This window comes from Typopeltis vanoorti, chromosome 1 (genome assembly GCF_054136105.1).
Source record: "Typopeltis vanoorti isolate ZY-2024b chromosome 1, IOZ_Tvanoo_1.0, whole genome shotgun sequence".
Lineage (NCBI taxonomy): Eukaryota > Metazoa > Arthropoda > Arachnida > Uropygi > Thelyphonidae > Typopeltis > Typopeltis vanoorti.
This window is the reverse complement of record NC_143549.1, coordinates 3,849,694-3,907,661: the sequence shown is the minus strand read 5'-3', so window position 1 is coordinate 3,907,661 and position 57,968 is coordinate 3,849,694. Positions and strand designations below refer to the sequence as shown.

General features: G+C 42.0%; 1 protein-coding gene across 1 annotated transcript; it reads left to right on the top strand.

Annotated features, from left to right (window-relative positions):
• The first annotated feature begins 11,623 nt into the window (after window positions 1–11,623).
• On the top strand, window positions 11,624–55,990 carry LOC150109754 (uncharacterized). The gene is made up of 7 exons (XM_090396550.1): window positions 11,624–12,506; window positions 26,372–27,236; window positions 31,634–32,199; window positions 35,227–35,365; window positions 51,287–51,475; window positions 54,218–54,347; window positions 55,557–55,990. The coding sequence occupies exons 1-7, from the start codon at window positions 11,814–11,816 to the stop codon at window positions 55,849–55,851; spliced, it is 2,877 nt and encodes a 958-aa protein (XP_090252676.1). The 5' UTR covers window positions 11,624–11,813; the 3' UTR covers window positions 55,852–55,990.
• The last annotated feature ends 1,978 nt before the right edge of the window (window positions 55,991–57,968 follow it).

The window sequence follows — 57,968 nt, the reverse complement described above, 5'->3', positions numbered from 1 at the left end:
CAAGCAGGATTTAATTATTATTAGACAGTCATATAAAATTCATGGAATCGGCTAAGAAGAAACCAAATTTTGAAGTGCTGAAAAGTGAACAGGGAGGACCGCGGTCAACAACGAGCGAAGAACAAAGGACGTCGCCATCTCTACAATCACTCCGCAATTGCTCAAGGGAAGAAAGGTGAGTCATGAAGTGTATCAAATGCCTGGAGGATTTATCGTTCGACGGAAATCAAATAACCTCTACGAAATGAAGTAGGATTCTGCACTTAAAGAATGGCAACGTAAAACAAATGTTTTACGTTCTGTTTGTCGAAGAGTTCTTGTGCAAGAACTCTTCGACAAACAGAACGAACAGATAACAAATAAATCTAGCGAATATGAAGATTTGGTCAAACATAATAATTTAGCAATGATAGAAGTGTTGCAAATGGTTAAAATCACATCAAAATCAGCATTAACGCACTAAATGACAGTCAACACAATTTGACGAAAGAGACATCCGAACTCAGTCAAGAACTTCATTCTCTAAAACTACAATACGAACGTTTAAATCAGCAACAACATAAAGAAGAACTTGTCATAAACGGTCTTCTTGAAACTGCACCTACAGAAAACCTCAGATGTGGTTTTCAAATTAGGCCATGCAATTGATGTTCCCCTACAGCTTAACGACATTTCAGACCGTAAATCGGATTCCTAGGAAGAGCAAAAAACGAGGCTTCCCACGACCTGCACCAGTCATAGTTCGTCTTACAAGCAAGTTCACAAGACACAATCTCATTAAAGCCAGCAGACAGAATAAACCAGTTGCCAAGGGATTGAACGCATTGCACGACAACACACCAATCTTCCTATCTGAATATTTAACACCATTCAACCAGAATGTGTTGTACCAAGCAAAAAAAACAAAAACAGAAAAAAAAATTACCAATTTTTTTGAATCAGAGATGCCAAGATATTCTTGAGGAAGTCACAAACTTCAAAATCAATACAAATTAAAAGCTCAGAAGACAAAGAAAGGCTGCCACAGTGAAAAAAAAATCTCTCCTAATTAGTTCAAAAAGAAGACCACAACAAAATGAATGTGAACCATCAAGATAGTTGTAATAACACCAGCATAGATCGGCAATTTCACCTTGATCAGACCTTTCAGATCATTCCTTTGACCTCTCAAACATCAGCCTACTTCCAACACAGCAATCAAACTGATTAAAAAATATCTAAACGGTGTCATCCTCAGATAAGCTTATTAAAAAGCTTCGAGGATGCAAGCAGAGACATTACATCTCAACCGAGATCAATAAAAAAAAGAATTATTTATTACGTAGAAGTGCTGTAGTTACAGCGGCTAAAAACATTAAAAAGCAAAAATTGTATAACATATATAACTTACTGTTGTACTATAAATGCTGTTAAAAAATGTAACCTGATCCAATTGCAAACTATAAATTACCATCCATAGTAACTATTATTAATGCATTTTAGAATACAAAAAACGGAGCAATTTGTATGAAATTCACTGTTAAAAAAGTATATGTAATATGTGTATATATGAAAATGCTCTGTAAGATGATAAATAAAATGTTAATGTTAAAAAAAAAACTAAAAATTAAAAAAAATATTAAAAAAATTATTATTATTGTTATAACGGTGTTTCCATTGAGTCGGAAGACTAATCGCAGGAGACCCAGCATTGACATACTAACCGTTATTCACACAATACCTGTCATACTTCCCATTAAACTCATTCACAACCACCTCTGGCAACGCATTCCACCCATTTACAACCCTTCAAGCAAAAATCCTACTCCTAACACCCTTGTTAACCCCACTCTTACACAATCTCCAGGGGATGACCCCTCTCGTTCTCTCCCTTCCTTCACTGGTCTCAAAAATGTCATCAGTATCAATCCTGTAAAATCCCTTTAATAATTTAAATGCCTCTATCATATCTCTGCTCCTACGTCTGTCAACTAGTTTTTGAAGCCCACAGACCTTCAATCTAACCTCGTAGGCGTCATCCCACTTACCTGAAACAATCTTTGTCACTCTCCTCTGAATCCTCTCCACCATTTCTTCATCACCAAGAAATCCAGGTAACCAGATCTGTGCCAAATAGTCAAAACGTGGTCTTATGAATGCCTTATAAAGTGGAACAATCACTTCTCTAACCCTGCTTGTCAGTGTGTTCTTCAATAACCATGCAATTTGTTTGATATTTTGTCATCCTTTGAAATAAGCAATCTATCAATCACAATAACTCCCAAGCCTCGTCAACTTCTTGCAGTTCAGTTCAGTTCCATCAATATAGTAAACAGCGTGTGATCTCATCCTTCCGAAGAACTGAAGAACACTCTGGCGAGCAGAAATAAAAATAAACAAGTTATCTTTTATAAGGCCTTAATGAGACCCTAATCATGACTACTGTGAACAGTTCTGGTTTCTCGGAGAGAGGAGGGGAAGATGGAAAGGATCGAGGCGAGAGACCATGATGGTGTAGTATGCACCTCACCTCATGAGGATGAAGATTTGCGAGTTACAGAAATTGGTTAACAGGCAGGGAATATGATTAAGACGTAAAAATAAATAAAAGATTTTTACAGGATATATGGAAGACATTTTTCAGAACAGGCCTGATCGTGGAAGTACTAGGCGCCATCTTCGGAAATTGAGAAAGAGTAGTTACGAGGGTGTTAGAACGAGGTTTTTGCATGGAGAGTAGTGGATGAATGGAATAGGTTGCTGGTCTGTTAGAACTGTGAATGGGTTTGATGCAAAGAATGATAGATACTGCGCAAATGTTGGGTGTACGGACTCCATTCTGTTGTACTTATAATATTAATAATAATAGTGAAAAACAAATATAAAATATGGCGTACCACAAAGATTAGTGCTAGGACCTGTTCTTTTTTTAATCCGTGTGGCTGCAGCTTATTTGGCATTCATTTTGATTCGCTGATAGTTCGATCTCATTTAAAACGAAGTAAAATATCGACGCACCAGAAGACCACATAAATCAGGATGTGGCAGAATTAAAGAAACGGTTTCGTAATAATGGCCTCGAAATAAATTTAGATAAAACAAAATAAATGTGCTTCAGTTTAACGAATCCTGAAGTGGAATTCTCATGTTTCGTATTTCACAAAAGAGATCGTTAGCCGAATCTATTATGTTAAACATTTTGTCAGCATTCCTCGGATGCCTATACGAGTAACTAGTGGGTCAATTCCTCACTTCAGTAAGGCATCCCTAGCTAGGATGGCGATGATTACAATGATTTGCTGCTCCTGAGAAGAATCGGAAAACGAAACCATAAGAGCAATGCCCAATTCCTGCTCAGCATCATACTCCACGATGGAAATGTATGCCGTTCTTGATATCATACTATATGCGAAAACTTGCCTTTTACGGCTGTTTATTATACGTCGGGAAAATCATCAAAAATTTTGTTGGTAGTACGGAAAGCTGACAGAGAGAGATATTCAAAAAGTTTTACATGTGATTCCCAATGGAGCCATATGGAAGAAGTAAGAAGACGGATTAAAATGAGAAGATGCTCAATGACTCGCTTCACTCGTGAAAACTGGTTGTCAACACAAAGACCAGATTGGTCAGATCCTTGTTCCTCCTTTATGACTGTCTTGAACTCTGAACAAGGCAATTAAGCAGAAGATGGATGCTTTTGAAATGTGGATATGGAGAAAGATGCAGAGAGAAGGGAACTAACTTAATCATCAAAGATTAATTAAATCTTAAAATTAATCTCTGCAGTGTGCTGGAGAGAAGAGTCCTGAGATATTTTGAACACATCTCAAGGAAGGTGAGAGGAATTAACACGACTGGAAAGATCAAATCCCTTCTGTTACTGGACTGAGGATGGAGGATGCACTCAAAAAAGCAGAGATAACTGGAGAAGACTAATACATCGGTTCCTCGGCCATGGGAGAAGAATGTGTGTGTGTGTGTATGTGTGTATTAGTAGAAGTAGAGGTATATATATGTGGACAGTTTTCCTTTATCTCATCCACAGATTTTTATTAATAAGTTCGAGCGCCTTTCGGCTACTTATATATGAGAACTCTAGTACTTCTGCATTACTGCAACCTAGGTAGTTCTCCGAGGTCTGGCTCAGGCTGATGAGACCTCAATAAAGGTATGAACCAGTCTGTGTAGTGGCCCTTCCCGTAATGAATAGTATTATACACTATTCATTATGAATAGCGTATAACGCTATACACTATTCGTAATGAATACATTATACATTCCTTAAAAGTGCTTATAATTCCTTAAAAAAGCGAATCTGATAGGGTGTACCCTTTGCATTATGGGATAAATACTAAGGCAAGTGATGTGAAGTAATTAGCCTCTATATGCAAGTAGCTCAGACGTGAATATATCACACGCTAAACATTGTTTTACTTCCTTGGGTAAAAGATTAAAACCGATTGTATATATATATATATATATATATATATATACAGGGTGTTCGGGATAAATTTGACAGTTTCGTAAGGAAAAAGAAAATCTTCTTTGTATCTATTAAATTTAATGAATTGACAAAAAAACATTACAGGCAGAGTTAATTACAATACTATCAACAAGATTTACTCAAAATAACCACCATTAGCATCGATCACAGCTTCAATTCTGCTTCGGAACCTCGAACAAGCTGATGCTACAGTCTCCCTGGGAAGGGCCGCAAAAACTGTTTTAATTTTATCCATTAACTGGGCTTTTGTATTACTGGAAGTGCGATTGGTGTCTTTTTCAACTGCGCCCCATACAAAATAATCCATGGGGTTAAGGTCTGGGGAGTTTGGAGGCCAAACATTTGGACTGGTGAAGTCGTAGAAATTTTCAGACAACCATTTTTGACTTTTCCCAGAGGTGTGGCAAGGGGCCGAATCCTGCTGCCATACATACGGCCTACCATTGGCTACCCTTGTTATCCAGGGCTTGACTACAGTTAGCAACTCCACGAACAAAGCCCGAATTCCAATGCCAGGGTTCTTCAACACCTGTTCCTGCAGATTTGCGAGGAATTCTGCTGTACGAACGCAATCAGATCGTCTGCTAGGGATCTTTCTTCTTGCTACATCCTCGTACTCACCATTGCAAGTCTCTAGTTCATGCCTGATTGTTTTTACTGTATTCAGGGAGCATTGGGCAGCAGTCGTAATATCCTTATTTTGATGGCGGGCACGAATCATCATGATACAAGTTATTCTCTTCCATGACTCAGGTGGGTTCCAGCTATCCATCCTTTCTGACATCTTGTATATGAATGAAGAAGGGTCCAAACTTTTAAATGAAGAGAAGTGTGTGTTAATACATGTAACTTACGGAAAAATATAATTAATTATAAATATGTCAAATTTATCCCGAACACCCTGTATATATGCTTGCACTCACAACATCCAAAGGCAATCCATTTCAATCACGCCCCACTCTATGAGAGAAAAATCTAGCCCTCACACCCTTCTTGGCGGCCTTCATTCTCAGCTTCGAAGGATGCCCTCTTTTCCTTTCCACACCCTCCATAAATTGAAAAATTCAATCAACTAAAGTCCTCTATGACCCTTTCAGAAGTTTGCAAGTCTCAATCATATCAGCCCTCTTTCTTCTGTTTGCTAGTGTTTGCAGTCTACGAATTCTTAGTCAGTTTTCATAATCAGTATTCCACAATCCTGATATCATTTTAACACTTTCCTTTGCACTCTCTCCAATATATCAGAATCACCGCGGAAACAATGAGATGAGACCAGAAATGCGCGAATAGTCCAAGTGAGGTCTTATCAAGCCTTGTAAAGAAGGAAAAATGACACTCTTTATCTTTACGTGGGAACGTTCTTTACAGAATTGCAATTATCTTTTGAGTTGTATTTGCATTCTTAGCCACATGGCCCCTGAACTTCAACTTTCTATCTACTAAACTCCAAGATCCCTAGCCTCATCAGTTTTTTCTTCCAGCATAATCCCAGCAATATAATACGACATTGGATATCTATAATCATGCCATAGTGAATGACTTTATATTTACTGACATAGAACTGACATTCATTTTCCCATGCCCACAATTCCAGCCTATTCAAATCATTCTGCAAGTACTGCATATCAACAGCATTCCTGTTTACCCTACCTACCTTTGCATCATCAGCAAATAACTGTATGTCACAAATTGATACCAGAAATGAAGTATCATACCAGAAATCAAGGTATGATATGAAAGACATCTGGAAAAGCCTAATAAATTCACTTAGCTTACCAAACTTTCATTTCGCGAAAAACTATACAACACGCTCAACGACCAATGACTGAGACTCCATGCGTATGATGTTACGCGTCTGTTTTAATTTTACTTGATTTGATTGTGCTACTCCATTCTTCTTTTTTAACCAGTAAACGGTATTGTACCAACTTTCTTGTCCTGAAGAAGCCAGACAGAATAGCTGGTTAAAATTGTTGACAATTGTGTAGATCTTCTAATATTTATGGTCGACTAATAAACCAAAAGAATATAACTCAATTTTAATGTTAAAGGTTCTGGACATCCAGTAATAGACAGAGCTCGAAGGAGAGTAGGAAGGGAGGCGCTATCAAATGCCTTTTGGAGGTCCAGAGACGCCATGTATTGAGGCTTAAGGCGGTGTTGGGAATCAGTTAGAAGAGAAGAAGGAAGATATATATCCTCGGCAAACCATCCGAAGGGACAAAAGCTCTCTGTCTATAATCATGCTGCATATGTTGTATATGAAGATAGTTCTTGAAGCGCGTAGGTATGATGGTATTGCTTTACTGGAAAGGAGAATGTCCAATAAGTCTTGAAGAATCTTCAGCGGCACCTTCCTAAGCCTAGCCACAGGAAAGCCATCAGGTCCGGAGGCGGAGAAATTGGATGGAAGAGCTGCTTTGATCTCGTGGATGGAGACAGGCTGGTATATTTGAAGAGCAGAAATGGATCTTAATATCGTAGGTTGGTCATCATAATCAGGGAAGTGTGGAGGTGGAGTAGAAAAGACTGCACTCCAGAATTTAACAAAATCATCAAGTAAGTCTGCTTCAGGTGGAGGAGAAGCACCGTCAAAGATGATCTTGGCACATTGCACTCTATTCTTTTTATAGAAGGCCTGCATAGCTGCATCGGCCCTCTTCCTCTGCTTCCTATTTGACAAAGTCATTGTATAGGCTGATGTTGATGAGGCATGAAGTGTTCGGAGAAATCAGCGTGGAGGTAGTCATTCCACTGATCTGTGATATCCATTCCCAGAAGGTGAGTCTGGATGAGATATTTAAGAATTTGATGGTTATATTCTGAAAGAGGAGGATCATCAAGAGATGATGTCAGTCAGAATCAAAGCCTCTTCTTCAACAGCAAGATGGTGGCTGGAAGATGGAGAGGCAAGAACAGGAGATATCGAGATATTACCTGTCCCTTCCTGTGGCGGATGAACTGCCAATTCTTGAACTAAGGCTTTGTCTATGACAATTGATGGCATCCAAAGATCTTAAATTTTGCAGCCTCACATCTCCCATATACCACTTTTTGATATCTGTCAGTCAGCCATCCTCTTATCCACGCTAATATTCTATAAACCAAACCCATATTCTCCAATTTATGCAACAGTCTACCATTCTGTCAAAAGCCTTAGGAAAATCCGCAAGTATCATGGTGTGTATATCCATGATATTTGTCTAACTCAATGGAAAATCATTATAGGATGTGAGCAAGTTGGTAAAACATGACCTTCCCTTAGTAAACCCATGTTGCTCATTGCAAAGTAGAAATTCACTGTCAACCCATTTCCGAATGCGAGCCCTAATCAATTTTTCAAAAATCTTCACCACCACTCCTGAGATGAGACTCATATTAAACAGCCTGGTCAAAGGAACAGCCGCTTCAGCTGAAAATACTTTTAGCACACGTGCTACCAGCCCCTGCAGAATTCTTATTCAGTTTGTGCAATAGCTCCAGTACTTCCTCCTCATCCACGAGTTTCCTCATAGGGTGAAGAGGCAGCGTTGAGTTCAATGTTGCATGTACCAGGTTGATAGCTTTTAGCAAAACGTCTGCTCATTAGTTGAACAACTGCCCTGGGAATCGTTCGTAAAATAAGATAAAATTACAACGCGTTTAAATCTATTTTTCTTCTTCTTCTTCGCGTTATTCCCGCTTCCCATGCAGGGTCCGCGTGTTACTTTAGATGCGACTTCTTGTTAGTACTACTCCCAATCGACCCGTCGCCTGGTCTGCTGCTGGAAGGGGGGGGGGATATATTTTTGACTGTAGAGGCGTATGTTCACGGGGCCGGTTTGCCTGCTTGCGGGATGAAAAACGCCAGATAAACTGGCGGAAAAAACCCTGCTGACCGCGCCCAAGACCGACTAACTTGGCTATGCCTGAGGAAGATCCTCAAATTCCTCACGTCTACAACGGGAATCGAACCTGGGACATTCCTTCCCCAGGTATATGGTTGCGAAGCGCAAAGCCACTAGGCTAACCGCGCGGTTCTCGTTTAAATCTATTTTTAAAATAAAATAATAAAATTAATAAATTAAAATTAAATACAATATGAAATTATAATGTATTTAAATGCGCCATTTAAGGGTCAGAACTGTCTAATTGTAAGACTTCCACGTAGCCTTTCAAGGAATGCTGAAAACCGAACGGAATTTCTGACCTAATGCGCCCCTTTTTGTGATGCGCCCCCCCCATCCTACCTGGAATACTGAAAAAATGGGGCTGCAATTTGTGATTTAGCCGCCGAAATTATATTCTTATTGGCTTAAACCACAATATAAAACGATGGTACAACATAACAGAATTTTATGCCGGGGCGTCGCCCAATTTAACAAGGCCCCTTTATTTTTGTGGGAACCCAGCATGAACAGCGCAAAGTCAGCTACTGGAACAAATCTGAAAACAAACCCCAACTCAACATCGCCAGAGTTAAAGATCGGTACTATCAACGTAAGAAGCCTGAATGGCAAAGAAATGGAGCTAGCTGAGGAATTAGATAAGTACCAGATGGACATAATAGGGGTGACTGAAACAAAAAAGACAAAAACTGGTGAGATCTTTCTGAGCAATAAATACAAAATGTTATATTCAGGCAATGACAATCAAGGAAAAGAAGGAGTAGCCATAGTATTCAACACAAAATACGAGGCTAATCTTCTTGAATGGCAGGCAGTCTCAAGTAGAGTGATGTGGACAAATATGAGAATGGGGAACTGGACAATGAGACTAATTTGTGCCTACGGTCCCACAGAAGGTTCTACTAAGGTAGAAGTGGAGGAATTTTTTGAGGCTTTAGAAAAAGCAACTGACACAATGAAAAAGGAAAAATTGGTCCTTGTTGGAGATCTAAATAGCAGAGTAAGAAATGATTGTGAGACATTCAAAAATATTTTGGGAAAATTTGGAGAAAACAGCAAAGCTAATAATAATGGCAAATACCTATTGGTTTTCTTCTCAGGACTGGGACTGGTGTTAGTAATATTACTAACACCATGGTGTTAGCATATTGCTAACACCATGTTCCAACATAAAAATGTGCACAAATTCACATGGAGAGAAAAGGCTAGGAATAAGAAAAGTCTCATTGACTATGTTATTGTTGATAGTGATGTTTTCTCCCTGGTGCAGGACACCAGAGTGTACAGAGGATTAGAAATTGGAAGCAATCACCATTTAGTCTTGAGCAGGATAAAGTTGAATTTCATATTGAAAAGTTTGTGTGTGTGTGTGTGTGTGTGTGTGAGAGAGAGAGAGAGAGAGAGAGAGAGAGAGAAGAGAGAGAGAGAGAGAGAGAAGAGAGAGAGAGAGAGAGAGAGAAGAGAGAGAGAGAGAGAGAGAGAAAGTTTCTAAAAGAATCAAGTTTGAGCTGCTTTCAGAGGTGAACTGTAGACTCGAATGCACAAACATCATTGAAGAAAAAATGAATGAGTTTGAAAACAAGACTAAACCTTGAAGATTCTGTGGCAAATGATTAATAAAACATCAATTAATTCAGCCAGAAAGGCATCTGGTGAGGTTGTCTGGAAGGATAGTAAAATCAGAATTCCATGTTGGACACAGGAAGTTAAAGAGTCCGTGACGGAAAAGAAGAAAGTCAGTTAACTTGTGGTCTTAGAGAATACAGAGACAAATGTAAGAAATCGAAGCACTGTGTATCACTGGCTAAACAAATATCCTGTGAATACTTTGATAAGAACATAGAATATAAATATTAGGAAGATTGCAAAACAACCTGGAAGCTATTGAAGAAGCTTAGAAATGAAAGAAAAGTACTGTAAAAGAAATCAGAGATGATAAGATGATCAATAAATAAATAAATAAAAAAGAAAGAAAGAAAAGAAAAAAAAGAAAAGAAAAGTTGAAGAGATATTCCAGATGTATGGAGTAATTATTTTGAAAAACTGCTAATGAAACAAGCAGTGATGACATCACAGTGGTAAAAAACACTGACCAGGCATGCAGTCAGGAATAGGAATACATATCCATACTTGAAGTAGAAAATGCTCAAAGGCTTGAAATGTGGAAAGGCAGCAGGAGTAGATGCTATTCGACCAGAAATGCTGAAGTATGGTGGTATAAGAGTCTTACAGTGGCTGCACTGCATAGTTTAGAAAGCCTGGACAGAGGGACGAATTCCCGATGATTGGAGTAGAGCTCTCATAGTACCCATATATAAAAAGGGAAATAAAACTGAATGTGAGAATTACAGAGGTATTTCCCTACTGAGTGTTCCTGGCAAGATCTATGCAATCATACTTGAGAAACGGTTGAGAAGAATTGTGGAAGAAAAGCTTGGTGAAGAACAAGCTGGATTCAGGCCAAACAGAGGCTGTCAGGATCAGATCTTCACTTTACGACAAACAGGAAAAGGTGCCAAAAGGAAAGCTCTTCAAACCACTCCAGCTGTGTGGTGTCAAGAACATTTTGTATCAAGCAATACGTTTATTTCTTGTGATTTGGATTTGTTCCTGCTGATTTTGAGACGTTTGTTAAATGGACTATTCGTAGATCGAGGAAACATGAAATGAAGCCTTTCATAAATATAATGTTCCTGCCCTGAACTCCATGTATTCTGCTGATAACTAGTACCGGTATTACGAACCCGATTATTACTTGTTATCATTTACAAAGCACAATTTGCAATGCGCATTGTAAAGGTTTGACTTCCATTGTGTCCCATTGGTTGCATGCGTCAATATTAATAATTCATTCTGCACTTACTCATCTCGTATTTTCGCTCATCTTCGTGACGTTAAGAAATTCAAACTTCAAATTCAGAAAGAAAAAAAATCAAATCAAATCTCTGCTGACAAACCTCTCCAAGCGTTCATTATGCCAGCAAAGGTTGGTCGATTGGTAGAGCCTCTGCTACTAATGGCTCAGTTAAGTAAGTCTGAGCGCAGCTAGTAGTTGGAAGGAGACCAATCGTTCGATGGTGTTGGCACACTCTCCCTCGATGAGTCTTTGGACTCCCTGGAGGTGTTAAATAATAATTTTGAAGGGCACTCAGACAGCTCGGTATAATCGTTCGCACTTTCCCAGTTGCTGACGGAGGGAACGAAAATGACGTTTTTCTCTTCTTCCTCTCAGTTACTACATGCGCGCACGCAGTTCACGCCCACTCGCGCGTTGTTAAGACGCCGAGGGGCGGAGACGGCAAGCGAATGATTTTTCCGATGCTGACGATCGCAGCTAGATTTAAACCGCTTGTCTCTCGCATGAGAAGGAACATTTCGATGACACGAACACCGTGACGCTTTCCCCCTGAAAAAAAAAAAAACTTCAGCGAGCGATTACGATGACAGCGTGGTGGTTGGCGGCATCGACGATGGTCACCGTAGCCGCGTGCGTCAGCGGCAAAAGCACCCTCTGCCCGGAGCTGAAGACCTGCTCGTGCATACCCAACGGAAACACCGTCTACATCAAGTGCACGCTGCTGGCGGATCTGCGCAGTCTTCAGAAAGTGCTGTGGGAGAAGTTCACGCACACCCCGATCGTTCACCTGAAAGTGCAGCAGTGTCCGGCGATCACGGAGCTTCCGCGCGGGGCCTTCGAGAACCTCACCATTTCCGATCTGCTTCTCCGGTGCCCCCTGAACCGAGTGGACGACGCCGCCTTCGCCGGACTGAAAGGCATGAAAAGCGTCGGACTTCAAAACACCACGATGACCGAAGTCCCGCAGGCGGTGCGCACCTACTCCGGGCTCAATCGTCTGTGGATGGACAATGGTCGCCTCCAGAACTTATCGACCGGAGTGTTCGACAGGCTAACGAAATTGACGTCGTTGTCCCTGAGCTCAAATCGGATCGAAAACGTGGCTGCGAACGCCTTCGATAAGCTCACGAATTTGGAAGTACTCGACTTGCAGCAGAACTTCATCGAGAGCTTTCCCGAAGGCATCTTCCGCTCGATGCTCGAACTGCACACGCTGACCTTGAAGGGAAATCGCCTCGTTTCGGTCGCGGGGTTGCTCACCGGAGTGAATCCAGTGGTAAGTACTGTACTGTGTCCCTTTCTCTTTTCTTACTTTTTTTTTCGGCTTTCGTGACTTCCGCTTCTCCGAGGAGCGAAATTGCTTTTGTTAACTAAACGCAGTTACGGGGTTATTTGTGCCTTGAAGACACGCGTCTTCTTATCTCGTGCAAAAGAAAAGTGCTGCTCTAACTGCTCTCTGAAGATTCGCTGAGAAAGTCGATGCGGGCTTGTAGCTGGGGGATGGGGCGGGGCGTGCAAAAATATCCTTGGCAAATTACCCCATCTGAGCAATGGAATATTAAAGAAACCCTCAGTTATAATCCGTTAACGCTGCAGTTAACAACCCTCCTGAACGCCAGTTGATACACCTTTATAGCATTCTTATCCGCTTACATCGAAATAGACACCGGACGAGTCTTAATGACCGACACCTTGCTCTCAGGCAGGATGATCAACCTTTCCGGATATCTCGAACAAAAAATAAATAAATAATAACAAAACAAAAATTCGAAAGTGATCTTCAAAGAAGGATTAAGACTGTCAATTGAAGTCATTTGTGCCACTGGGGGTCTACTTCGATTAAGTCACACTCATTGCTCACTTTTACCTACACGGTTACGCACACCCACACACCTACGACGATGCACTGCAACTTAATTTCTGATGTGTTCTTATCATCTCTTCTTATTTTTAAGTAACGTATTTTGTAGAAGAACACAAAATTCGTTTCCTCTTATTTAGTTGCATTCATTTCCTTAAAATTTCGTCACCACGCTTCAAATGCTATTCCCATCTAATCACTTAGCAGCGCTGCTGTTCCGTTAGATGGGATAGGATTCGGATTCGGAACGCATCGATCTCGTTCGCATCATAAGAATTCCTTTGGTTCAAATTCTGGCATTCTCGATTCCACGAGTAATTCAAATAACAAAATTACGGCCGTGAGGATATATTACTGCATAAAGTGCCCAATACTAAATTTTGTAGTAAATGTTAATAATAATAATAATAATAATAAATAAATAATATATATATATATTGTTCTTTCAAATATTTACATACGTACAATGATCATCTATTCAGTATATTATTTTACAAGGTTCAGCACTTTGTGCTACATATAATGAGATTTAAATAGTAATGATGATAACAGTTTTTTTTTTATATAACAATCATAATAATAATTTACAATTATATTGTTCAGTTACATAAGTTGTATAATATGACATGTTGTAGTTTGCTATTTTTTTTTCAAGTTTGAAAAGGTGTGATTATACAACAGTATTTACACATATGCAATCTAAATATTATGTTTCCTTATTTTCACAAACATACAGTGCAATCTCATGATTTACTTTTTTTTTTATTACATTGCATACATTTGTTACAGTTATTACGTACATTTGTTTACATATAATACATACGTTACATATATTGGTTTACGTGTGATACGTACATTACACGCATTTGGTTACATATGATACATCTTGGATGAGAACTAATTTCTTTGCTTTCATCCTCGAAGCTTATATGCAAGCTCATCTCAGGATGACACCAGTTGGTTATTCTTTATTGGTTTTCTTTTCCTGTGTTGGGAAGCTACGAAATCTATGATTGAGAAATTCGCGCGCGCGCACACACACACACACACACACACACACACACACACACACACACACACACACACACACACACACACACACACACACACACACACACACACACACACACACACACACACACACACACACACACACACAAACAAACAAAGATGTTTCATTAATTGTGTTTCATTAAGTTTGTATGGTATTTTGGGTGCGTGTTTCTTGTTCGTAGTATGTCCTTAGAGCTCTTTTCAGGCTATTGTAGTTTGTAAGGTTTCTGTATTCAAAAGGTAATTTGTTTATCATGTCTGGGATGTAGAAGTTTCACGTGGCCTTTCCGTAGTGATTATTGTATTTATATGTGATATAATTAGTAGTCTGAGGTCTTGTTATACGGTATGTATTTCTGACTGTCCTGTAGTTGGCATCGAAATAATGTTTTAGCAAAGCTGCATAGTGACATAAATATTTTACTGTCAGTATTTTGCTAAAACGTATACTTTCTGTGCACCCAACAAAATAAATAGATTAATGTCGCTACAGTACAAAATGAAAAACTGACCTTTCGGGAACAAAGAGAAAATAACGACCTTATATACATTGCAACCGAAAGGTCAGTTTTATCATTTTGTACTGTAGCGACGTTAATCTATTTAATTTGTAGGGTGCACAGAAAACCTACGTTGTTATAGCGTATCTTAGTATATTTTGGAATAGTGTTTTGTATATTAGTGTTTTTAGGCGTATGGGAACTATGTCTTTTAACCTGTAGAGTTTGCCACTTATTGTTCGGAGTTTGTTGTGTAGATGTTTCATATGGCTATTCCAGTTCATATCTGCATCGAGATAAATTCCAAGGTATCGTATTGTTTCAACCTGAGTGATTGTAGTGGTTTTGCTGTTCTGTGTGTTTTTTGTGTTGGAAAGTGGATGTTGGATGGTTATATATTTGTTATCAACTGGTCGAGTCAGTGGATTTCTGAATATCATTAATTTTGTCTTTTCTGAGTTTAGGTGTATGGAGGTTTTCGTGAGCCAGTCTATGATCAGATTTATGTCATGTGTTGCATATTTGTTTGGGCTATGCTTGCGTTATTATTTTAAAATGCTCGTGAGACGCTTGAGGACGACGAAAAGCTGCACGTCTGAGTGGAGACCACCAGAAGAGGAGCATCAGAAAAAAAGTCGCTTGGAGAAGTCAAAAGTAAAGATGCTGATTTGTTTCTACGATTCCAAGGGCATTATCCACAAAGAATTCGTTCCGCCTGGCCAAACGGTTAATGGTGAGTTTTATCTCGAAGTTTTGAAGCGATTGATAGCGAGAATTCGTCACGTACGGCATGAATATCGTGACGACCGACTGTTCGTCAAAACACAGTCACTCTTGGCACTATAACTCGGCTTCTAATGAAACAAATGACATAAACAGTTCACGCAACACTAACGAAGGTCGCCGCTTTCGACAACAAAAGATACAACAGGTGGCGCAACTAGTTTCTTCTATTTTCGAAAAGTTCGGTTTCTTTTTGGGCAGAGGGTGTGTTTGTGTGTGTGTGTGTGTGTGTGTGCGTGCGTGCGCCAATAGTTGTCCGGACACCCCTGATATTTGAAAGTATAGAACAGTCCAGGTTTGTTAATAACATAAACACTTGCACAGATAGTAGGAAGTAGTATTTGTATACACTGTAGCAGTTGAATACAGGTGGTACGGCAACACGACGTGAACTCAGTGACTTTGTCATCGCGAACTCTCGCATTCGTAACCTGTCCATAAGTGCCATTGCCGCTCAACTGGAGCATCAAAATGAACGGTTGCAACAGAACTTCGTATCAACAAATGGAGAAATTCTGACATCCCTAATGCAGAAAAACACTCCCCCCCAGGGGACCGTCGAAAATGACTGACAAGGACAGGATGAGTGTTAAATCGGATGTCACGCGAAAACCGATTACAATCGGCAGACCATCCGTGATGAGGTCCAGAGCGCCAGTAACACCATGGTGAGCACTAATGCTGTACGGAAAGAACTCCATTTACTGGGTTTCCACGGAAGAGCAGCTGAACACCAGCCAAACATCACAACAACAAACGAGGCGGCTCGTCTGGCTTGGTGCAAAGAGCGTGTGAACTGGACAATTGACAAAATGGTACTCCGGAGCGATGAATCAAGGTTCATCTGTTTCCAGTCTTATAGCAGGGTGTTGAGGCAGCCTGATGAACGCTTGCTACCACAGTGTGTTGTATCCACAGTAAAGTTTGGTGGTGAGAGACCACTAGCCATTGTCGTTGGGTCCATGAAGGCAGCTCAGTACCTTGATAATCTTATGCTGCCTAGACTATGGAGATTTTATGGAACGTATCTGCATTACTATCAAGACGACAATACCCCATGTCACAAAGCTACAGCTGTCATGGAATAGAATGAAGAGATGGGTGTTAAACGACTGCCCTGGCCTACGCAGAGTCCTGACCTCAACCGCATCGAACTTCTGTGGGACGAAATGGAGCGGCAATTGAGGTCCAGAGCAGCACGTCCTCGATCTGTGCCGGAACTGCTTTGTGGAGGCAAATTCCAAGTGATGTCTGCCGCACACTGGTGGACAGTCTCCCTCAAAGGGTGCAGGAGGTGATCAAAGCCAAAAATGGACGTACCCGATATTTGACTTCGCCTGCTGGTATCAATCGTAAATTGCTAAAGTGTTCGGACAATTATTGGTAGATAGTATTGTTCATTTAGGTTGGATGTGCTGTCGTGTGGCTTATGCAATTTGCCCTACAAAACTTTCGGCAATTTGACGTATGTTTGCATTTTTATTGATGTATGAAAGTTTCAAGATTGTGCATCAACGCTCATCTTAATTGGTCCGATGCAGTTAACTGTAAGATAACTTTGCATACTTTATTCATTCATTTAATTGAAATATGGCAAGCATAAAGGTCAACTGAACAACAGCGATGCTTCACGCGCGCTCTTTATGTGAGAAGCACAAACGGTTTACGCTTCGTGCTGAGATTATCACTAGCAAATACTAGAGAGACCTTATCAAAATTGATTTCAACTTTGATAAGATTTTGAAATGCAGTCATATAATACGCACAAAAAAGTAATCCCTTAGGAAATTATTGTTCTTTTCCGGATTGAACAAAAGAAAGGCTGAAGTAACCCGTTTTACTTACTTATTATACACAAGTCCAACCTTATTCGACTACAGCCAAGCAATTCGCGAAAGCTCTGTCACAAAACTGGACATCGTCAACACTGTTTTCCATCGTAAATGTGGTTAAAACGTTATTTATTTACAGAATATATATACAGGGTGTTCGGGATAAATTTGACAGTTTCGTAAGGAAAAAGAAAATCTTCTTTGTATCTATTAAATTTAATGAATTGACAAAAAAACATTACAGGCAGAGTTAATTACAATACTATCAACAAGATTTACTCAAAATAACCACCATTAGCATCGATCACAGCTTCAATTCTGCTTCGGAACCTCGAACAAGCTGATGCTACAGTCTCCCTGGGAAGGGCCGCAAAAACTGTTTTAATTTTATCCATTAACTGGGCTTTTGTATTACTGGAAGTGCGATTGGTGTCTTTTTCAACTGCGCCCCATACAAAATAATCCATGGGGTTAAGGTCTGGGGAGTTTGGAGGCCAAACATTTGGACTGGTGAAGTCGTAGAAATTTTCAGACAACCATTTTTGACTTTTCCCAGAGGTGTGGCAAGGGGCCGAATCCTGCTGCCATACATACGGCCTACCATTGGCTACGAACGCAATCAGATCGTCTGCTAGGGATCTTTCTTCTTGCTACATCCTCGTAGTCACCATTGCAAGTCTCTAGTTCATGCCTGATTGTTTTTACTGTATTCAGGGAGCATTGGGCAGCAGTCGTAATATCCTTATTTTGATGGCGGGCACGAATCATCATGATACAAGTTATTCTCTTCCATGATTCAGGTGGGTTCCAGCTATCCATCCTTTCTGACATCTTGTATATGAATGAAGAAGGGTCCAAACTTTTAAATGAAGAGAAGTGTGTTAATACATGTAACTTACGGAAAAATATAATTAATTATAAATATGTCAAATTTATCCCGAACACCCTGTATATATATATATATATATATACAGGGTGTTCGGGATAAATTTGACAGTTTCGTAAGGAAAAAGAAAATCTTCTTTGTATCTATTAAATTTAATGAATTGACAAAAAAACATTACAGGCAGAGTTAATTACAATACTATCAACAAGATTTACTCAAAATAACCACCATTAGCATCGATCACAGCTTCAATTCTGCTTCGGAACCTCGAACAAGCTGATGCTACAGTCTCCCTGGGAAGGGCCGCAAAAACTGTTTTAATTTTATCCATTAACTGGGCTTTTGTATTACTGGAAGTGCGATTGGTGTCTTTTTCAACTGCGCCCCATACAAAATAATCCATGGGGTTAAGGTCTGGGGAGTTTGGAGGCCAAACATTTGGACTGGTGAAGTCGTAGAAATTTTCAGACAACCATTTTTGACTTTTCCCAGAGGTGTGGCAAGGGGCCGAATCCTGCTGCCATACATACGGCCTACCATTGGCTACCCTTGTTATCCAGGGCTTGACTACAGTTAGCAACTCCACGAACAAAGCCCGAATTCCAATGCCAGGGTTCTTCAACACCTGTTCCTGCAGATTTGCGAGGAATTCTGCTGTACGAACGCAATCAGATCGTCTGCTAGGGATCTTTCTTCTTGCTACATCCTCGTAGTCACCATTGCAAGTCTCTAGTTCATGCCTGATTGTTTTTACTGTATTCAGGGAGCATTGGGCAGCAGTCGTAATATCCTTATTTTGATGGCGGGCACGAATCATCATGATACAAGTTATTCTCTTCCATGATTCAGGTGGGTTCCAGCTATCCATCCTTTCTGACATCTTGTATATGAATGAAGAAGGGTCCAAACTTTTAAATGAAGAGAAGTGTGTGTTAATACATGTAACTTACGGAAAAATATAATTAATTATAAATATGTCAAATTTATCCCGAACACCCTGTATATATATATATATATATATATATATATATATAATGAACATTGAACTACCATCCTCCTTAAATGTTCAGAGCACGCTTCGCAGAACTCTTCCTTCCACGAAGAAGACTCCGCACGACCATTTATGATCTGACATCCCAAACTGAAATCTCCTATTCACGATTAGTTCTCACTCAAAATTTCTTTGCTGCACTTTCTTGCATTTATTTGCTCCTTCTATCGTTTTTCAGATTCAGAGAGTCACTCCGACCTTCTATTATCATTTGTCTCCAAAGCACGTTTTCCTACAGTGGAATTGCCCACATAGCGAAGTCGATGATCTTCTGTAGGGATGGAAAGTATTTCTTCTTCGGTTTCTCTAATAATACTGAAGCTGTATTTCGCAGAAAATGGTCTCAGCTAACTCGTCAATCAGCAGACCAGGTACTCCTCCCAATCCAATGCATTTCCTCGTGTAATTCTTCTTCCGAACATGCGTCAGATGCGATCTTTCCTCCTGACAACTTAGAGCATAACTTTAGCGTTTCAGCAGAGCATCCTTCATTCAGCTATTTCGATTCTTGGCGCTTCAGCGATGTGCTGTTTGGACGGGATTTCTACTCCGGCTTGCCGTGTCTGATTACTGTTATCGTTCACTAAAACATCTGCTCTCATCAACTGAAATTATTCTTTTGGGAACGAAGCCCACTTCCTCTTCTAACAAAATTGACGATCACTGTTTATGGCAGTCAAAGAAATAAGAAATAATTCTACCATCAGAAATGGCTCGAGATTAATAAATAAATAAAAACGAATAATAAAATAAAATAAAAATAACCAAATCCAATTTCGACTTCGAAAGGGTAACTTTATACTGGCGCAAACGGCATTCTAGCTCGCTGGTGTCCAGGGCTGTTCGGCACAATTTCTGCATTTTTATCCTTCCGCCTTCAGATGGTATGGTACCGCCGCAGCATCACTCAAAGATAGCGCATCGTTATTTCCAGCCCGGATGATGAAAGCAAATTATCTTTTTCTCATGCGTGCCTCTTCGTCAGAGAAAGGAACATCAGAAGAATGTTATTCTTCCTAAAAAAAAAAAAAATCAGTAATGGCGTCTTCTAATACTGATGATGTGCACTTCAAAAAAACAAGAATATTGTGTTGACTTTACAGTATAAAAGCACGCCCGTATTTGACTATTTAAAAGAAAATGAGAGAGAGAGAGAGAGAGAGAGAGAGAGAGAAATTAAAGTCAATCATCAAACTATTGTCCATTATGCCCACACTTCAGTTATCAAAAAAAAACAAAAAAACTTTATCAATGGTCAAAGTTAAGATTTCTTCCCCACCAAAAGACTTTTCTTTGGTTTGATTGAACAAGCAACTAAGATTATGAGGTCATCACCGCCGGGAGACCACGCCAGCTAATCAGTGGCCACAGGTATCATTTCGATCATTTGGATCCACAGCAGATCGTCTAGTCAACCGATCTCCTGTTACTTACCTTTCGTCACAAGCCGTGGACAGGGTTGAAGGTGAGTGTGGTCGCATTTATCATTTGTGAATCATCTCATGCCCACAATAGAGGCTACTACCTCACCAGTCTCATCGTCTGTGTCCTCCTTTACAAAGGGATCGCTAGTTTTATCTCTGGTCGCTCTCTTTGTATCATGGTAGATGGGTTCTTCTTCTTCGATTTTTCCGTCAGTGCCAGGCTCACCGGACTCTGTTCTTCTGCTGTATTCTTTTCTTCCTGTGCACAAATCGTCTTTCTCACCGACCTCAAATCCCGTCCATAGAAGAATGGAGTGTGACATTTCCTTCCATACCTCTAATTCATTTGACAAACTAATTGAATAATGACAAGCAGATGTTTGCCATTATGCAATATCCGTGAAGACAACTTGGTGAATTTCAATACTTGCAAAGTACAGTCTTGTTTTATTTCTGGTTAATTTTTTTTTTCAGTTTTCCTTACCTTTAAGGATACCCAGCTATGTAGCCCACTCTTCGTGGGTTGCATATCTCTTACTTCTTTTACTTCTTTTTTTTCACAACCTTTACTTAAGTGTAAGAAAGCTCAGAAACTGTTTAAACACACCGGGCGATCACAGAGTCGACGCTATTTTGAAATTTATCTTTTTGAGACCCCGCGTCTCCCAGAGGGATTCGGCATTTCCGACGGAAGGCAAATGCCACGTCGTTCTTGGGGAGAAATTCTCTTTTACCGTGAAGGAGGAAGGAAGAAGCAGCCCCGATCGTTTGTTTGCTCTGAAAGTGAGTCGTAATCGGTAAGGATGACTCAGTTTAAAAGCGAAAAGATAAGATAAAAAGGATTCTACAAGAGCTTTTCATAGGAGAAAAGAAACTAAATAATTCGCTATCAGCACGTAACATTTGCGAAGCACTCGTAGTGTAAGCTTACGACAGTTGACGAAGTCCGTGAAGATCAGAACGAGGACTTTGGACAGACAAATAAATCTTAGCGCACTCTTTCCGAATTTGCTTTCGATAACAGAAGGAAAATGACGGATTTTGTTGGGGAAATGAATTCTTAATCCACCCTCTTCCTTTAGCGCACAAATCCGGGTTCGAATTCCGCCAAGGACGAGAAGAAACTTTACGAGGGCTTTCAACTGAAAAATAAACGGACGCGTGGCTCTTAAGTGGAGGATTTCCCTGCTGATCTGGTCAATTAGCGAACTTTCTTTCTTTCTTTTTTTTTTTTTTTTAATATCAACCAAACAGACGAAAAGTTGCGAAACCTGCAGTGCATCAATCCCGCGTGTGGGATTAAAGGGGTCAAGACGAAAATGTTTCGGGAGAACTCATCCTCCTTTAGAGCTTATACCGAAACCGGAAATAGATGCAAAAAAAAAAGTTTCCAAAACAGAGTTCGAAAGAGCAAAAAGCAGGAAATCAGCAGCCTGTCCAAATGGCAGCCGAGTCTTTTGGTCTCTCGCCAAGGCGATTGGTCGTAATATATGCTCAACACTGTTCCCACCCCTATCATACCCAAGTGGCTCTATTGCATCATCACCCAGAGAAAAAGCCAATCTGCTGGCTTCACACTTTGCTTGCAATGCATATATAACTGACGATGGTAAATGCCCCCCCTCCCTATCCTATTGCTAGGAAGAGATCAGAAAATTACTGTCCAAATTAGACACAAAAAGTCTCCTGGCCCTGATGGCATTCCCCCAATTGCCCTGAAATTTGCGCACAGAACTGACTCCTGTCCTATGTCGCCTGTTTATACTCTCTTACTCCACTGGAATCTATCCCACAAAATGGAAATTGGCCTATATTTAACTCATTTCCAAGAAGAGTGACAAGTCACTGCCGTCCAACTACTTCCCTATCTCACGCTCCTCAGCCCTATGTAAAGTAATGGAAAAAATCATCTATTCCCAACTCCTACACTACCTTGAAGACATTCATTTAATAAACGACCGCCAGTATATATTCCGTCACTGCTGATCAACAGAAAATCTCCTTGCATGTGTCACCCATCTCTGGCAAATGCCATGAAGAAGTTTGGCGAACCTCAAGTGGTTGAACTTGATATCTCCAAAGCCTTTGACCAGTTCTGGCACAAAGGCTTACTAAGCAAACCACCATCATTCGGTCTGACCCAGGACTTCTGTAGTTGGATTGCTAGCTTTCTGTCTGGACGCACACTGCGTGATGGCGGATGGCTGCTTATCCTCTCACCATTCAACTAACTCTGGGGTTCCATAAGGTTCTGTCCTCTCACCAACTCTCTTCCTGCTATACATCAATGACCTACTTCGGTTGACCTCCAACCCGATACACTGTTTTGCAGACGAAAGCACATTGCACTCCTCCCTTTCATTCGATAAACCTTACTCCGCACAACTCACCTCAAACTATAGAACATCGACCACCACCCTCAATTCTGATATCCGAGCCATCCTCCAATGGGGTTCGGATAACCTCATCAATTTCAATGCTAATAAAACCCAGTTCTGTCCTATTTCCCATAAAAAGAACCATTTTCCCCCAATATTATTTTTGACGATACTCAAATTTCAAGGCAGTTTGAGATTTCTCTTCTTGGCGTCACTGTCACATCATGCCCATCCTGGAATAAACACATCACAACCATTTGCATGCTCAGCTTCAAAAAAACGAGGATCTCTCTTTCACTCTAAACAGCTATTAACCTTATACAAATCACAAATCCGCCCAGCTATTGAATACTGCTCCCACGTATGAGCTGGGGCCCCCAAAAGATCCCTCAGAATGCTCGACTCAACACAGAGGAAAGCAATTAGACTTATTAATGACCCATCTCTTACCGATTCACTCTCCCCCGCGCTTTCGCACAGACAATCGGTCTCTGCACCGTGTGTTTTCTACAAATATTTCCTTGGAAAATGGTCATCCGAAATGGCATCAATAATCCTTCCGCTTAGTACTAAGCTCGCTGGAACACGTACAGCTGCTGCCCAACATCCCTTCACAGTGCACCTTGAAACCCACAAAACAAGTTTCTTTTCCTCCTCCTCTATCCCTGCAACTTACGCACTGTGGGACAGTCTCCCACCTGCTGTGTTTCCCAAGGAATACAATTTAAAGTCATTCAAATCAAACGTAAACAAATTCCTCCTTTCCCAACCCATACACGGTACTAATGTACTATAGGTTGACCAACCAACCTCCTGTGTATGGGCCAAACATTAAAAAAAAAAAAAAAAAACTGATCGCACACCCTCACATCTGCACTTTTTGGTGGATCAGAAATTGTTAATTATTCTGTTCAGCGTTCTTTTAGATTATTTCCGTTGGCGGAGCCACCGCATTTAACGATGCAAGTGGATCATCGCTTTATTCCTTGAACCTGTATTCTTATCAATTCTTTTCTTTTATTACTTACTTTAATTAAATTTTACGTTATTTTTCCTCACGAGCAAACCCCACGCGTACATCGACTACCAGAAAAGCAAGGTGAATGACAATATTTGTTTATAAAATCATTCGCAGCTAATTGGGTGCGAATGACAACAAGTTGACTGATTTGAATTGTGCTGGTTGATTTTCATTTCAGTCAGTCACTGTGACCATGAAATGACCTTCAATAATAAAAGTCATTATTATTAGGTTTGTATTAGGTAGCGCCTCCGTAGCTCAGTTGATATCGACGAAGGCCTTTAGTTAGAAAGACATAGATTCGATTCCCGTCAGTGACGTGGGGAACCTTTATCTGGTCTCTGAGTTAGCCGATCTCATAAGGGGGTAGGGTTTTTTTTTTCCACCCAGAAACTTGGTTTTTTCGTCCCCAGGACAGGCAAATAGGCCCGTGAACATACGCATCTACAGACGTCGGACACTGGGAGGCAGAGGGTCAACCACCTTATCCTCGAGACGGTTGCGGTCATAAGCATGCGCACCTCGACACCGTAAAAAGGTAGAAGAGGGAGGATTAAGAAAAAAAGAAATGTTTTTATTTGTTTTTGTCCACACGTAGTTTCGCCATTTTGCTGCAATCGCTGCACCGGTGACAAAATTACGCTCTTCACGTCTTAGAAGCCCTGTATTTCCTTATCATTTGGTTGTCTTTCAAGCGCGAGACAACTTTTTTCTCGGTGGAGAAAAGAAATTAATTAAAAAAAGAAAATTTTGTCCTAAAATCCAAACGGATTTAGCCACAGAAATCGCGGTGGGAAACTGGTGACTCCACCCCATCCACTCGGCACGTGCAGAGGAGATGCCGTGATCTTCTGCTTCCATCAAGATGTGCGACTTTAGAAGACCGAATAACACGAGAACACAAAGGGCGAGGAAGGATGAATCAAGAATATCGGAACCTGAACTTTTCCCTTTACCTTTACAGGGGCATCGCCAAATGGAATTCTTGTTTCCAGGTTGGAATATTCGGCTATCGCATTCGCTTAATTCTTTATCCATCCTCGTCGTGTTAATTAGTCTTACCTTTATATGGCACAAGTATCTAAAGCTAAACTCTCTCTCTCCAGCAAGTAACGTCGGGAAGTTCGCCTCAAACGAAGCTGCACTTTTATTCGAAGTCTTCTTGAACCGCCATTTTCTTCACCTCTTCTCACAACGAACGACACTCGGCCTTTCTTTTCGGGATTCAATTTCAATTACACCCGTGGAGTGAAATACGCACTCACCACGAAGAACCTATTTCAAAACGGAAGTCGTTTACTTCGATGCGCTTTCGTTTCGGTTAACTAATTCCTCAATTTCCTCTGAATAAGTTAACACGTTTATTTTTGAAAGAAAACCGAAGATCCCCACTTGGGAAAGACTTCGTGTCTTCTTTATTCAGCTGCGTGCAAAGCGTGAGAAATATTCTGCAAAATGAAAGGGAGGTTCGTGAGCTCGGAGGTTGAAATTTTTCCGAAACTTTCTTCAGTTTCGGCTTTGAAACAATGTTGCATCTTTCGCATCCGCTTTTCCCACGTAATGAAAGGGAGAGTCGCGCGAAAGCTCACTTTGCGTTAACACGTTCATTGCCAAACACGCGATATCGCGCGATGCGAGTTCTCACCAGACGGCCGATCACGCGTTATCGCGTGGACGTCGTTAACTAAATAAAATAAAATAAAATAAAATTTGGCCACCACACGAAATTCCAATTTTCAGCTTGGCAACGAAAGTGTTCAACTCACTTGCCCATCCCGCCCGCCCGCCCTTCGACGTGACGACTTTCCCACCTTTTCTCTGTTCCCAGCGGGACGATTTCCTCTGTGGATAAGCGACCTACCGCGGACGTTTTCAAAAGATCTTATTGGTTGGGTAACAGCCACACGTGAGACCATTTCCATTTTGCATGCTTCGGTAAGCTCACGAGGATGTAAATCTTCGTGCGATTTGCTTTGCAAATGCGTTCCACACCACACCACACCGCATTGTCTTCGGCTGCAGCTGAAGCCAGCGGGTAATGATGCCACTGCTGCCATCTGCAGAGAACTTTTCTAATCTTTTGGTGTTTTTAATTTCTTTTTAATCAAACTGCAATTCAGGAATATGTCGTCGGTATGGTATGAAATCATCATCACGAAGGTTTCTTTTGTGTAGGATTGTTGAGATCGAGATGACCTATAAAGGGGAACGTTCTCTGTAAGAAGATCAAACCTCTGTCTGAAAACAGACCGATGCTACTTTGACGTTCTGTACTTTAATCAGGAACGCACTCGCTTAAATGTTGATGAATAACTTCACAAGTAACTAACTCGTTTTTCTTTTCCGTTACAGACGATCAACCTGTATGGCAACAACCTTAGCAGCGTGGACGGCCTTCTCCATCGGGGAATGTTGAGGGTAAGAACTATCATCCTGGCCAAAAACCCTCTGAAGAAGATCGCCTTGGGGACTTTCAAGGATGTCCCACTCATCGAAACTCTGGACCTGTCTCAAACAGATCTGGAGAGCGTGGACAGAAACCTCTTCCAAGAAACGCCGAGGATCGTGAACCTTTGGCTAATAGGAAACCAGCTTTCTTCCCTTCCCCCAGGGACCTTCTTCAACTTGAACAACCTCTTAAAACTCGACTTGAGTGAAAACCGATTGACTTCCATCGACAACGTCTTTCAGTTGATGGCGCTCGACTATTTGTTCCTGAAGAATAACCAAATCACCTCGTTGGGGAAGGCCCTGAATGCGCTCCCCAACTTGGTTTTCCTGTCCTTGATCTCCAACAACCTCACCGCGATTGAAAGCAATAACTTCAAGGGAAATAGACGTCTCAAAGAGCTGCATTTCGTGGACAACCAAATTTCCTCGCTGTCCACGGACGCTTTCTCATCCCTCAGGAGACTCGAAATCCTCTCCTTGAATTACAACGAAATTACTCATCTCAACGACTCGCTGCGCTATCTGGAGACACTGCAAGATCTCCGACTGGCTTACAATGACTTGAAAAAGATTACTTACAGGGATTTAGAAGGACTGACCAAACTTCGAAGCATCTCTCTGAGAAACAACGGGCTTGTCTCTGTCGCGGGAAGCTTCTCAGGTCTTCCCAACTTGAAGATTTTAAATCTCATCGATAATAATCTGACCACCATCAGTTCGGATTCTTTCCACTCTGTGGACACTTTGAGAAAGGTGTATTTAAAGAGTAAGACACCAAATATTGTTATTGTTGTTGCATGTGATTATTTGAAGGAAATACACTGAAGTGCCTTTGAATTAGGAATGGGAAACGCTATGCAAATTCTGTACCTCAACTTTCGCAGTTGCGCGCATGTGTGGCCGAAAGTGTGGTTATACTTAGCTGCCCATCTTGGCGCCCCTCCCCCCAAAGCATTCGTCATGAGAAGCGTAACGGGAAACGTGCAGGATTTACATGCATTTGACAGGTCGTAGTAGGTACCCCACGAAGTCACTCGATCTGTGAAATTGTCAACGAACTGGGATTTTCTCGTACGACAGTTGCAAGAGTTGGAAATATGAAAATTCGGCAAAAAAAACACACACCCACACTTACTGCAAAGGGCAACTAGCCTTGAATGATCGTGGGCTTCGCCGTGTGATGCACATCGTATACGGACCGATAAGGGCCTGACATTATCTGAAATCACCTGCCATCTGAACGAGGATTCCAGCTGGAAAGTGAACGCAAGGACCATGCGACATTCACTTCACCGTCGCGGCTTCGGGAGCCGCCGACTTACGAGAGTACACTTCTAACAGCACGACATCGGGCGAAAGCATTACCATGAGGCAATCCCACGAAGCCATGGGATTGCCTGCAGGTCAGGACGGAATTGCGCAAGCTGGTGATAACTTGGTGATGGCCTGGGGTGTCTCCAGTTGGACGTCTTGGAGATTTTTGGTACGTGTACCAACGACTCTCAGTGCATCCGGGTACGCAGAACTGATGGCCGACTATTTATGGTCGGCCATGAGTTCTACGTACATCAATGATCGCAATGGAGATGGAGTCTACAAGCAAGACAACTGCTTGGTTCCAGGAGCATTCTGTTCATTTTGAAATAATGAAGTTGCCTCCTGGAAGCACCGATTTAAATCCCGTCAAAAATACTTGCGAGCAAAGTGTTCCATCACCGCCGAACTTGAGCGAATTGTGGATAGCTCTGGAAGATGCATGCGTCGCCATACCTGTGAAATATTTTCGCAAGCTTGTGGAGTCCTTGCCTCTTCATATGGCAACCATTATCAGGACCAGAGGGGGGGGGTCCAATATTTATTAAATGCTGAACTAATTCAATGGCACTTCGGTGTATTATGAAAGGAGAAAATGCCATTCTTAAGATCAGCAAGACTTCGTAGTTATAAAGAAGCTTTTCATAAGTAAATGCGAGGACTGATCAAGAACTATCGAGACGAGCTTTGACCTTTCAAACCACCCCTCCCCATTTGACAGGGAACAGCTACGAGTCTCACGTATTATTTCAGCCATCAGTGGTCTAAAGGTCTGACTTTTGCTGCTTTACTTTGATCTCCCTCTCTCTCTTTCTCTCTCTCTCTCTCTCTCTCTCTCTCTCTCCCTTACACACACACCACACACACACACACACACACACACACACACACACACACACACACACACACACACAAAATACATCACTCAATCTCTGACTTCTCTTTTAGCTGGCACTAGATCGTTAGCGGCAACACAGAGAGAGAGAGAGAGAGAGAGAGGAGACATATTTGCGGTCTCGACAGTATGATCAGAAATATTTCGGTGGTTTTTAATCATGGATGTAATTAACTTAAGTCAAAGGGTGTAATTAACTCACATTACTTAACACTCTTTTTTTGGCAAATATGTTGTTTGTTTGTTTTTATCAAAAACTAATGTAATTAAAAAATAGCTGACACTAGGTTTATGGGTCGTAAAGATTTAATAAAGGTATTAGTTTCTCCGCTTATGCCAGTAAGCCACTAGGGATGAGCACACAAATATGCAACAAGCGTTAAATATGAATGAATACATCGCTAAAAAACACCAAATGTGTAGGAACCGTTACACAAGAATACAAGTACAACAGAAATACGTGGAGAGGGAATGCTGGCACGTAGTCAATCAGTATTCAGCAGGTGCGTCTGATTGTTCGCAAAAAAAAAAAAAAAAAAAAAAAATTAAAGTCTGATGTGAGAAATTAAAAACAAAATGAAAGCAGGAGCTGGAGTTGTCTTTTATGCACGCATGGAGCTCTTATCCCGTTCAATGTTGTGGTGAGTGTGAGGGAAATGAAATACCAAGTCTGCACTGTGTTATTATTGACGTCTCCGATATGCTCCTTTTGTCTTATTTCTAAACTTCTCGATGTGTGTCCTATGTAATTAAGACAACAAGAACATGGAATGATGTAAGCTCCAGGATGTTCGCTGAAGGGGTTATCAGACACACGGACGCCTACATCAGAAACACGCAACATTTTGTAGAAAATTGGGATAAATTTGTACTTCACCAGTGGATATTCTAGTCTGGATATTACATCGTCATTCACAAATATTCCTGATGACGAAGTTATAGCACTTGTAGATCGTCTGTTTCCTCAGGACATCTCTCAACGCTGTAAACACTTCTCCACTCAAATTTTTAACGATGGAATGGGAAATCTACAAAGCCCTCTATCTCCTCCCCTCCTGGTGCGGACTTATTCATGGAAAATGTCGTCTACTACAAATCCTAACCGTCACTTTGGTGGAGATATGTAGACGACATAATATGGAAACACAGCGTGGCTGAGTTAAACGATTTTCTGGCATCTGTTAACTCCTTCCACCATAAAATCAAATTCACTTTAGAACTGGAAAATGAAAATTACCTTTTCCAGACGTTCTAATTACGAGAAAAGCAGATGGAGGCATTTCTCTCGGTGTGCACCGTAAGCCAACTCATGCAGGTCGTTATCTACATTTCTCCTCGTTGCACCATATTTTAAAAAAATAATTAATTATTGTACATTGAATCCGACATTATTTCAAAGCCAAATAGCGAAACTACAAGAGTTTCGTGCTGAATATAGAAACTATAAAATTTTCTGCGGATCCAAGCCTAAACAAACCTTTCATGACAGGGGCAACTCGTAGTAAAGGTGGAGCAAGACCGATCACTATCCTTAGTATTTCCGATAATGAAAAGCACATCTGCTAGCAGACATGTATGATATTATACATTATGGGGGGCACTACCCAGACCGGTTTCGACCGTTGTTGAGGTCTCGACAGTTGGAGCCAGACCCAGATGTAAATACTCAGGTTGAAGTGATGCAGAACTTATACTTTAACATGTGAGTTGCTAAAGAAGGTGTCGCATCACAAAAGGCACCAAGAATTACTGAAAAGGAGAGCCAAAAGGCTTCACTTCGGTGATGCAAAACTATTCAAATTAAGTGGATATCGAATCCAACATTATTTCAAAGCCAAATAGAGAAACTACAACTTTAGCAACTCGCATGGTAAAGTACAAGTTCTGCATCACTTCAACCGAGTATTTTCATCTGGGGCTGGCTCCAACTGTCGAGACCTCAACAAAGGTCGAAACCGGTCTGGATAGTGACCCCATAATGCATAATATCATACATGTCCTCTGGGAGATGTGTTTCACATTATGGGAAATACTAAGGATAGTGATCAGAGCTTTCTCCATCTTTACTACGAGTTGCCGCTGTCATGAAAGGTTTGCTTACGGTTGGATCCCCGAAACTTTTATAATTTCTCTATTCAGCACGAAACTCTTGTAGTTTCTGTATTCTGCTTTGAAATAATGTTGGATTCAACATCCACTTAATTTGAATAGTTTTGCATCGCCGAAGCGAAACCTTTTGGCTCTCTTTTTTCAGTTGGTATTTTGTACAGTCACTGAAAAAGAGATTATAAGAAATGACGGAAAACTAACAGAAGAATTACATTCTCTTCTTCGACTATTAATCAGCAATAGAGATCATTAAAAAAAAGCACCAAAAATACTACTCTCTTTATTACCTCTCAACAACAGAACTGATCCATGAAATTCATTACAGAGCGTCAATTTCCATCCCTTTTATTGTTGAACGTTCGCTGAAAATTGCTAACCTCCAGAAATCTCATGACGTTAGAGGAGCCATCAAGCCCATCAGGACAGTACGAAATCTGTTACGCTCACCCAAGGACCACAACCCTATCAACAAACATCCGGGAGATTACAATTTTCAAGTGCTTAGAGATCTCTGAACACATCAGACGTGCCTGCTGAACAATGACTGACATTGAACATGTGCCACGATCTACGCTCCGCGTGATTCTGTTGTGCTTGTAATCTTGTGCAATGGTTCCTACACCTTCGGTGTTTTTAGTGGTGTATTGATTCATATTTAGCGCTCGTTGCATTTTTGTGTTCATCCCAACCCAGATGAAGAAGCCACTAGCTCAAGTGGTTTATTAAATCATCACCACCCAATAAACCCGGTGTTAGTCATTTTTAATTACCCTTTAAGGAAGGTAACTAAACCCTTGATTTGAAGAGATTAACAAAACGGTAAGCCGTCTTTTTTTTTTCTTTAGAAAACCCGTGGTCATGTGACTGTCGTCTGAAGTGGTTGCTGGAATGGCTTCAGCGCGTGCAATACAAACCTCTCCAGGATGACCCTGTGTGCGATTCGCCTCCGTGGCTTCGTTCTCAAGCCCTGCGGAAGTTATCTCCCGACTCGGTGACTCCGTGGCATCTCGACTGTCCCGACCCCTGCGTCTGCCAGTGCGTTCCTTCCGGAAACGACTTTTACATCAGAGTCGACTGCAGTCATCGAAACCTGTCGAACATCCCCGCCGAACTCCCCGACCAGCTGGGAGATCTGGACGTGTCCAACAATCTTCTCGCCGACATCTCCGACCTCACCTCGAGGGTCTCTCTGCAGTTCCTCAACGCAGAAAACAACAGCATTTCCCGGCTGTCGGAGGTGATCCCTCCGAAGCTGGTGGCGCTGAAGTTAGCGGGGAACAGCATGACCCGGCTTCCGGTTCGGCTTCTCAACAGAACTGCCCTGAAAATCGTGACCCTGTCCAGGAACCCGTGGACGTGCGACTGCGAGTCACTCCCCATGAAGAAGTGGCTCCTCACTCACGAACAAGTCGTAAGTGTTTCTTCTCTTCAATTTATTAAACTACATTTTTACGTAATCATTACAATATTTTCAAAAAATAAAACAGTTCCCGTGTTTTTGAAGTAGAGCCACCTGTTCCCTGTTATTCCAGAATGACCTTTCCTTCATTCACAACATTGACGATCTTAATCCTGTCGAGAGAGAGACTTTAGTAAACAGAATTCATAACTGCGGAAAGAGGAAGCTGCTCTGATAATCTGTGAACGACTGCAGTTCCTGAGATGAGTGACAAGAAGTGCAAGGAGGAATAAGGGATGGGATTTGCTGGATTGTTCTTTGTCTTCACATTTGAGAGTGATCTTTAAGGGCACAATTAGGGCATTAATTCCTTAAAGTTGCTCGAGCTCGTTAAACAAACAGAATTCCGTTTTGATATACTGCGATCGGGTTAGGAAAGGAACTTGAAGTGGGCTGCTGCAGTTCCCTCTGAATGAGCTGCGGATTCCGTCTGACACTGAATGTTTGGTGAGTTTCAGAAATTAAATCAGCCGTTTTCTTCTAAGCTGCGTCTTTCGAGGGATTATTGAGAAGGCGTGCATTTAAAGACGGCTTCGATTTCAAATTCCTTAATGAGATCCAGTGGAATATTTTTCCGAGTTTTTCGGGGATTTCTGAATTTGGGTTTTTCGTGGTTTTGGGACGCGTTTCTAGCTTTCGGCATTTTCCTATAAGCCACCCTACATAAGAGGATCTCATCTCTTCTGGGTGGAGACACATAACCATCTAAGTTCGTTTAATATAAGAGAACTCTTTCAAAATGTCGCAATTCCAACAAACGAACGCTCCCCGCCTGATGGCGAGGAAATTATTCTCTTCTTTAGTCAGCAGCTCAACTTTTCCATACAATGGATGTGGGAGGGGAGGTTTCTACTCGTCACTTCCTCAGTGCCGATTCAGAAAGTGAGAACATCCGTGGAATTCACCGCTGCCGACAGCTTTAGGATGTCGGTGCAGCATGTAAATGGCAACAGTGAAATGGTAGAAGGTCGCAACGCAACACGACACCTTTGGCTGCAATCTTTTGGTGCAAAACTGACAGCGTGTCTTCTGCAGCCAGAAATCCCAACAGCAACCTTTGTACTGATGGTTGCAGAGGCACTGTCTCTCCAAACCCATTATTTAGGAAGGGGGTTTCTCCAAAGACAATTGCTAATAAAATGAACACAAGTTAGCAGAAACACTTCCTCCCCCCCAAAAAACACACACACCCAAAGGTAACTAACAAGCATAATACATACTTTTAATTATGACACATTTGATTTCTTGCTCGATACGCCGTGAACACTTTAGTTTGTCTTCCCCCCCAGCTTGTGATTCATCTGAATATTCAATGAACGAAAGTCTTTCTTGAGAACTCTTTAAGATGACCAGCACAGTAATATCAAAGTTCCATTTTAGACAGATAAGAAATCCTCGTTGAACATTAAATACAAAATCAGAAGAGTTTCTTGATGTGTCCACAGTAGCACTGGGGTCACTATGAATCACGGCAAGAATCCTTATCTTATCTTGATCTGGTTCATAGAGTCTGACCAAATGACGTGACATTTCCTGCATCACATCCCAACCATTTACCCTACTCCTATTTGGTTCGTAGTGACCCCACTACTACTGTCCCCCTGTTGCAAAAGACGGGTGCTGGCTGTCAGTTATCAAAACATTTGTGCTCTTCATAAAACTGCGCAGACTCAGAAAGCACCATTTTCTTCATGTTGAAGATTTAATGGAGTATACAAAAAGACACCAAAATCGATTAAAAATTGTTTTAATCTTTTGAAAGAATTCTTTCAATTCTTTCAAAAAAGTCTTCTGAAGAGAGAGAGAGAGAGAGAGAGAGAGAGACGTGTTTACAATACTAAATAACACAATGTCCCAAAGGCAACATAGAACTAAATGTTGCATACATATAAGACCAGAACCCTAAGTATTAGGGCCCTCAGTTCGGAGAAGGCCTCAATTGTAATTCTAAATCTCAAAGGGTCAATTTTTCCCATATTTTGGGAAGTTTCTTTTATTCGTATTAATGTAAAATCGGTTTAATTTCTGAGGACAACTGTAGATTGCGCGCACACACACACGCACACACACACACACACACACACACACACACACACACACACACAGATTTGCAAAAAAAAAAAAAGAATCCGATAATAGCTTTTGTTTCCCTGCAGGGATTAGGCGACGCCCTTTTTAGCCCTGGTCTATAATAAAAACACTCTTTTCTAAATTTGCTGTGGTGGAGCAAACGCTATTTTCAGGTGATCATGAGAGTAGCATCCAATGCATGGTTCTCAAAACCAGACTCTCACAATAATAACGAAAATATAATTTTTGTGTTCTTCTATGCGGATGTTGGCTGACCTTCCTGTCTCTCCAAAAGTCAGAGTTCCCTGTCCAGAACAGGGATCTCCACACACACACACACACACACACACACACACACACACACACACACACACACACACACACACACACACACACACACACCAGGAACTTAATGATAGCTTGTTTCAAGTGATGCTTAAAAGCTATGCAGAGATTGCATTTTTTTTAAAGACCTGGCTTTTTTACCGATGTATCCATGAGCGAGGGGATGGTGACGGAGGAGAAATGGGGGAAGGATTGACTCTTTCTTTTAATTCCGCAGGGTAAAAATACGTTTTTTTTTTTTGAAATATAAATTCTGATTTTAAATCCTTCTCCAGTGCTGTTTATACTCCATTAAACCTTCGACACGATGTCCTTCCAGCATTAAAGCCTTGCTGCACTTTCCGTGTGTGTGTTATTCGCGGAAAGGGCTGTTCATCAGTTTGTTATCTCTTTATTGAAACTCTCGGGTAACGAGATGTTCAACATCGAATTTGCACGTTAGTTGGCTGTTTATAGTTTCGGATGAGATTAAAAAGGGGGAAATGATTCAGTGAGCGATTTAATTATGTGGAGGAGAGTGAAAGAAGGAAGCAACTAACCGGTGTTGTTTTCTTACTTGTTCAGGTCATCGATATAAACCAGACGAAGTGCGGTCCGGATCAGCAGCACAGCGGCACCAAGAACAGACTGATGATTTCCTTGCAAGATACGGAAATGTGCCCCCGGGACTGGACTTACATCGCGGTGTCGATCTGCGGATTGGGTGAGTTGCCCTTTCGGTTGTTAAAATAGCAGAGGACATTTTCATTTCATGCGCATGATAATAATTCGCGTTAGTTATCTACCCTCTCGCTTTTCTGGCGCTGTCTCAAACGCCACGCTTTCCTCTCATGGTCGCCCTTCAAGCTGCCGTTTTTTTTTTTTTTTTTTTTTTTTTTTTTTGAGAGTGATCAAATCTGCGTCCTTTGAATGTCGGTCGAGAAGATCTTGTCCGAGATCGACATTTTTCCATGTCATCTTCAACTAACGTTGCTCGCTTCCAAACGGAATCGGCATTCCCCTCTTTATTTAATTCTAGGGAGCGACGAACGGCACCGTGGAGAAATTGCATTTCTCATCCTTTCAACATTGCAATCGGTTCGTCAAAGTCTCTTCACAATTCTGAGCACACCCCAACGCATCTGTGAGTGCACAGAGGACCCCTGGTCGTTACCCGAGCCAGGAGATGAGTTTGTAACTGGTTCGTTCGCTGAATTTTTAACTTCACGCAAAAGCGAATCGGAGTTCTTTGTTCTAAACAGAGCGAACAATTCTTAACTCGTCTTCCTTTTTTTTTTTTTTAACCCCGTGGCTTCGATTAGAATAAAACCTACCAGAATTACGTAGAAATCAGGGTAAGCTGTCGCCGCACGTGTGTTACTAGACAATGTAACCCTTTACAAGAGCCAAAGTAGAATTTTAATGTAAAGAGCAAGTAGAATAAACGTTCCGCTTCGTTCATAAATCAAAATTTATGAAATCAACGTCAGTTAGAAAAAGCAAATGCCAGCAAAGTTACGCTTCGTGGAAAGCGAGATGGATTCGGAAAAGAGAGGATCGTTACGAAGTTTGAGAAAGAAGAACTCAGCGATCATGAACAGCTGCTGAGGAAGATTTGCAGCAGTGACTCTGAAGTCAGATGATAATCCTGGCGATTGTGGACTTCAAAGCGGTGGCAAAAGTGGTTCTCCTCTTCTACGAATAACCCGATACGAAGATGCAAACCGACTTTTAAGCTGTAAGATAAAATACCAAATTGCATGCGCAGCAGTCAGATGCTTTTTGTTTTTAAAAATGAAAATCTAATCTTATTTACAGGATTAACTGATTTTGGTTCTCCGCAGTCCGGCAGAGAATTTACATGCTCTGCCGGAGCATGTAAATTCTTCCATCTTCTAACAGCTGTTAGAAGATGAATTACATTTCTTCGTGTCATTAACAGTTATTTTGACAAAATACTGTATCTTGTGAGAACATAACACTTGCTATAATTGTATTAAGCACAAAAAACCTTACTTCCTATTTTCTTTGAAAGGGGAGCGGGCAATGATGTCACTTCTATGTTGGAAAGTGGAACGTGATGCAGTCGCCATGATCGGCCAGGAGTTGTTGTTTCCGTGGATTCCAGTCTTGGTGGAAAAGATCTAAGGTGTTGTTTTGCCAGTGGTGGTGATGCTCGTGTAGGATCCCACTTCTCACCTTTTGTTTGAAGGTGGCAAGGAGTTGGTCAGCTGCCTCTCTCTCTGAGAAGCTGGTCGTGTATGTCGAAGATAGAAGCTGTATGTTACCGATTTCGCAGCGATGAAGACGTAGTTGCAGAATGAATGGTTATTTGACTCTGCCCGGACGGGATTGAGATACTCCTCTTCTGTATGAAGACTACCACCGGTGGGAGCTGCCGTTTCCCGAGACAAACTCATTAATTGGGTGTTGACTGGGCATTCTAAGCAGCTATGCCGAATTCTTCCTGCTCGGTAGCAGAATAATCCCTGAAAGATCCCGGTTAAATTTCTGTAATATACTGTAGGTAGGAAGGCATTGTGCTACATACTCCACTGAATATATGCGTCTGGTTTGGTCGCTCTTGTGCGATATGGTAGGTCCCATTGAAATAGCGTTTGATGGGATGATGCAGGATTATCCAATGAAGCGCTTTGATTCAGCACTATAACACAGTTAGAGTGCTGAATATTTTGTTTATGTTGCTGAGTGCAAGTCTCTCCCATGCATTGTTGTTTTTTTATCAAAAAGGGAAGCACCGAATCTTCTTCGACAGAAGGACTGAGCCCCTCGTCCGATATGCTATCAGGCAGAGCAGCTTGAAAATCAGATTCCACAGTGTGTGTGTGTGTGTGTGTGTGTGTGTGTGTGTGTGTGTGTGTGTGTGTGTGTGTGTGTGTGTGTGTGTGTGTGTGTGTGTGTGTGTCTGCTCAACCTGATTCCGTATTCCAAGTTTGTGAGTCATTTTGGAAAGCGCCAGGTGAGGCTCGGAGAAAGAACGTTACCCAAGATCCTCACGCCTCGCCAGCTCCATGGAGGAAAGAAAATCTCTTTCTGAGTGGTCGGGTTTCTTACCATCGGGTTCGTTGAGGATTTTAGGAAAGGATGCTATCTTCACTGTGTGCTAGAGGTTTATCTTCTTCCATCTTTGAAGGGCATCTTTGTAGGTTTGTTAGATTCACTGGCACGTGCACCGTCATTCTTAAGGTTGTGGAGAAAGAGAGACCTCCGGTGACAGTAGTGAAAATATATTCGGTAGTGCGTTTGTGTGGCATTTCTGTTGTAGGGTATTAAGGAAAATGCGGGTGGGGAACGTTGTTATCCAGTTGTCAATGGAAGTCACGTTTTGTCCTCCTTCTTTGAGAGAAGTACTTAGCTTGGAGTAAGAAAGCCAGTTTTCGATCCATATTAATCGATAGACGGCTGACAGTATTTGTTTGATAAATTGCTCTGGTGGCATGACAATCTTAAGTTTATGCCCAAGGACTTATAGAGGCAGAAGCTCGTATTGCCGCCTACTTTCCTACTACTTTCTTTAATGAGTTTTTCCCAGTTTTTATCTACGTAAGAGGGCGTGTTTCCTTGGTAAATTCCCAGGTGTTTGTTTTCTTCAGCGGACCAGTGACCAGACATTGGAGAATTGGTTTGTTTTTTTCCTATTTGGCACATCACACCACACCATACCACAGTCCTGTGGTTTTATGTGCCTGAGGCTGCTTGGTATTGTTGGTATGCTGTTTGTAATCCTCTTCTTTGCTGGCTATAACCGTAACATCATCAGAATATGTCGTTAGATGATAATAAAGGAGTGAACGTGTGTAGAAAATGTAGGGAGAATGAGGAATTGAAGTGTATTTCGAATCGTGAGTGTGATATTTTTGTCGAACTTCAGAATGAAGAAAATAGGGATATGACAAGAAACGGCGAGGTTGTACCAGAGAATTGTGAGAGTGTGAATGTAGAAAGTGTGAATGATAGTATTAATGGTTTTACTGAGAATAAAAACGATGAGGTAGACGCAATGAGTGAGATCGCGTTGTTGAATGGTGCGATACGAAGGGCAAAACAGCAGCTAGAGCGTATGAGCAAGTCGACTGAATGAACCAGCCAACAATAAAAAGTATGATAGGAAAAATAGACGTATGAGTGTGAACATGAACAAAATGAAGGATAGAGTGCTGTATGGAGACTCGTTAGTATGAGGTGTGATAGTAAAGGATTTGACAAAATCGTACCAACCTGGTGCGACAATAAAGGATGTAACTGAGTCTATTAGAGAGCAAAAGGAAAGGGTGAAAGAAATGATTGTTGTGACAGGTACGAATGATTTGAAAGGAGACAAAATGGAAATGATAGAAGACCTGAATGAATTATTTGAGGTAGCAAAAGAAAAGAGTGACACCTCAAGGGCTCACTTTAGTGAGTACGGGCATGGCAAACCCGAGGTACCTGATGCTGGACCATGCCTTACTTCATGTAATATATATCTGTTATATTATTCTGTAGACTGGTCCCTCCTCTTCTTTCTTTGCTTCTTTCTCCTCTCCTTGCTCCTTCCCCCTGATGCTATTAGAGTATTCGAGGGCTAGGGGTGAGTCTTTCCTATCTTGTTAAGTTATTTCGTCTTATGCAGCCACCGAAGGAGGCAAGCTAGCCTCAATAGGTGCCGGTCCCAAGCCCGGATAAATGCGAGGGTTGATGTCAGAAAGGGCATCCGGTCGGAAAACTTCAGTGCCAACTCAAACTATGATTATGAGTCGAAGAGAAAATGATATAAGGGCTAGGGCGTACCCCTTAAGCGACGCACAGCCACATCGCCCTACAGCTGTGAGAAGTGGACCAGGGCTACCGCATCAATGGCGGGTGCGGTTAAAGAAGCGAGCCCAGCAGGTGGAGAGGATGTTGCGAGTGGGAACACTGAATGTTGGAAGCATGACTGGAAGGGGAAGAGAGGTGGCAGACATGATGAAGAAGAGGAAGTTGGACATTTTATGTGTGCAGGAGACAAGGTGGAAAGGGGGAAAGGCAAAGGAACTGGGAGATGGATATAAATTGTTCTACTCTGGAGCGAATAACGAGGGAAGAAATGGTGTAGGAATTGTGGTGTGTGGCAGAATGAAGGGTGAAGTACTGGACGTGGGTAGAAGGAACGACAGGATCATGCGAATGAAATTGGGTCTTGGAGAAGAGCGGGTGGTCGTATTATGTGTATATACCCCGCAAGTTGGTTGCACAGCAGAGGAAAAAGATGAGTTCTGGAACGTGTTAGATGAAGAAATGAGGGAATTGGAAGAAAATGAGATGGTGATTGTCGGAGGAGACTTGAACGGGCACATAGGAAGACAGAATAGAGACTGTGAAAGGGTGCATGGTGGCCACGGAGTGGGAATGATGAACCAGGAAGGAGAGAGGGTTGTGGACTTTGCAGTAGCGTTTGATCTGGCAATTGTGAACTCGTTTTTCTTCAAGAGGGAAGAACATTTGATAACATTTAGAAGTGGTAACAACAGCTCACAAATTGACTACATTTTGACTAGAAGAAAACATCTTAAGGTTGTGACAAATTGTAAAGTAATTCCAACAGATCAAGTAGCACAACAACACCGACTGCTGTGCGCATACTTTAAAATAACATCGAAGATAAGAACTTCTGGTTGCCATGGGATGAAGACAATTAAGTGGTTTCGCTTAAAAGAGGAGAGTGTGAGGAATCGTTTCAGGGAGAGAATGTTAGAGAGGATTTCGGATAGACTGGAAAGTGTACAAGATGGTGGAAACATAATTCAAAAGTAATCCTGAGCTGTGCAATCGAGGTGCTTGGTGAGACATCTGGAAAGATTAGAGAAGAAGGAGGTTTGGTGGTGGAATAATGATATACAAGTGGCAGTGACAGCTAAGAGGAAGGCAAAGCAGAAGTGGGATGAGTCAAGAGTGGAAGAGGACAGAGAGGTGTACAAAGAGAGAAAGCAAGAAGCCAAAAGAGTTGTGGCACAGGCGAAGGCCATGGCATATCAAGATCTGTATGATCAATTAGAAACAAAGGAAGGACAAAGGAAAATTTACCAACTAGCGAAATGTAGAAATAAAGCAGCTGAGGACATCTTACATGTGAGGCAAATTAAAGATGCTGAAGGAAGAGTATTATGGAGGGATGTGGACATAAGAAACAGATGGAAAATATACTTTGAGGGACTTTTGAATGAGGAAAATGCAAGGACTCACAGAGGAGATGGGCAGCCTTCTGAGGGGATGGTGCAGAACATCAGTAGAATGGAAGTGACGGAGGCCATGAAGAGGATGAGGAATGGAAAAGCGGTGGGCCCCGACAGAATTCCAGTGGAGGCATGCAAGGCACTGGGGGAAGAGGGAATTGACCTGCTGTGGGACCTGTTCATGAAAGTTTGCCAACAGGAAAATATACCCGAGGAATGGAGGGAGAGTACTCTTGTTCCCATCTACAAGGGTAAAGGGGATGCACAAGACTGTAAAAATTACAGAGGAATAAAGTTGATGTCCCACACAATGAAGATCCTAGAAAGGGTTCTTGATGGTAGATTGAGGGAGGAGGTGGAGATTGCAAAGGAACAATTTGGCTTCATGCCTGGTAGATCAACAACAGACGCTATCTTTGTGTTACGACAGATGATGGGAAAATATCGAGAGAAACAAAGGGAGCTACATCTGGTATTTATTGATCTGGAGAAAGCATACGATAGAGTGCCAAGGCAAGAAGTCTGGAGGTGTCTGAGGGAGAAGAAGATGCCGGAGAAATATGTCAGGTTGGTGCGGGAAATGTACAGATATGTGAAGACAAGTGTTCGGACCTGTTTGGGACAGACAGAAAGTTTTCAAGTAACAGTTGGCTTACATCAAGGGTCAGCATTAAGTCCGTTTCTGTTTAATATTGTGATGGAGGTGGTAACAGAGGAGGTGAGAGAAGATGCACCTTGGACAATGTTGTATGCAGATGACATCTTGCTGTGTATAGATTCAAGAGAAGAAGCGGAAACTAAACTGGAAAGATGGAGAAAAGTACTGGAAGAGAGAGGTATGAGACTGAGCAGAAGTAAGACAGAGTATATGTGTTGCGCAGTGGGCGGTGGCCAGGAGGCAGATCTGGAGCTGGAAGGAAATGTCATCAGGAAGGTGAGAGATTTTAGATACTTAGGTTCAACAGTGGAAGAAGATGGAGGAGCTGAGAAGGAAGTGGGATGCAGGATACATGCGGGTTGGAGGAACTGGAGGGAGATGGCTGGAGTGTTATGCGATAAGAAGGTGCCGATCAATCTGAAAGGCAAAATTTATAGGACAGTAGTGAGGCCAGCTATGACATATGCTATAGAAACTGTGGCCCTGAGGAAAAATAACATCAGCAGGATGGAAGTAGCAGAGATGAGAATGCTTAGGTGGATGTGCGGTGTGACCAGAAAGGATCATCTGAGAAATGACTATGTCAGGGGAACAGTGAAAGTTACGAACTTAGGAGCGAAAATACAGGAGGCAAGGTTGAGATGGTTTGGTCATGTGATGATGAGGGAGGACGAATATGTGGGAAGAAGGGTCATGCAGATGGATGTGCAAGGAAGGCGGAAGCGTGGGCGGCCAAAGAAGAGATGGAGGGAGCTGGTAGAAGAGGTCTTGAAGATGAAGAACTTGGATGTGGTGACAGCCCAAGACAGGAGGATGTGTAGGAGACTCATAAGAAACAGTGACCCCACTTAAGTGGGAGAAGCTGTAGAAGAAGAAGAAGAAGCAAAAGAAAAGAGTGAGAGAGTTAGAATGATTAGTCTTTTGCCACGGTATGACAGTGAAATGTTTAAAAGGAGGGCCACAATTGCGAATGACTTTATGCGTGGGTTATGTATGAAGAGTGGTGTGGAATTTGTGGACGTGTGGAGTGAGTTTGATGGGCGAAAGGATCTATATAAGATGGACGGCTTGCATTTGAATGGATACGGTGTAAGAAGACTTGAGAAAGTGTTGCTGAAAGTAGTGGATGTGCAAATTCAGGGAAACTAGATTTGTTAAGGGGGGGGGGTAGATATATAGTCCTTAGGGAGGCAGTTGAATGTAAGAATGAATATAATATGCCCGAGCAAATAAGGACAACAAACCAGAGTGGGATAGTTAATATAAGGCATCAAGGTAGGGTTGGGGCTAATGGGGGTCTTAAATTCATGTACACCAATGCTAGGAGTATTAGGAACAAGAAGGAAGAATTTTGGCCATGGTTGGCACTTCCAGACCACACGTTGTTGGTGTTAGTGAAACATGGCTGACTGTAGATGATATAGCTAGTGGGATTGAATGTGATGGGTATAGTGTGTTCAGGAATGACAGAGAGAATAAAATGGGGGGAGGAGTATTGTTGATGATAGCTGATGAGCTGCAGCCAAGGAGAATAGAAGTTGAATTGCAGGATAGAGAAAAGAGCACATTTGAGGCCATTTGGTGTGAGATTGTGGCTAGCAGAACTAAATATACAATTGGGTGCTGCTATAGACCAGGTGATGGAAAAGATGATGGTGACAGTATGCACAAGCAAATAGAAGAAATGAGTGGAAGGAGGGTGATTATTATGGGAGATTTCAACTATGATTGGAGTGAGGAGAGGACACACGGGAGGAAGGAATTGGATTTTATGCGGTTATTAAGGGATAACTATCTGCGACAGCATGTAATGGAAAATACTAGGGGTCAGAGAGTGCTTGACCTAGTAATTACATCTGAGGATTTGGCTGTAACAAATATGACCACATTGCCACCAATCGGTGAGAGTGATCATAGGGTCTTGACTCGGGAGGTGGCTAAAGGTGTAGAATTTTCAATTAAGACAGGGTACCTGTGGAATTATCTGGCTGGAAAGTATGACAAGCTTAGGAGTTTGAGTGGTTCAGTGCCATGGCATGTACAACTGCAAGGACTAGAAGTTGAAAGTGCATGGGAGGCAGTTAAGAAGTGTTTGCATGAAGCAATGGCTGACTGTATACCTAGAGTCCTAATAATAAATCAAGTAGGGGTTAAATGGATGAATAACACCATTAAGCTTGAGCTGCAAAAAAAGAAACAACTATGGAGGGAATTTATGGAGAAAGGTGACCGGCAGGCACACGAACGGTAAAAAGCGCAGGCCAGAAGGGTAACGAGTATGGTAAGAAAAGCAAAAAAGATTACGAAAGAACATTGGCCATGCAAGCTAAAGAGAATCCTAAACAGTTTTTTAGATATGTAGCAAGTAAAAGGAAAAATGTACATGGCAGAATGATTTTAAAGAATGCCGATGGTAGGGAGGTAACTGAATCAGTTGATATAGTTGAGTTACTGAGTGAGCACTTTGCAAGAATATATCATCCAGGTGGTGACATTGCAGAAACGAATGTACCAGTAGATTATATGGGAATTGTGGTGAATGAAGTGGAGGTGAGTAGCCTATTGTATAACCTCAATGTCAATACATCTGTGGGATTGGATGGTATGCCAGCTCGTGTCGTACATGAAACGGCTGAAGAATTGTCAATACCCTTGACCATTTTGTTTAATTTGAGTCTCGAGTCTGGGTTAGTCCCGAGGGGGAAAGAGGAGAAAATAGTTCCACTGCATAAAGGTGGTTCCAAGACTGCTGTTGTAAATTACCAATTTGTTGTAAATTAATGATTTCTGATTAGCATATCAGGAATCATTGTCAAGGTCTTAGAGAAATTAGTCAAGAAAAGAATACAGGATTACATAGATAAAAATGGGATATTGTATGGGGGACAACATGGTTTTGTGAAGGGTAGATCATGCCTCAGTAACTTGCTCACGTTTTATAACACAGTGACGGCTGAACTGGATAGGGGTAGTGGGTTTATAGTAATACTACTGGACCTTGCCAAGGCTTTTGATAGGATACCACATAGAACCCTAATCAGTAAACTGGAGCAGATGGGGGGATAGATATAGGGTTGGTGAGATGGATAGGAGAGTGGTTGAAGGAGAGATACCAGAGAGTGGTTTATTCAGGAGTGGAGTCTAAAAGACGGCTTGTGACTAGTGGAGTGCCACAGGGCTCTGTTCTTGGACCACTGCTTTTCAATTTGTTCATCAATGATATAGGAAAGGATTTGAGAGGAAGTGTTCACTTGTTTGCTGATGATGCAAAGTTGGGTAGAGCAATTATGAGTGCACAGGATGTCAAAATTTTACAGGATGATTTGGATAGTTTGGAGGGCTGGGCTAGGAAAAATGGATGTCAATTTAATGTGCCAAAGTGCAAGGTTTGCACTTTGGCACATTAAAGGATGCACTTTGGGGGTGTAAAGAATAGCAGCAGTATATCGCATTGGTGGAACCGTACTCCAGGAAATTGATGAGGCCAGGGATTTGGGAGTGTTGGTGGATAGGGAGTTGAAGTTTAGGGGGCACATTGCAAAAGTGACTAAAACAGCTCATCAAATCACTTGGCTTATGAAAAATACTTTAACATGCAGAGACAAACAAGTTGTTGTTCCTCTGTATCGAGCCTTGATAAGACCCCATCTGGACTACTGTGCCCAGTTATGGGCACCAGGGTTTCTTCGTGATGGGGAGGAAGTGGAGAGGATCCAGAGACGAGTGACCAAGATGATAGCAGGTCAGTGAAATGAACCTTATGAGAATAGGTTGAAGATTTGTGGGTTGCAGAAACTGGTCGATAGGCGAAGGAGGGGTGATATGTTTGAGACATTCAAATTACTGAAGGGTTTCTATAAGATTGATCCAGAAGATATTTTTGAAAATATGACTGGTGGTGGGAGGACTAGGGGCCATTCATGGGAGCTGGGCAAGAGCGTGGTTGACAAGGGTGTTAGAGCTAGGTTTTATACTTGGAGAATGGTGAATGAGTGGAATAAGCTTCCAGAGTCTGTTGTGGGTGCTACGACCGTGAATGAGTTCAAGGCAAGGTATGATAGATACTGTGTGAATGTCGAATAGTTGTTCTTGACATGATGTTAGGGCCTCCCTCGATGAGTCTGTCGACTCCTTGGAGTTGCCCGGAACAATAATAATAATATGCTGTCAGGGTTATGGTTTGGTAAGAAAGTTTAGGACGGGATACCCTGAGCACCATGCTTACTCTACGCAGAAAGGGATAATTGGTAATTGTGTAAAGAGGACCGGAAAGTGGACAGCCTTGTTTAATACCTCTGCTGTATGGTACAGATATGATGAGGCTGTAGTTTATTTTCCTCCAAAAGTATACCTTAGCATACAACATCTTAATGGATTGAATGATGCTTGAGCCAAAGCCAAAGTCTTTCAAGCAGCTGAAGAGGTATAGATGTTAGATGCGGTCGAAAGCTTTTTCTTGGTCCAGTGTTACAAGACCCATTGTTTAACTGTTGTTGTTTATCATATCCCTTATGATGTGTAGGTTTTGGTGGATAGACCGTCCAGGGATGGAATAGCTCTGATGGAAATCTATTATTTCTTTCAGAGCGGGTTTAAGTTTGTTGGCAAAACTTTTCATATTATTTTACAGTCGGTGTTTTTGATGGAGATGGGTCGCCAGTTTCCTAATTTTCTAGCGTCTCTTTCTCTGGGATAAGCTGTTCCCAGAAGGATTGGTAATATTCAGTGGTGAGCCCGTCTATGCCAGGAGATTTATCTTTAGGTAAGGAGGTGCAGGCAGTTGTCAAATCGTGTACAGTGATGGGCAGCTCTGTCTTATACCCCATTGGTGGTGATTTTTTTTTATTTAACTTGTTAAAATATACATTGGAAGATAGGCTACACAAAGACTATTTACCTATTATAAGAATATATATTACAGGTGGGAAGAAAAGATTTTCCATTTGAATTTACAATAGAAAAGAGGCAAAAGATACATGAGTGGTAGAGAGGGATTCGTCTTTTTAGTAAAAGAGTCAATATTACAGTTCAGTTATTCACTCTTAGTTATATTTCAGATGAAGTGTATCGTCGTCGGCAATCCAGAACAGGGTACCAGTTGGATTCCACTCCTCTATGAATTTCGCGACAGTTTTTTTTTTTTTTTTATGATAATCAAGTTCCAGTGAAAATGTCCATGGCAGTTTCCGAAGTAGGTTACACACGAGGGTTTGTGCCGAGTCGGTGACGCATGGGTGCTGGTTATTTCGTTTGTGCTTAAGGTAGAAGCTGTATATGACGGCTTTGGCGCAGCTGAAAAGGAAATTGCACATTCTGTGTCTGTTCTCTTCTGTATGGACCAAGTTCCTGTAGTCCTCTTGGCTGTGTGCGTAGTTACAGGTGCTAGAGGCACTATTCAGGGCGTAGGTGATCATCGCTTTGTTTGCGGGACAGGTCAGATGTGTGTTCTAAGGTGCCTGAAACTTCGCAGAATTGACACAGATCCGTTTCTCTGAGCTGAAATTTGTAGAGCTTAGAAGGGGTTGGCAAGATGTTATGCCATAGTCTCCACTGTATGTCGGAATCTGGTTTGGCACACCTCGATTTCTATGGAAGATCCCACTGAAAACTGAGTGGAATGTGCAGCTTTATAGATGAGAGAGTGATAAGGATGAATATAGGAAGAGCAAGGTTGGGGGAACTAACACGAGGAAGTGCTATATTTTCTTGTACTTGGAAGGAAGACCTGGAAGTGAGACCTCAGATGATACAAGATTAAACGTGGGCTCCCTGCAGGTTGTAGAAGGAATACGGATTCCTTGAGGTGAAGCGCTATCTAAAAAGGCTTGTATAATAGCAGCTTGTATCTGCTGTGATTCTTATTCCTTCCCAGTCCCATGTCGGGAAAAGAAAGGGCTGACCAGTTATAAGATTTGCTGTTTCTGTTTTCGAAAACAGTGGTTCTGCATCTTTGTAAAAATGAGGTAGTTTAGGAGGTGCATAACTGGCCATTCGGAGGATTGTGGAAAGTGTAAGTCCTCTGGTGGATGATTTCGTGATAAATCGATGGTTGTTACATAAGCATGATTGCACTGGTGTCTTTAGGAGGAAGATTATCCTGAAGGATCTAATCTTGTTTTCAAGGGAAATGAGGCCTTGACCGCTCTTACTGAGTGGCTTGCTGAGTGCAGAGTACGTTGTCCAGTTAGTATTTTTCCAGAGGAGACGTTTGATTGCCTTTTGAATGTGATGGAGAAAGTCCTCAAAGGGGGGTGTGAGTACTTTGAGGGTATTCATAGCACACTCGCAGCCATCTGGTTGATTATTAGGATTCTTCCTCTAAGTGAAGACATTGAACCAATGCTGTTCCATTTTCCTAGCACTTGTTTAAATCGGTTGTGCAGCTGTGTCCAGTTCAGTGCATTATATATTTTGGTGTTGCCAAGGTGGACACACCTAAGTATATTTGTCCTTCACTTGACCAGGTACATTCGATCGGAGAATCATTTCTAGCCTTCATCTGCCTGACCAAAAGCCAGTGGTTTTTGCAGAGTTTAATTTGGCCCCTGAGGTTTGTGCATATAATCTGTGTTCTTCCTCGGTTACTGTCATTTCTTCGTCATTACGGATTATTACGGTGACGTCATCAGCATATGCTGATGAGGTTATTTTTAGAAGTTGTTCTGTTGTGCTGGTTCGTTTGGAGGCAACGGTGTCATGTACTCTTTTTAAGAAAGGTTCAATGGCCAGTGTGTATAGTTGTCCGGAGAGAGGACATCCTTGCTTGATCCCTCAAGATTATGGCAAAGTGTGAATGAGACTGTTGTTGATTTTTGAACAGAAGATTGCATCTCTGTATAGCACCCCAACCATAGCCGAATGCCTTTACGACTTCATAAAGGAACTCGTGCTCTACCCTGTCGAAAGCCTTCTCCTCATCAAGGCTGACGAGTGCTAGGTCTTCATTTTGGCTGTTTGCGATGTGGATGAGATCTCTCATTAAATGGACGTTATCATGTATTGATATTCCAGGAACAGAATAAGTTTGATGTCGGCCAATGACTTTAGGCAGTGTTGGCTTTACTCGGTATGCTATTACTTTATCGGCATTGATTAATGAGATTGGTCGCCAGTTTCGGATATCCGTACGGTTTCCTTACTTTGGTATCAATCGTGCTACTGAGGTCGTGACGGATTATGAGAGCCCACTGAGGTAGGTTTCTTGCAGTGTTTTAAGGAGTAGTGGTCCGAGTTGAGTCAAGAAGACTTGAAAAAAATCTGTTGTGAGACCATCTAGGTGGGGAGATTTCTTTGGCAAGGATGTGCATGCAGTTTTCAGTTCCTCTAGAGTGATTGGGTTTTCTAAGTGGTTCCGATCTGTTGCAGAGATTCTTTTTGTTTCTTTCAGTATTTCGTTAATGGCGTGAAGGGATGTTCCTGTAGAGCTGTATGCATTCTTGTAGTATTGTAGGATTTAAGAGGTGATTTTACTTGGATCTTCTGTGATGCTGCCATCTTGAAATCTAATAGCGAGACGCAGTTTGCTGCCTGGTATTTTTTTTTCCAAAGAGAAAAAAATGTATTTTGGGTGCATCTGAAATATTTATTTGTGTATGCCTCGATCTAAGTAGGACACTCTTTGCAGATAATTGTGAGTGTTTTTGCATGGCTTGGAAGGCTGTATTATATTCAGGGTTTTCTTCTGGTAGATACTGGAGTTGTGCTTCGAGTTGTCGGATACTAATGTTTTTGTGTTGATTTTAAGTGGGGGCCACCATGTTTTCATTGGTTATGTATTCCCTTTCAAGTGAGTGAGGTTAGGTATTAAAGCCTGAGTGTTTGTTATGTATTCTGTATCTTTCAGGAGGGTATTGTTGAAGATCCAATATGCACTTCTTGATTTGGATGCTTCTAAAGATAATGAAAGTTGCAGCTTGACGAAGCAATGACGTGAGATGTAGGAAGGAATGTGTGAGATGTTTCTAACTAGAGGAAATGTGTGTTTGGAAATGCAGTATCTGTCCAGTCGTGCTTGGTAGTATTAGTCGCTGTGATTGCTGACCTCTGTGTGTAGGACTTCTTATCTGGATGTTGATGCCGAAAGACGTCGATGAGTTCATTATCGTCTACCAGTGTCTGAAGCTTGTTTATTAATTGGATACAATGTTCAACACATTGACGTCTGTCTTTTTCTTGGTCAAGAGTGCAATTAAAGTCTTCAGCTATTATGAGATGTTCTTGCTCAATACTGGAAAGATGGTTTTGAATGAAGTTCAAGATGTGTGATTCAGGAGCATCCTGCTGCTGTTGTAGATATTGAACACATGCAGGGTATTATGATTGGGTATATCTGCAATCACATTCAGTTTGTAGGGAGATCGATGATGTACAACTAAGTTAACCCCTGCTCCATGGATTGCAGAGCGATATAGGCCATTGAGCTACTCCAGATAAATTTTCCAGATAAATTGGATGAGGAGTTGATATTTGTTTCTTGCAGAAGTATTAGGTCTATATGGTATTTCTGTACCTGGTCAAGGACTATTCTGTTGCGTAAAGTAGAGGCACAGCCTCTTGCATTGAGAGAAAAAATGCTCAACGACATTATGTTTATGAAAGTTTGATTGTAAATTGAATTTAATATTGGTCCTGGTATTGTGCTTGTAGCCCATTAATCAGGTAGTAGATTCGCTTACTCCTGTTGACCTCTGCTCTGCTCTTTTTGCACTTCAGTTTGAGTGTATGCACTGAAGTTGAGATATCAGTTCCGGGATTCTTGTGGTGTATTTAAAGGCTATAGTTAATTTCTGAGGAGTGCCTTGCACTTTCTGTATGAAGGATGATAACTGATTCATGTTTAGGGCACCCTCAATGTGGGGAAGTTCTCCGTCAACTTCTTTCTCTTCTAAGTCGTCATGTGGAAGTAGAGTATCTTCATCGTCTGGGAACTCTGTTTCTTCTTGACTAGCTGCAGGTGAATGAAGGCCATTTTGAGTAGTTTCTTCAATCGGATGAGGTTTTGAATTAGTGGGAGGCTGGGTTGATGATTCTGGTGTTGTGTCCCGGGATTGCTTATAATTAGTTCATCCTGGTCATCTCTGTTGGGAGGATCTGTGTTTTCGTGCTGTTTGTTTAGTGTTCGGTGTTGTGAAACTTCGTTATCAGAGCTTGGGATCTCATTACTCAGCAGGGTTCAAGAACGAGGTGAACCTTGTCTTTTCCAGTTCGTGATTTTCTTGGCTCTGAAATAGCTGATGGGGAGAGGATTTTCGGTTTACTTTTTTCCTGTGCTTCGATTTTCTTCATGTACGATGTTGTTCTGTTCAACCGGTTTGCTATTCTGGACTGGGATGTTTGTTGATGAATTGTTGGTAATATAGGGACAGGATTTCTTAATGTGACCCTCTTCATGATAGAAGAAGCACTGTGATGAGAAAGTGTAGGTGATTCCATTTATATCCGTGTTGGTTAATTTTGGCAGGTTATGTAGTGCGTCGTTGTTTGGAAAATGCATTAATGCCTGTCTTTGGAAGCTTTTGACATTTGCAAATTCGTGCTTCTTCGTGGCTGCTGACAATGTGCGTATTTTTCCTGTGACAGAACCGTTTCTTGATAACAGAGAGAGAGAGAGAGAGAGAGAGAGAGAGAGAGAGAGAGAGAGAGAGAGAAAATAAGTCACCATTCGAAGGAAATTTAGAATGTATTCATAGATGAAAGATTATACTTCTGGAGGTGTGAGCATCCTCCATCATGCACAGTAGAACGTGATGATCATCATTCTTCTTTTGCTTTTCAGTGTTGGTGATCCTCGTTGCCTCCTCCGTGGCTCTGTACAGCCGCTACCGTCTTCACGTCAGGATCTGGTTGTATTCGCACGGCTTTACGTGGGTTAAAGAAGAGGAACTCGATTCCGACAAAGAATTCGACGCTTTTGTATCTTACAGCTCCGAGGATTGCCGCTTCATACTGGACGACATCGTTCCGGGTAAGTTTAACGAAAGAAAAAACAAAATAAAGCACTTTTTTGATCAGTGTAGGAATTGAAACAAAAATTCGCTTTCTGTGAAATTCATTCTGCATTCTCATAAGGGACCTCTGTGGACATGGCGATATCTGCGATCGACGCCCTTTGGCCAATGTTCGGATATCTCAGTGATTTTCGTCATCACAGAATGCGCGGATGTCTTGTCGACTTTCCTGCATCTTCGCTGCATCAATTTCAGCAAACTCTGAGCTGTCTAGGATTGCTTGTGTGGGACTCGTAGACCCGAGGAGGCACCGAAACAATGAAACTCGCAGTTCGCGTGCTCAGTGCGTCTAGTGACATTGTGATGCTTGGATTTAACGGTGGGGATGGCGAAGTCATCGGGTGTAGATTGTGGACGCACTTCGCCATTCACGTTCCAGAGTGAGCCACCTGTTAAACGTGCACTCAATGGGATTGATGCGCGAGTGCGCGCGCCACACACACACACACACACACACACACACACACACACACACACACACACACACACACACACACACACACACACACACACACACACACACACACACACACACACACACACACACACACACACACTCGCATATTCAATGAATAACTGCGTTTGCTGATGAATATCAGCGGATGGTCGTATCAGTCGGAACGTTTCACAAATCGCACAAGTGGCCACTCCGTCAGCCATGTCGCATCGGTGAGGCAACTGAGACCATTCAAGACAATGTGGTGTTTCAGTGACTGAGGGTATATTCCGTTAAAGGGGGCGGGAGAGAAATGTTATTACAGTATTAATAAATATAATTTCTGACAATAAAATACTCGTTTTCGCCATCGAGGAGACTAAATTCGTTTTAATTTAGTCGTCATGGTTTATGTTGATAAGTTTTCTGTAAAACGGAGACCTCTAGCGGTACATCTGTGAGACTTCGACCGAAATGTTCTGTTACAAATGAACCAATGAATTGAAGTTTCTGATGGAATTTCACAACCGCTAAGCTGAGGTCTCGTTTGGCGTGGTGGACGGTGTCGCCGGCTTTCCACCTTATTGCTGTAGTTTGGAATCCACAGCGGAGGACGATGTGTTGAGAATGTCTGTAGATGGTGTCTATTGCTTCTTCGCTTGAGGCCAGCAGCTGACTGGAGGCCTGTGGCCACTTGAAAAGGCACCGGGGTTGATCTTCGGGAGCAAGTTTTCCAAATCACGTAGCCCACGGGTAGTTATAAAAAAAAAAAAAGAGAGAAGCACGATGGGTTTACGTAGACGAGATTCACATAACGAAGCGAAATGCAAAATTGGCTTTTTCGAGGATATCAAACTGCGTCGTGGTTCGTGAAGTGCGAAATGGAGTTGAGTTAGCGTTTCGTATTTCTTCTTCATTTGTGTCATCGAAGAGCAGCGTCGTTGACCCCATCATATTAAAGTCTTTCAATGGCCGACACCACATTTCTGACCCTCGTTCATTCTGGTTCTCCGACGTATTTTCTGAATTCCGCTGAACGGTGGATTTCGATGAAGGATCAGACGATAATTCTTCTCGGCGGTCCTCTCCAGTCGACACATGACTCGCGGTTATGCACCGCAAGTAATGTGTGACTGATTATGAGGTGCGAAGATTATTTCCTGTTTTTACGGCTATTTTTATGAGCCTCCGTAGCTGACGAAGTCCTTCGTTTGGAAAGATCTTTCGTTTTTTTCATTTTTCAATTTTTCATTTAATGCGGAAAAACTCGGGTTTTTCTGCATTAAATGAATTGAAACTTCTAATGAAGGGGACTCACTCCGTCTTGGGAAGGACGAGAGAAATGGAGGGGGGGGGGGAATGAGTTGCAATTTTGCATCGGTTTTCCCATTATGCGCAGTAAGGAAGAAGACCGGAAATGAACTACGGGGGAGGGGTTGCGGTCTTCCGATCACAAAAGAATCGGATTTTCCTTTCGGCGCATCAAACACAGCAAGGAAGGAAAAATTCGTCAGAAGAAGATGGGGGCCGGGAGTGGGTTAGTTGCGGAATAACTAGAGGGACGTCATTGCAGTAAAAAAGAAGAAGAAGAAGAAAGTGCTCGTAAGTTTAAAGACGAATAGTGCGATAGTTAATGCAGACGTGACCCGAGTTTCTTGTGGGTTTCCGAATTCCTGCGCAATCAACTAAGACGATGCAGTGGCTGTGGGTGTGTTCGTTTAGGGGAACCTCGAGATGTTGGAGGGAAAACGCTGCTATTTGCACGCGACACTCCACGTGAGAAAAGTCTTTCGAAAGTAAGGATGTTCTTGTAGGGTCTCTTGGATGGGGTTTGGACGCGAGTCTCCAAGCATCGCCGATACTGACCGAGCAAAGAGAGGGGCGAAATGTCGGCACCGAATATTCACCGAGTTGGGTTGTAATTTCATCGAAATATCTTTCGGGAGAAGCATTGCTCAGGGTTGAACCTGAGGCCGGTGACATTTTCTCGGATCCGATCCGAGGCTCCCCCACCCACCCACACGCACACACTCACAGATGTTGTTTACAGGGAAAAAATTGCAATTTTTAAGAGGATTATTATTTTGCGTCGCTCCTGCAGTTGTTCGCATTAGAGAAGACTGCGTCAAAAAATTCTACTCGCCGAATTTTTTGAGGCATGCGAGCGAATGGCAGTCCGCCCTGTAATTCTGTCTGCTTATTTCGACTCTGATCTCGAAATGTGAAGCAGAATTTCAGAAACATTCAATTTCTTTTGTTCCAGGACTGGAAGACGAAGAGCCGAGCTTCTCGCTCTACCTCCACGACAGGAACTCCTTGGGAGGGTCGTTTGAGTACGACAAGATCATGATTGCCGTAGGACGGAGCAAAAGAACGATCATGGTCGTCTCGGGGTGAGTACTTCCGAATTACATCCCCTACTCCCTTTTTTTTAACAGAATTACATTCCCCGTGGTTGTAAACTGTGAAGCTGAAGAAAGATCGTATAAATCGAGTCCTTACTCCAGAGCGGAAGGACTGCAGACTCACGAGAATCAACTGCGCACACAAAAGCACACCGGTAATAATACTATTTAGGATTACGAACAAGAAATGGCAGCACTTGCCTAGTTGGCAAAAGTCCCAGCGATGACAACTGGCTGCTTACACATTTGAAAAAGTTAAAGCTAAAAAAATAAAAATAAATAAAAAAATATAAAAAATTCCCACGGGATTTAAAAGTTGCCCGAAAATTTATTTATGAGGAACTGAAATACTAAACGACACGGTGCTCAGCAGTCCACGTAAAGTACTTCAGAATATTCCACAGAGTGAGCTTCTGTGGAATATTCTGAATACAAAGTTTCAAATGTTTCCAGCCTCAAAGAAAGGAGAAATTCGCTCCTTAAATTTCTCGATCGCAATTTCAGCAAACATTCTCAGTGGATTTTCCACCCACTCGGATGCGATTCTTCATAAGACTTTTTCGTTCGTATTTGAATTATTTTCAGTACGTCTTCCGAGGGATTTACAGATGTCCAAGATGAACGAGTCTCCCCTACGTCACTCCTCGCGTGTGAACATCATCCATTCAGAGCTGTTTCAGCAAGCCTTAAATGCTTAATGGATGATCTTTATCACCTGATGCTCAAAGAAAAAAACTTCTTCATACTTGAAGGCGACTTTCCGAAGAATGGACGACGACCATGGGGAAATCTTTGCTGCCTAGTGGAGTAAAGATGATTCGAAGTCTTAAAAAACAGCTAATCCCTTTCAACGATGTCCGTGAATGCATCATGGAGGGATAAAGAAGTTGCCCGAAAGCGACATCCCCCCTCCCCCCCCCTCAACCCGCTGTTGTTTCTGCTGAGCAACTCGACCCACCCATAAATTTCGCGATTATGGGGATAAAGTTAGATTGCAACACGCTCCAGGGGCATCGCGTTGTTGCCACTTGTGGTTAAGTATCATCTCCACAACCTTTATTTAAATGACGTCACTTAATCCTTCCATTAATACTAAGCTCTGGTTCGCTTCCGCTTATGCTCTCGGCGACTTTTTTTGTGTTCCCGCTGCATTCCTGCAACTCCTTTTTGATTTTCCGTATTTTTTTCTTTCCGTAGGAACTTCGTAGCCAACGAGTGGTGCATCTTGGAGTTCCGCACCGCGCACGTGAAGGTGCTTGAAGAAAAGATCAATCACATCATCATCGTCAAGTACGGAGACCTCCCTCGGGACGAAGACATCGACCCCTCGCTCCGAGTGTACCTGGAGACCGCAACCTGCTTGAAGTGGGGGGAGAAGTACTTTTGGCAGAAACTGAGGTTCGCCCTCCCCAAGAAGAAGAGGCCGCACGAGAAGAGGAGACCACGAGACGAAGACGACCAACCCACTGAGAGGACTCCTCTGATGAACTGAATGGTCCTTCGGAAATTTTTTTCTTTTTACTAGCAAATCGACGTAAAAATAACCGCTTGAATGTCGCGGGAAACTTCCTTTTAGACGAGAACGTTTTTTGTACCCCATTTTGGTGATTGTACATAAAGTGCTCATCTTACGCGTTCTCCGTCTCTTTCTTTGATCATTTTTAGGTCGAGCCCGCCCAGTGACAAGAAACTCGCATCCAGCACGCGCCAGTAGAAAAGCTAACAGGAGCGAAGCCATTGCAAAACCAAGAGCGGAAGAGAAACGCTAAAAAGGCGTCTGAAACGACGCAGTCGTCGCAGGATGGCACGTGGCTACCTTTGTTTGCATTCACTGATGGACGCGCTCTGCGCTTCTGAATTTCTCCAGAGGAGCCTTCGTCACACTACGAAATCCCCGTGGAAAGGTCAGGACACGAAATCGCACTGATGAAGTTTTAATCACGTGACTTCTCTGTACCATTAGTGCGTCGGTATTCTGTGACACGACCTTGAGAGCTTGCGGTTTTCGAAGGTTAGAAGTACTGTTTAGTAACTCAAACTACGAGAGAGAGAGAGAGAGAGAGATCACGTCATTCTATTCAAATTCTGCTTTTCATTAAACTTTTATTTAAACTGAGTTTTTTCCAAACTTCATAAATTAAAAAGTAAACATTTTTATTCGGGAAACCCCAACACATGAGCCACAACAGAGCCTCTACGAAATAAATGCCAAGTGCGGCCAAAAGTGAATTTTGACGCAAATCGCATTTATTTGCTATAAACTATATATACATATATATATATATTAAAGTTTCACGGCTTATACATGCCACAAAAATTATATAGTATTCAAACACCCCAATATGTTTCATCCATCGTAAATTGGACATCATCAGGGAGATACTGTTAATTACAATCCAATCAAAAGAATGAGTCAAAAATCATCTCGGTTGCAGCTGAAGTACGCTGCTTGGAAATAGGTCAATCAGACCATCGTGTGAGGAACAAAGAGCCACGGCGCCTACCTTAAAAAGGTGTAAGAGCTGCATTCTCTGCGATGACCTCTGTAGTAATCCTATGGGGCGTATTTTACACAAGCGTACGACAGCGATCAATGGAAATTTTGGACCATTCTTCCTGTACGCATATAATGAGGTCCTGTACTGTTGTGGGGCGAACGTCCCTTGACCTGCTCCGATGCTCCAGTTCCTCCCACAGTAGGGTTGAGATCGGGGCTCTGTGGAGCCCAGTCAAGTGTGGTGATGTTCATATCCACAAACCACGAGGTTACAGCAGCAACCTTTTGACACGACGCATTGTCTTTCTGAAAGAGACACTTTCGTAGAAACACCAAAAAGTTGTTTTGTTGACATTGTTCGTGTCAGCAAACACAGAGATCCAAGGCCGAGCAATGACCTTTCCATCACGCTGCCATCTCCAAATTTCATAACTGGGGGTTATGCACTCGAGTAAGAGACGTTCACCGGGCATCCGCCATACCCACACCCATCCGTCTGCTCGGCAGAGGGCGTAGCGTTGATGTGTGTTCGGATATTGACATTTGTTATAAGATGAGAGTGGATGGCGGCCTCTTGCACGGAGAACATCCGCACCGATAAAACACAAAACAAAACCGAGAAATGGGGAAGTGACTGAAGGGAGTCGATGTTGTTGTTGTCCTTCTCTGTGCACAATCGAGGGTTCCCAGGAAGATTTTGGGCGCACCACCCATGCTGAACCGACATTTTTAAAGTATTCGAAGATCTGAATGCGAGCAGTTGCGTTATGAGAGCGAGCGAGACGCCAAGTTTGTTGGAGGCTGAGGAGGATGCGCGTGCATCATCTCTTTGTGCCGTTACAGCCTAAATTGTGTAAGCCAACGAAACAAGAAGGAACCGATCTTGACTGATATCTGAGTATTAATAATCGCAAGCGAGATCTTTCTCGCAAGAAATAAACGACGATGGTGTTTCGACAGCATTGAATCTCGCCAGGTTGCATTTAAGGTGACGAATCAGTTTGCATGCGCTCGTTATGGACTGTCTTGAAGCCTAAACCACGAGATTTTTACAATGGGTGGGATGGGATTTAGAGTCAGGGAGAAAGAAGGTCATATGCACAGGGGGAAGA

Coding starts and splice junctions, on each gene's coding strand:
- LOC150109754 (XM_090396550.1), top strand. CDS start 11,814: ATGACAGCGTGGTGGTTGGCGGCATCGACGATGGTCACCGTAGCCGCG. Junction 12,507..26,371: donor TCACCGGAGTGAATCCAGTG/GTAAGTACTGTA, acceptor TTTCCGTTACAG/ACGATCAACCTGTATGGCAA. Junction 51,476..54,217: donor ACTGGACGACATCGTTCCGG/GTAAGTTTAACG, acceptor CTTTTGTTCCAG/GACTGGAAGACGAAGAGCCG.